The sequence below is a fragment of the Gossypium hirsutum genome, chromosome A11 (assembly GCF_007990345.1).
Source record: "Gossypium hirsutum isolate 1008001.06 chromosome A11, Gossypium_hirsutum_v2.1, whole genome shotgun sequence".
In the NCBI taxonomy this organism is placed as follows: domain Eukaryota; kingdom Viridiplantae; phylum Streptophyta; class Magnoliopsida; order Malvales; family Malvaceae; genus Gossypium; species Gossypium hirsutum.
In genome coordinates, this window is record NC_053434.1 from 78921247 (window position 1) to 78993335 (window position 72089).

Sequence of the window (72089 nt, forward strand, 5' to 3'; positions counted from 1 at the left end):
ACATTAACTCGATCTATGGATCCCCTTATTAGGTTTCACCTTAATCCGGCAAAATCTTGTCACCCTATCTCTAGGTGCGCAATCAACTTCGCTTAATTATGAAAAATGTACTTTTAGACAGGGTCTATTCCTCCTCTAAATAAGAGCTTAACTTGAATCAATATCCTGAAATATCAAGACAAGAATTAAGAACACATAATTAAAAACAAGTCAAATATTTGTCATACAATTCAGATAATAATAACAAGATCTGTCTTAGGTTTCATTCCCCTTAGGTATTTAGGGATTTTAGTTCATAACTAAAAAGGTAAACATCTCAGAAGAATAATGAATACAAAACATAAAGAAAAACCCAAAACTCCTGAAGGGAAATTGAGGGGAGATCTTCAGTCTTGATGATGAATCTGGCTTCTATGATGGATCAATCGGCTTTCCTTGAGTAGCTCTCTGCTTCCTCCTCTGTGTGTCCCCTATCCTTCTCCTCTAGGGTGTATTTATAGGCTTTAGAATGCCTAAGAACCCTCAAAATTGGCCTTTTCTGAATTGGACTCAACTTGGGCAGACAGGGACACGCCCGTCTACGATTACTTTAGGTCGTGGTCAAGCCTGTTAAATAGGCACGGGCATGTGGCCCAACCGTGTGAGTCGTGCTTCGATTCTGCCAAATTGACACGACCGTGTGGTCTACCCATGTGAGGAAGTCCAGGCCGTGTTGATTTCATACGTTGGCCTATTTTCTCCATTTTTGGCCCATTTCTCGTTCCTCTCACTCTCCTATGCTCACCTAAGTATAAAACATGAAATTAAGGCATTAGGAGCATCGAATTCACCAATTTTAAGGAAAAATCATCCATAAAATGTGCTAAGCATGGGATAGAATTATGTATGAATTACGGTTTATCGAAGCAGCTACTCAGTCACGAGATTCCAAGAAGAGACAGATGGGGAAATCACATCAGTCCTCATCTAAGATATCAAAGGAATTCACCACCCGATCGAATGCTTCGGTAGGGTTTTTTATTAGAAATAAGAACCGGCAGAACGCAACTGCTAGAGCTCAGACCGCTTCTGTCTCGAATGTCGGTAGTGCTTGGCCAAATAGGCCAAACTGTTCACAATGTGGCAGATGCCATTTCGGCGAGTGCCGAGGTAAAGAAAGAGGGTGTTTTAAATGTGGGTCACTGGACCACTTCACCCGAGATTGCCCCAAAATGGAAGAGGAAGAGAAAAAGTAAGAAGCGAAGGCAAGTAGCGCTCCATTGAGGGGTAGACCCCAAAAGAACCCTGGAAGCAGGACTACTAGTAGAGGTGTACCAAGAGATGCTGCAGTGAGGTCTGAGGGCAGAGCGCCTACAAGGACTTACACTATTCGTGCCTATGAAGAGGTAGAGTCTCCCGACGTGATTATGGGTACCTTTTCTATTCATTAAATATTTATTGTTGTATTAATTGATTCGGGGTCTACCCAATTTGTATGGAATTGATACCTCGTATGAATATGACAGTGAGTCAAGTGAATTTGTGATAAAAGAGTCTAACCCGTTAGGTAAACATGTACGTGTAGACCAAGTGTGTAGAAATTGTCCTTTGACAATTAGAGGTCATTGTTTTCCGGCTAACCTGATGTTATTGCCGTTTAATAAATTTGATGTAATTCTTGAGATGGATTGGCTAACTTCTCATAGTGTAGTAGTGGATTGTGGGAGAAAGGTTATTGAGTTGAAATGCGAAGACGAGAATGTTCTTTGGGTTGAACCAAGTGAACCGAATAAATTATCTGTGATGATATCGTCTATGTCTGCTGAGAAATATTTGAGAAAAGGATATGAGGCATATCTCGCTTTTGTGTTGAATACTCAAGTGTCTGAGTTGAAGATAGAATCGGTACCACTAGTTTGTGAGTTTATAGATGTGTTTCCAGAAGAATTACCTGGACTACCTCCAGTAAGGAAAATTGAGTTTAGAATCGAGTTGGCACTGGGCACGGTACCCATTTCTATCGCTCCGTACAGAATAGTCCCAACAGAGTTGAAAAAGTTGAAAGTACAACTGCAAGAGTTAATGGATAAAGGTTTTGCGAGACCTAGTTATTCACCGTGGGGCATACCAATGTTATTTGTGAAAAAGAAAGACGGGTCATTGAGGTTATGCATTGACTATAGATAGCTCAATAAGGTAACCGTGAAGAACAAGTATCCTTTGCCAAGGATAGATGATTTATTCGATCAGTTGAAGAGAACCACAGTGTTCTCCAAGATAGACTTGAGGTCTGGTTATTATCAATTGAGAGTTAAAGAGCAAGATGTACCGAAGATTGATTTTTGGATGAGATACGGGCAATATGAGTTCCTCGTCATGCTCTTTGGTTTGACTAATGCCCCGACGGTGTTTATGGATTTGATGAACTGCGTTTTTCGACCATATCTGGATAAGTTTGTAGTCATTTTTATTGATGACATATGGATTTACTTAGATGAGGATGAACATGCAAAGCATTTGAGGACGGTTCTACAAATATTGAGAAATAAGCAGCTTTACGCCAATTTCAATAAGAGTGAATTTTGGCTTAAAGAGGTTGGATTTCTAGGACACATTGTGCCAGACGATGGAATTAAAGTTGACCCGAGCAAGATTTCGGCTATAATTGAGTGAAAACCGCCGAAGAATGTGACTGAGGTTCGAAGCTTCTTAGGTTTGGTCGGGTACTATAGAAGGTTTGTTCAAGGGTCTTCTATGATCGCTACTCCAATGACGAGGCTATTACAAAAAGATGTCAAGTTCGAATGGACAGAAAAGTGCCAACAAAGTTTCGAGAAATTAAACGTTTTGTTGACTGAAGCTCCAATGTTAGTGCAACCGGAGTCAGGTAAGGAGTTTGTGATTTATAGCAATGCCTCCTTGAATGGTTTGGGGTGCGTGCTTATGCAAGAAGGTAAGGTCATAGCTTATGCTTCAAGGTAGTTAAAGCCACATGAGAAAAATTACCCGACACATGATTTAGAGTTGGCTGCCATCATATTCGCGTTGAAAACTGAGAGACACCATCTGTATGGCGAGAAGTGTTGGGTGTTGACTGATCATAAGAGTCTTAAGTGCCTGATGACTCAAAAGGATTTAAATTTACGGCAACATTGATGGTTAAAGCTAATAAAGGATTATGAATTTATTATCGACTACCATCCGGGAAAAGCGAATGTAGTCGCTGACGCTTTGAGTAGAAAATCACTATTTGCGTTGAGGGCCATGAATACTCAGTTGATTGTGTCTAATGACGACTCAGCTTTAGTAGAGTTAAGAGCTAGACCGACATTTCTTCAAGAGATCAGTGAAACTCAAAAAGGCGATAAAGAGTTGCAAGCTATCATAGCTCAATGCGAGACGAGGAAAGAATATGAATTTCATATTAGTACCGATGGTTGTATAATGTTCAAAGATAGAGTGTGTGCATCCAAGAACAATGAGTTGATCCGAAAGCTTTTAGATGACACACATAGCGACTGTTTGTCTGTCCACCTAGGTATTGTGAAATTGTACAACGACCTGAAGAAAAAGTACTAGTGCTCGGGAATGAAAAAAGACATTTCAGAGTTCGTTTCTAAGTGTCTAGTGTGTCAACAAGTGAAGGCTAAACATCACGTACCTTTGGGTCTACTTCAACCCATCACAGTCCCCAATTAGAAGTGGGATCGGATTACGATGGACTTAGTGACGGGTTTGCCATTAACCCCGAAGAAAAAGGATGCCGTTTGGATTATTTTGGATAGGATAACAAAGTCAGCACATTTTATACCAGTGCGTACCGACTACTCCCTTGAGAGATTGACTAACTTATATATTTCTAAGATTGTGAGGCTACATAAGGTGCCCTTGTCGATTATTTCGGATAGGGACCCGAGATTTACCTCGAGGTTTTGGAAAAAGTTACAAGAGGCCTTGGGAACAAAGTTGAGTTTTAGCACGGCATTTCACCCGCAAACCGACGTTCAGTCGGAAAGAGTGATTCAGATCTTAGAAGACATGTTGCAGTGTTGTGTTCTTCAATTTCAAGGTAGTTGTGAAAGGTACATACCATTGGTTGAATTTGCCTACAACAATAGTTATCATGAAAGTCTGACAATGGCGCCTTATGAGGCTTTGTATGGGAAAAAGTGTCGAACGCCCTTGTATTGGACTGAACTGGGAGAAAGTCTGATACACGGGGTCGATTTAATCAAAGAGACCGAATAGAAAGTTAAAGTGATTTGTGACTATTTGAAAGCCGTTCGGATAGGTAGAAATCTTACACGGATTTTAAACGGAAAGAGATTGAATTTCAAGTAGGTGATCGAGTATTTTTGAAAGCATCCCCGTGGAGGAAAGTTCTCAGGTTTGGTAGAAGAGGCAAGTTGAGTCCTCGGATAGGCAAGTTATGCTTATGCCTACCTTGGTGTTATGAGCATATTGGTTATTGATAAATTATTGTTGTATACTTACTTATATGCAACTTACTAAGCTTTTATGCTTACTCCCTTTCCTTTCCATTTCCTTACAGTGCTGCCTAGCTAGCTCAACGATCATCGAAGGTCAGAGATATTGAATATGGCATGTATAGGACTTAGACTTTATTATTTTGTGTAATTGAGGTTTGGCCATATGTATTGGTTTGGGTTGGAAACCCTTCAATTTGTATTAAGCCTTGAATGATGGCTAACATTCATTTTAAATTCATAAAAGATGCATTATCATGGTTGAATGAATGTCTATTATGGTTGATTTGGTTATAGGAATTATGCTTGTTTTGATATTGGTTGGTTTTTGTATAGAACTACATATGTAAGGGTGGCAATGAGGCTTGGTAAATAGCCTTATATTGTCCACACGGGTAGGCACACGGGCATATGTCTAAGCCGTGTGTGACACACGATATGCCCTATGGGCGTGTGGTCCGGCCTCGTGTCCCCTGCACGTAAAAATTTCAAGTCAGTATGCATGGTAGTAAAAACACAAGCAGAGACACGGCCGTGTGAAGGGCACGGCCTAGCACATGGGCATGTGACTTGACTGTGTGGCCCTTAAAAATTGTTGACGTCAGAAACAAAATGTCTAGGTTTTTGCATACGGGCTAGGACACGGGTGTGCCAGGGCCGTGTGAAGGACACGAGTGTGTGCCAGCCGTATGAAAACCGCTGTAGGTGTGCATTTAGAATTAATTCCACATGGGTGGAGAACATGGGTATGTCCCTGTTCTGTTTAGGCTGTGTGAGACACACGGGCCATCAACACGGCCATGTTGGAATGGTCACACGAGAGTGTTGCCCCTCCCACATGAGCGTGTGCCCGTGTGTCAAGTGCCATTTTTCTATAGTTGGTAAAAAGGATGCAGATTGGTCCCGAATGATTTTCAATGGGGTTTTAGGCCTCCTAAACCCATATTAAGAATATATTGATGATTTAAGAAAGTTTTAAAATTTTCAAGTCATGAAGCCTCAGAATTTGTAGAAAGTTTTAAATTTTCCAAGTCATGAAGCCTCAGAATTTGTAGTAAACAGGAGTTCAAGTTACGTAACGCCTCGTATTTCGTCCCGGCATAGGGTACGTGTATGGGATGTTACAGAAACCCTAGGGGAGAGGAAGAAGACTTATCAAGCTTATTTGGGTAAGTAATCAAGCCCCGTTTTTAGTAATTTTTATATTTTTTAAACTGAGATAGTCTAATCTATCTATGTGGGGGATTAATTTGAAAAGTTATCAAAGTATGAAATTTGGGTCATGGATAAATATGCTGGAAATATGAAATTTATGGTAGAAAATGAAAGGTTGTTGATAGATAAACTTTTACAAAGCAATTTTTGATGGAAACTTGATTTAGGGACTAAAATGAAAAAGTGATAAAACCCATGAAAATTCTAAAATTTGTGAAATGTATGTGCTGTAAATGTAGTATATAAATTTCGGTTAAGCTTGGAATAGGGAGTAAATTGCATAATTTTCATTTTCTGAGCCTAGGGACGAAATAGGAATTTATGGAAAAGTTAGGGGCAAAATGGTAATTTTTCCTAAGATAAGAATTGAGTCCACTTGATTATAAAATATGAGAAATTGATGTCAAATTTACTCGTATAGATCTAGATAGACCAAATTCAGAGCTAGAATGAGGAAAGAAGAAAACATCGGATTAGTAGATTTTACGTACACGAAATTGTCGAGGTAAGTTCGTGTAACTAAATTGTATATGTTTTTCTGCTTGAATTAAATGTTGTGTTTGTGAATTGTATAAATGCCATAAATATGTGAAATGATCACATACTCGAAAAATCCCGATAAATGAAAGTGCCCGATCAATTATAATGCCCGATAAATGATAAAAATGTTAATTTTATGCTTGAGTTGAATGTGAACATTTGAATTGCATAAATGCATAAATATAAGAGATTGACCACATGCTTGACAATGCTAGAAAGATACTAAATCCCATTTGAATAAATAGAAAATTCGATGGATATGTGATTTCCCGAAATGAATGAGGTCCTGCATTTGTTGCGGATGAGATTTAGCCCGGACGGGTAATCCTGATATAAGTCCTCTCAAGCATATGTTATGGATTGGATTTAGCTTGGATGAGTAATCCAAATCAAGCTCTTTAGAGCATATGTCATAAAAAAGATTTAGCCTGGACTAGTACTCCTATCGTATACATGTGTGGCTTGAGAGTGTACTCTCCAATACAGTACCCTATGGGTACCATTGGACATGAATTGACGGATTTTGATTCCTACACCTCGAGTGTACTACATGTGTAACCATCGATATTTTAGATAAATTCAACAGGTAAAAATCTTGATATGAAAAGATATGGAAAGAAATGAGTTATTACACGTATCTGGCTAAAATACAAGTGATGATACATGACATATGATATATGAAAACATGAGATGATGATATTTGTACATGGACTTTATTTGATAAATATATGTTCATTCTTGAATATAGACTTGTACACCTTGAGTGTACTAATTGTGACCTTGATGTTCTAAGTAATATGAGTAAAGTTCTAATGTGAAATAATTTGAACTCGAAATGAACTATTATGAAATTATACTTGAAATAATGATATGAACTATGCATGTTGAATGAATACATGTTGTGGAAAGCATATGTGCTTGGAAACTTGATTGTTGTTGAGCCCATATATGTTCTGATGTTAATATGGAATATATGACTAGCAAGGGCAATGAGAATGTGTGTAGGGCTTGAGATCAAACTGATTGATTATGCCTTACACAATTACCTCAAAATAGAATGAATGGTAAGTTAAGTACCATGTTATACAAATTTACTAAGCATTTTATGCTTACTTAGTTTTATTTCCCTGTTTGAGAGTAAATCAAAAGCTCATTGGACTGGAAGCTTGGAGAAAATCACTCACACTATCCATCGACTTATATTAGTATATATGGCAAATCGATTATGGTTGCAATGGCATGTATAGGATATATTGGCCATATTGGCATGTAAATGTAAATGATGCTTGTAATCTAGCCATTGGAATGACTAATAATGGTTTGTTTAAATATACTTGTAATGTCTAACTTGAGGATTTAACTAAGGTAAGATTATTGTATGCATGTAATGGTATGCCATGATGAATGATGGAATTTGTTTAACTTGAATGCTTGGAATGGTTGGTATTGGATATGTGCTTCAAGTGCAGGTCATGGGGGTGATTTTGGGTGAGAAATAAAGATAGGAATGGCTTTATTTTGTCCACGGGCAGACACGCGGACATGTGTCTAGACAGTGTGTGACACACGGCCGAGTACATAGGCATGTAGTTAGGCCGTGTGTCCCTTGCACCTTAATTTTTAAGAAACAGAATGCTCAGAATTGAGCACATGGGCAGAGACACGGGCGTGTGTGTAATGCCTAAAAAATATAGAGTTTGTAATTTTTTGTATTTTGGCATATGTTTCATGTTTGCCTTAATAGCTAGGTGATTTGGGGGTGCTTTGGAGTGTTTGGGAAGTCCTGGGTTCAAGCTCCGGCTTTTGTAAAAAATTTTATTTTTCTCTTAAAAGAATCTGGGTACTGACTCACAAGCTTTATAAATAGTTGTGGTTGTGTTGTGTCACAAAAAGCCTTGTGGCTTAGTGGCAAGTAGCGTGTGGAGCATCTGAGAGGGCATGGGTTCGAAACTTAGGTAATGCAAAAGGGATTTTATTTTATGTTTCTGTGGTGTGAGTGGTAGAGTTGGACTGAGACTCTGGGGTTGAATTGGTCATGAGAGTTTGAATTAATTCTGAATGGGAGGTTGGAGTGATTTGTGTAGTGGATAGTGGAGAGATAAGGGGGAGAAAATCGTGGAAGTGAGGGTGGGTAGGTGTTGGCCAAATTTGAGGCACTTTGGGGATATGCATTCGGCGCTTTGGGAAATTTTTCTTTTCTTTTGGGTGGTGCCAAATTGGAATTTAGTTCTTGCTTGACCAAATTTTTTCTCTTCATCTCTTACAACCATAGTCTAATTACATTAGTCTTTCTTTCCCTCTTCAAACATTTTTCTTCTACTCTCGATATTCCTTTTGTTCTTGGCCGAACTTAGCATCCTTTTGTTCTTGGCCAAACGGTTCACTCATCTCTCTCTATTTGATTTTCTCTTGGTCTCTTTTCTAACCGAATCATCTCTTCATCTAATTGTTTCATTCCCTTTTTCTATTTTCTTTCAATATACTCATATTGTTTTAGGCCGAATACCTTTCATCTTTTTGACTAACCATTTTTGGTTACTCTGCTATTTAGGGATTAGCCGAATACTCTTCTGTTCTTCTATTGCTACACTATTTCGATTTTCATAGGATTCTCTGACAATCGGTAAGGGTTGAGGTTTTGCTTTCTGACATTCACTTAAGCCGAATGCTTTTCCCTTTTGCTCTTCAGGTATCGATGTATGATTTCTTCCTTATGTGTAGGGTTTCTACAAGGAGTAGTGGTGTACAAGTGGTTTTGAAGCAACACAACCTTTTTCCTCAAGTATTCAATTAAGGTAATTTGCTACCTCATTGTCTGGGGTTAAGCCCAATGTTGTCATTGTGTTAATGGGAAAGTAGTTGATCCTATCTAACAAGATCTGTTTCTAATTCAGATTCTCGACAAGTGTGTGACCAATTTTGGGTTAGCGATCTTAGAGGGTTAAGCCACTCTCATTCAAGCAACGTAAGATGGTTTATTTCTTGGGTTGAAGGTTATGATGCGGTTAACTCGAATCGTCTGTTGTTTAACTAAAGGTCTTGCTAAGTGTAGGTTGGGTACGTGGGATTCTTTGTGTGTCTCGCTAAGTAGGTGTATAACTATACATCATTTGGTTCTGACAAAAGCCGAAAAAGTGTGTATTCACACCACTACGTTGTTGTGAATCGGTAAAAGCCGAAAAGTCGAAAAGCCGAAACTTCGACATTGTGGCCTTACGAGCTTGTGAATGCTCGTGTGGTAAACCGAGCCCACAAATCATGGGCGACAGACTGTAAAGGCCGCCACGAGCGTTCTTGTGGGCCTGGGCCATTATGGGCCTCATTGGGCCAAGATGGGCTGTGTGGGCCCAATAGGCTCGTGGGCCCCACAGCATAAAATTTATGGTATGTGACAAATAATGGAGTGGGCTATGGTGGTCACATAGTCGTGACTAAATTTGGGCTAAATGGGGCACATAAGGGTGTGGGCCCACTTGGGCCGAGTAATAGACCTTGGGCCCATTTACACTGTTTTGGCCACATAGGTTATCGGAGTCGTTCGAGATGACTGTAGACCTTTGGAGGGGTCATTATCTATACCGAGACCTTAAACCCTGAGGGGTAAAATTTATGTTTTACCCCTAATCGACGAAATGACCATCATACCCCTAGTAATGACCATCATACCCCTAGTAATAGGTTAATTGGTGTTTGTAGGACATTTACATGACTGGTTTTGAGTATGAAATTCTGCATATACGTAATACTTATGACACGACATACTGCATGGGGTTGGGTTTTTGATTTGGAAGAAGTATTGTATTAGTGGCTTTGCCACGTAATTACTGCTTTGGTGGCTTTGCCACGTTTACTGTTATTAGCAGCTTTGCTGCGTTACTATTTGCAGCTTCACTGCGATATTAGTGTATTGGCTAGGTGGGTCGATTTAATGCCCACATGGTGTGTTGGTTGGTATGGTTGGTCTGTTGGTTGGAACGGGGTGGGTTAGATGATTGCACTATTCTGATACTATATAGGGCTAAAGCCGAGACTGTACTGTTACTGAATAGAGCTTTGGCCCAAACTATTACTGCATGCACTATTTACTGTTTGGCCGTTAGGGGGTTACACACTGAGTTTTTCGTAAACTCACTCTTTCTCTCTTTCTATAAAGGTAATCCCCAGCCATAGATGATTTGATGTTATGTTGGACTCGGAGGTGGCCACACGTCTATTGTCTTGCACTTAATTTAATTTAATTTACGTTTCACTTTTGGATTTTAATTTTGTAATAAGGTCGTTTGTGGATTTCAAGTTTTAATTGGGCTTTTGATTTCCTTATTTTAAACTACTAGTCTAAGGTAACACGAGTTTTCAAAATCATCATGGTTTTCTAAAGAACACGAGCCTTCAATAACAAGTTTTCAATAAGCTTTCGTGGTATAAGTTAAATAAAAGTACCCAAATCAAATAAATTGGTAAACATTTTAACGTGAGCTATTGTTGAATATTAATAAAAAGTTTTGAGTTCAGTAACGGATTTTTACCGAATAGATCAATTTCAAAAAAAGACGTTTCGATGTGACATGCCAGATTCGGCCATAACGTCTAGGCCGGGTTTGGGGTGTTACAGTGTGTCTCAACTGTCTGTGATACACGGCCTAGAACACAGGCGTGTGTCTTGGCCATGTGAAACCTGCACCTAAATTCGAAATGAATTAATTAACCATACGTCCTAGCACACGAGGGTATGGCATGGCCATGTGCACAAGTCAGAGAGTTACTCGGGGTTGAACACGACCTGTAGCACGGGCGTGTGTGCCCTATAACTTGGAAAATTTTTTAAAACTCGCAAAAAAATTTTAAAGTTTCTGATTAAGTCCCGACTCGATTCCATTGATTATTTTGGGCCACGAGGGTCCATTTAAGGGACGTTATGAATAATCTCGGATAAAGAACAGTGATTGAGATGATTTATTTATAAATGTTCTGAATGTTCTGGTAATGTTTCGTAACCCTGTTCCAGCGACGGATACAGGTTAAGAGTGTTACATAACAGATGTAATGCAGCCATGCTGCCAGATAATAGGCGTAAATTGCCTTTTAAAACACTTCCTCCAATATACATCATCCTAACCCCAATATCAGATATAGGAAAACAATCTAACAGGCTTACATGCTTATAATCATATACAGATAACAGATAATAGTGCAAGTTAACATGCATCAGAATTCTAACAAAATTAGAATATCAAATAGACAGTTGATACAGTTTAACGTTTAATTAGCCCTTACCGACCCTATAGTAGGCCCACAGTCATTTGGGACAACCCGTGCAACCCTAGGGAAAATTTTAGATAAATAGGCCTACACGCCTGTGTGGTTTGCCCATGTGGGTCTACAAGCCCAGATTGGCCTTACCCGTGTGGATCACATAGCCTCGCCCAGATACCACATGCCCATGTGGGCCCACACACCCAATTTGGCCTAGCCCGTGTGGCTCACACAGCTATACTCCGACCATTGCACGATCGTGTCTTGTGCACGGCCTGGCCTTTGTCAATCACACGGCCGTGTCGTCGCACATGGCCTACCACAAGGTCGTGTGGCGTCGATAGTGGGGTTTTTTAGCTTTCACCGAATCCCATTTTTCTGCATTTTGGTACACACCTTTTACTGATTTGATGCACAAACACTCTCGAGACCACTGAACCACCAACGAACAGAGACCCTTAACAATCAAATCGCTGAAAGAGTAACACTTGCTCATTGTCCTTCCCTCGACGAATACAGTCAAACATTTGCACAAGAACGAGGCAGATTTGAATAATCGAAAGAAGAGGGAGAAGTAAAAATTCGACAAGGGAGAATGAGAAAACAAAACGTCAAAAGATGGAAGAATTCTGGGGAAATTGACGTCAAAAAGTTTTTGGAATGAGAGAGAAAATATGAAAAAAAAGATAAAATCAATAAAATAAAATAATATCATATTAGCTTCCAATCCCTCAAATCTTTTTACTAACCCCACTAACAACCACTACTCAAACTTTTCGTTCAACTGAAACTTTACAAGCTAATAGAGCAAAAATATTGGCAATCACGTTTGCGCAAAGATTTTAACACAAGCAGGCCAATTTTGATATCCAATAGTAATAATTAAAAATAAACCTACTCACTAAGGGTAGGGCTTAATTCAAGAAAATAACAAATTTCGCTCAAGGTAAAGCTTGAACTTGGAACCTCTCACACACACCTAGAACACTTAACCACTAAAGTAGATACATATTTGTCTCAAAATTCTACAAAAGCAGGAATAGAAAGTTGGGGCATTACAGCTCGTGTGAGTAGCACTATTCACAGCTCGTGTAAGTAACAATGTAAAGGAAATGTTACAATTATATGTTTAAGCACACTTCGTGAGCTTTCCCGAGTATCCGATGATATTCTTGTTGGTTCAATGGGCAAGAAAAGGGATTGAAATGGTAAGTTTCCAAATGGTATTATGCATATGTTCATGGAAAGGATGAATGATTCAAATGATGTATTTTCATATGGAAATGACTTATCATATGGTTAATCCAAATGAGTTGTGTATAAATGCACTAACTTGTGTATTGATGATGATGTTTAGGCTTGTGTCAAGCTTGTGGTTTGGGTTACATTATGTTTTTACTATTGTTATGTAATGAAATGGTAAGTTGTGTTTCATTTTTTACGAATTTACTAAGCATGATGTGCTTACGTAGTTTCTTTTCTATGTTTTATAGATTATCAGAATATAGATCGGTTTGGAAGCCCGTTAGAGATTTATCACACTATGCATCATAAATAATGGTAGTTTTTGAATGTTTTGGCCAAGGTTATAATGGCATGTATAGGTTGAAATGTAATGTTACTGTGATGAATGTTTAGTTGGTGGATTGGCTTATAAAGTTGTCTTGGTTTAATACCCTTGATGCCTTGATGGTTTGTGTCATTGTGCTACATGTTGCATGTTTTAGAATGGCTTATGTGGTATGTTTTGAGATAGTTTGAATATGATAAGGTTATGTCATGTTTTAAAAGGCATTTGAACTTGTAGTTGATGAATGAAAAGTTGTATAGTATGCATGTATAAGTAAGTCTTGATGTTTGCATTTGAGGTGCCTTGAAGGGCATATTGGTTAGTTGATTTTAGGACTTTTGAATTGGTCATTAAATGCATGTTTTGATAAAGTTTTGATGCCTTGATTATGTGCACAAAAGGCCTAGAGGTATATGCATGATTTGGTGTTGGAAATGGCTTGACATAGGGCAAACTTATATCCACACAGTCTAAGACACGGGCGTGTGACTCAACCGTGTGTAACACACGGCCTGCGACACGGCCATGTGTCCCCTATAGGTTCCTTTTATATGCAAGTCAGTGAGTTACACGAGCTAGCATACGTGCGAGTGGGGCTATTTCGAGAGTTTCACGGCCTGGCACACGGGCGTGTGACACGACCATGTGACCTTACTTAGAGAGTTACACGAGTGAGGACATGGGCTGGGACACGGCCGTGTGTCCCTAGTTCGAAGGTTACACGACTTGAGACACTTTTTCTTAAACTTTCCAAATGATTTCAAATTGGTCCCATATTGTTTCTAAGATACATTTAGGGCCATGAAAGCTCGATTTAGGGACGATATGTATGTGAATGGTTAGTTTATAATATGTTTATGATAGTATATGAAATGTCTATTTAAATGTTCCATTTGTAAAGTAATGCTTTGTAACCCTAATCCGATGACACATACAAGTTAAAGGTGTCTATAACGTGCATATATTTTATTTTCACATTGTGTTTGATTTTATGTTGTTTGTGAGTTGATTTGCAAGTGAACTCATGGTCTATTTATAGTGGTTGTAGGTACATGGTAGGCCACCAAAGGACATGATGTGATCATGGGCTCGAGCAATGAGTCGAATTCTGAAGGACATTTGAAAACTGTGATTGGGCCAAACAATGATGATTCATTTGCACAAGGAATGCCTAAGGCTTTACAAGATCTATTATAAGTGCCAATCATAAAGTCCCGAGCTAAATAGTTTAAAGAAGCTCTTAATGGCCTAAATTGTGGGCTATGGACTAATGGTAAAGTTGGTCATTTTTAAGATGGGTTGAGTCTTATTCCAAGGATAGTTCATGTGGTCCAAAATATGAGTAAAATATATTTACTTTAATATTAAAATAAAGGGATTTTATGAGTAAAAATCATAAGTTAAGGCTTATTTAACTACAAAAAATAGGTTAAGGGCTTGTTTAGATACAATGTAATGAGTTGAAGGGGAATAAAAAAGAAATAATAAATAATGAAGGTTTACAAGGCAATTAGCCACATTTAAGGTTTGGTGCCACTACACTGTCAGGCAGTACCCTTTCACTTTTTTTCCAACAGCGACTCAAACTGAAAAATTTGCATATCAGGTCCCTAAATACTTTAGATCATTACATTTTAGTTCGGTGTCGCCAATTTGACAAGTGGCACCAGTAAAACCGTACCATTTTGGTAAATAATCTCATAAGTATGCCATTTCAGTTATTAATTTTATTTTTTGTATTATTTAGGTAAGAAAACCTAAAATTGTAAATAACTGTTAGGTTTAATAAAGTCTCAAATAAGTTAAATTTTTGAAATTTGGTATTGTCTAAGTACGTAATAAATTAGCTTAAAAATTTTGTTAAGTTATTCAAGTTGATTGTAACGTTCGGTACCTAGACCTGATAATCGGGTCAAGTATAGGGTGTTACAATTTAGTGGTACTAGAGCCTCTGTTTTGTTGATCCTCTAGACATAGAAAGTTAAGGAATAGCCCAAATATGCATGCTATGATTAGATGGGGTTAGGTATAGGGTGTTATATCATCATTGTCTTAGCTCCTTAGGCATAGTCGTATTCAAGAAGTTTTATGATGACCCTTGTAACACCCTGATTTTGGGCCTAGTTGGAACAGTGGTTTTAGGACCACAAATCCGACGTTGAAAATTTTATTTTTTATTATATTTTTATGGTCTATGATTTCACGGAATAATTCCGTGAAAATTTCGTTTGAAAATTTTGACGTTTAGGCACTTAATTTAGTCAAAAGGACTAAATCGTAAAAAGTGCAAAAGTTAAGTTACATACTAGAGGTGTCCAATTGTTATGAAATTTTAAATTGAGGATCGTTAAATGGAAATTAGACCATTGGTTAATTGCTGGACAAAAATAGAAATTAGCTATCATCTTATTGATTCAATTGTTTCTACTAGCAGCAGCCATGGTTAAGGTTTGTTCAAACTCCCAAGCTCGATTGTAAGTGCTCCCTAGCCCTGTTTTTAAAGTTCTTTACATTTTTAAAATCCCGCTAACTTGGTTAAGCTTATTCTAGCAATAATTTAACCTAAGGTTTATATTTGGAAAAATATCCATAGGTGAAATGTGTTTATTTTGATGTTTTATAGTAGAATATGAAGCTTGAAATTATGTTAAACAACGTTTACTAAGCAATTTTATGTGAAATCGAGTAAAACGACATAATCGGTAAAAATACCTAATGTTCATAAGTACATGTTAGAGTGCAAATTTGATGTTACTATAGAAGGGAAAAATGATCAGCATGTCATAAAACATAAGGAAATAGGATGAAGTTTAATTTACAAGCCTAGGGGAAAAATGTAATTTTGACGAAGTTTAGGGGCAAAATTGTAATTTTTCAAAAATATGATTTTGGGTTAATTTGAATAATGTGAGTCCTAATTAGGCTATATTTGAAATGATAAAGTAAGGAAAAATCAAAATTCGGGCTAAAATCAGAAAATATCAGGTTGTGGAAAAAATGGTAAAAATGGCCATTTTTGCATACAATGTAAGTTCATATGATTTTTAATAATGCAATGTGTAATTTAATGTTATTGCCTTGATATTAAATGATATGTAAGTTCATGTGTAAATGTGGTAACATAATTGTTGTTTTAAGTAATTTAATGATATTTATATGATATGATGATTATTATAATGAAATATTATGCTTTGATGTGAGCTATTTGAAAAATATGAAATGCTACCAAGTATCGGTTCCAACATTCTGTGGAAGACGACAAAGATGTGTGATCGAGGAAAATCCTGTTTGAACCTTAGGAATAGATTAGGATACAAGTGACATGTCACTAGGATATTTGAGTTCCGAACTCATTGAGTTGAGTCCAAGTTCGTGAGATGTAACTGGGCATCCGAACTCGTTGAGTTGAGTCCGAGTTCACTTATGGATGCGCACACCCGAGCTCGTTGAGTTGAGTCCGAGTTCACTTATGGGTGGGTTACATGGTAGCTTGGCTACACATATATTCCGCAGGCTATTGAGTTTGTCTAACTGTGGGCATGGCACTTATGTGCATGCATTCCATGTATCCGATTATATTCTGAGTGTTCAATGGGTAATTTGGCGAAGTATTCGTTGATGATCCCAATGAGATAAGCCATTGGTGAGTATGTCTTTGAGTTATGTTACAAGTTGTACAGGTATGTACACTAAACTTATGTGTGATGCCTTGACATGTGATGATCTATGATGTATATAGTATTTGGTGAATATTATGAAAATGACATGATTTGGAATAAGTCCTTGATACTTGATGACATTGAGATTATGGATTTATGCTTATGAAGCATAATTATGTGTTCTCACCATTATGAATGAAATGATATTGTATGGATTTGGTGAATAATATTAATGAATGAGTAAATTTAGCCTTGGCAGTTTTGGGTTACTATAGTGGTGTAACTTTGGAAATTCGCCATAAATTTTGGAAATTTAATTAGGGGCTTAATAAAATATGAGGTTAAAGCCCAATGAGTCTAGTTTTACATAGAAACGGTATATGCAATCGAAACTTATATTATGAGATATTTAAATTGTTGTGAGACAGAGTCTGAATGACTTCGTGATCCCCTGTTTCGATTTGAGAAAATCATTAAAAATTGTATAAAAATAATTATGGGTTGTAATCTATATTATTAAATTCCTTAATGAGTCTATTCTCTAGAAAGATAGATGAGAGCATTATCCGAATTCTGTACTATGAGGAAAATAATTTTTAGTGAAGAGAGGTCAGAACTGTTGGACAGCAAAACCAGGGAAACTTTAATGAATAAACTATACTAATTGGCTAAACCAAAAATTCTGGAAATTTTATGTGAGAAAGGTATATGAGTCTAGTTTCAAGTAAAATTAATGAAACTTAATTTGGAGTCTCGTAGCTCCAGATATAAATGAATTAGTAACTATAACTCGATAAAATAGCTTAACTTGAACAAGAGTAAATTGTTCAATTATGATGTTTTACCTTAAAAAAAATATGTGGGTAATTGCTTATTAACTTCATATGGACTTACTAAGCGTAAAGCTTACCCCTCCTCTCTACTTCTTCAGTTTTGGCAGGTTGGCTCGAGGTTGGAGATCGTCAGAGGCAAAATCACACATTAAGCTATCATTTTTGGGAGAATTAATTCAAATATTAGAAATATCAAGTGAGTGGCATGTATAGGAAGTTGGTTTGTGATATGTATTATTATTATGACTTTGACCATACGTATCGGTCTGCATTGAGTTATCGTATATGATCATGAGACGTGGTCCTTATCCATTAGTATGTAAGTTTAATTAATCATGCCATGTCCTATGTTTTGATGTGATGATATAGTTGGCTTTGTTTGTTATGCATGATTGGTAATACATCAGGTAAGTTAAATGCAGGCCAGTGGATCACGAATTAAATGGAAATGAGTAATGTTGCCTTGAATATGGATGTTTAATGGACAAATTGGTAACTACATTATGATGGTATAAAATGAGAATAAGATTTAGCATGTCTAGTTCTAGTTAATGTAAGAATGTATATTATATACAAGATGGTAAGCAAATATGTTTAAAGTGAATGACATGTTATTGCATGCTTATGGATGTATAAGTGTTCATTTATGCCACGTTATATGTCTTTAAATATGAGTCTATGCATGTGTTTGAAAAGTTTTGAATTAAATGAAATTTTATGGCCTGGTTTTCGTCTATGTGTATGGTTAAGTCTGGTAATGCCTCGTACCCTGTTCCGGCCTTGGATACGGGTAAGGGGTGTTACAACCCTTCTGCTTTAAACAATATGCTATCTATGTTTGTTCCATTATTTGATGATGCACCTCTTGGTTATCCCACCTCTTATACAACTTCCTAGTAAAAATGTCTCAAGACAGACCACTTTATAACCTACCTTTTGACTGAAGGAGGGACAATCGTTATACCTACCACTTGGGCTAGGCACGTGGTATATTGGAAAACTTCACATGGATAACATAAAGTGACTCCGCCCCAGCATTTGTCTAGATTGACTTCAACCGATCCACCTTCTGGTCTACTACAAACCATATGCTAATATGAGATGCGCTTTCCTTCCTTTTTTAGATACTTGTTCACCATGGCTTAGCAACTTGTTTTTCAATGTGAGCAGTCCCTAAGTGACACACTCTTCAACAACCAATGAGACTCACTTATGCATAGTAACATCGTACTGCCTAAATGAATAATAGAATGGACCCATTATGCATGCCTTTCACATACTTCATGGTAGCAACTTCCTCTATAACAACCTGCTACGTCACACTAGCAAACAAGAGGACCTTTCCTGTAAATACCCTCTCAAATCATTAGAAAAGAATCTTTTAGCTTCTCAAGCAATCTTTAAGCACTTACCCTTTGCAATGTTGTTGCCCCAACCTTCTTCTTGTCATCTTATCTTTTCTTGTTTTACGTTTATTAAAGTGAAACAATCTTCTTAACACCACCACAATCTCCTACTTGTTATTATCGTTATTGTACCTTATATAAACAAATATATATAGGAAATAGAAAATTTCATATAATTTAAATCCATTTTAGTATTAGTACACAAAGTTGAATGGTAGATAATAAAGATCGACCCTAAAATATGCCATTGGTTTTTGAAAACTTTTGGATGGGAATTATGGTTGAACCGATTTATACGTGGGTTCAATGAAGAAAAATTTAGGTGTATTTTCATTTAAATTTGATTTTTTTAAAAATATGTATAGCTTTTTATAGGTTGCCTGTTAGTTTTTATAATAATTTTTTTTTTGAATTTAGCTATATTTTTAAATATATATTTAATCTGTTATATAGATATATTATAAAAAATAGATTATGTGGAAATTCATGTTTAGCAATTAATTTGGAAAAACTTTAAGGATGAAGTTGATTTTTTTTTAAAGTTATCGATTAAATATTCATTTATTTATTATAATTTCTTAATTGAATTGGTAGGTCTTAAGTTAAGTGACGAGTTAATTAAGCATAAATTTAATTAAAAAATAAAAATACTTTCATTTTATAAAATAAATTATAATATCCATACAATAAAACCCATATCTCTTTAATTTTTTTAATTTATACTTTATCATCTAATTAAAACTTAATTAATTATTTATATCAATTATTTATGAATATATTTGTTATAAAAGTTCATCGGATAATAATCTAGTATTGATAAACAAGATTAGAAAGTAGATATTTTATGTTTTTTAAGGGTGATATGGTTAAAAACACCGGATAAAAGTGGCGGCGAATTAAAAAAAAAAAGAAGATAAAAGATAAAGAAGATTTGAACAGTGGTGGTTTAATTGAGTTCTCGTGTGTTGCTCTCTCCTATCCACACCTTTCATCCCACTCTCTCTTCCTCTGTTTTGGTTTCCGTTTCTTTATTTTCCAGTAAACATGGAGATGGTGACGATAGCATAATTATCTCTAGTATTAGATTATCCTATCTTTTTTCTTAAAGATCGAAGCAATGAGAAGTAGTAGAATTCAGAGCTCAACTTGGTATTCAGCATCATCTTCCTCCACGTTTCCTCGTCCTCCATGTCTCACCTCTACCTCTCGCCATTGCAGGTTCCCCCTTCTATCCCTTTATTGGGTTTTTTTTGTTTTTCTAGCTTTACCCTAATCAATTTTTCATTTCATAGGCTGTCTATCTCTCAGAGGGTGTCTAGAATTTCTCTACTTTCAAGCTGTTCCTCCGGATTGTCTAAGACACAATTGTCAGTTTCTACACAACGGAACGAACAGAATTTGTTGTCCGTGGGCGTCGGTGCGGATGCTTTGGTGACTTCAAACGCTCCAGGTGTCTCCAATGAGCCTCTTGTTGCCGAGGAAAAGATTGGAGTGCTGTTATTGAACCTTGGAGGTCCCGAGAATCTTGAAGATGTGCAGCCCTTCTTGTTTAACCTTTTTGCCGACCCGGTTGGTAACCTTTTTTTTTTTTTTTTTGCTTTATGTATGACCCTTTTTGAATATGTCAACACAACTTCCTTGGTTTTTGATGTGGAATAATCTTTTGTTTAAGGTGCACTTACGTTGTTAGCTGTGCTACTAAGATCATCATGATCCAACCAATATAAGTTATTTTGTCATTAGAGCTATGGTTTGGTGAATCAAGCACAACCTCACTTCTTGAAAGAACTTGAAGAGCACTAACTTCTTATTGATAATAAGTAGAAAAGAATCTAATACAGCTATCGAATGAGCTCATTTTGCATGAAAATAAAGCCCTAAGACCCATATAGTATCTAATTATAACACTTAGCCAAACTTGCACTCATTCTGAATCTGTTCTTTAGCCGATGCTATTAACTCCCTCATTTCACTAATCTTGGTTGTGTATTGGACATCGAAGGCATTGATTTCAGGATGTAACTCTTCAAAATAAGCAGTATAATACTGGTTTTTGCCAATCGAAACTGTGCATCCATTGTGGTTAATGACTTCCAGCTCTTACCTATCTCATTGTCTAGTAGTATGTGTTTGCATTAATAAAGGAATATAAAACCCCAAAACAATTAATCTGATAATATTTTCTCCCTGCTTCAAGTTAGTCAGATAACTTTTTTAATCTATTCTGTTTTATCGTGTAATTGACAGGATATTATACGGTTACCAAGGTTGTTTCAATTTTTGCAAAAGCCTTTGGCACAGTTTATATCTGTTCTTAGAGCACCTAAGAGCAAGGAAGGCTATGCTTCAATTGGCGGTGGTTCTCCTCTACGAGGAATAACTGATGCTCAGGCATGATTGGTTTTGTTATCATTAGAGTTTCTGGTGGGCACATTTATGCGATATTAGGCCTACCATTTTCAGTTACCTACTATGCTGATTAAGTAATGTGGAAGAGAAAATTAAATTTTTGAATTTTCATGCATCTGAGTGTAGCCATTCACAAGCATGTGCTACAAGCATTCATTTTTTGTGATTCTTTAATGCTGCTATCTGATGTTCCTTTTAATGGCATTGTGTAAGAGAAATATTAAAATCATGCCCAAGCTATTTTGAAGTAATTTTCATGCACCATTGGATCTTAGTCAGTGTGTGGCCATGCACACATATGTGCCATAACCATTCACTTTTTTATATTTCGTTTATGCTGTTATCTGATTTTACTTTTACCCCTTCCCCCTCTTGTTATTGGACATTTACACTTGCTCTTGCAAGTCTAGGCAATTTGTTAGGAACATGAAGATGAAATTAATCAAATGTTGAAACTGGTAATGCCAGTTACAGCCTTGCGGGTAATGCTTTTAGATTCGGTTTTTGCAGCTGTTCATTGTGACAATTAATTTTTTAATATAAATCTTTTTATATTTGCAATTGTAAAAATTGATGAGTCCAAACTGTAGAAATTGACAATTAATGGATGGCATTTAAACTTCTGCCACCGGTTTAATTAAAACTCCAAATGGCTCATAGGTTATTAAAGCTGAAATATATAGCAATCATGATGTGTTCATGTTTCTTTTGTAAGTTTTTGTAATTATATTGGGATATCACCACCCATTTTAGGCTGAAGAGCTGAGAAAGTCACTTTGGGCAAAGAATGTTCCTGCAAAAGTTTACGTTGGCATGCGGTACTGGCATCCATTCACTGAAGAAGCTATTGAGCAGGTACTTTGTTAGGTTTAGTCTTTTTTTTGGATGACTGGTACCTATTGTGGTGGCTTTTTTCTTATTTTACTAATCCACTTTTAGTTTATTTTTCTTAACAAGCTTTATGGTTATTATACACGAACATCTCTATGACATATGAAAGTTTTAATTGGTAGAATTTCAGTTTAGAACGTTCTGAAAATAAACCACATTCAAACTTGATTGGATATGGAATTGCTTTAATACTTTTCATTATACAGAAATAAGTGAAAATACAAAGTATCATTTAAGTGTTGTAATGTTTTCAATTGTAAGTTATCATCTAAATTTGCACATTTTAGTCTTTATTACTTGCTTTCTGAATTTATGGCTTTCAACTGGATGACTACTTTGTATGATTGGAATCAACTGACTTCATTTGGGTTGCTGCTTGTTTTCTTCTGGTCTTAGAAACGAGTCTAAGTTTTCATAGATAACATCGCTTCTGTTAGACCTTAGTTTTCATTGAGTAATTTCTTGTAATAATCTGCTTATTTCTTTTGGTAATTCTGTTGTCTATCAGGGTTGCCTATGGATGTATCAATCTACTATAAAAACTAATATTTATTTTCTCTCTGCCTTCTCTGATGTAAATGTGGATTCTGATGATATACTGTTGTTTTACATTCCTCGTAACAAAATTGTAGATAAAGAAAGATGGAATAACAAAGCTTGTCGTACTTCCACTTTATCCACAATTTTCAATATCAACTAGCGGTTCAAGCCTTCGACTCTTGGAAAGTATATTTCGGTGAGGAATAAGAACACTTACCATGCATTCAGTGATTCAATCTTTAAGGTTATTCTTAAAATAACTTTCTTTCTCTGACAATGTAATCAAATGGTTCATCAGTGATGATGAATATCTAGTGAACATGCAGCATACAGTCATACCTTCCTGGTATCAACGTGAGGGATATATAAAAGCTATGGCTAATTTAATTGAAAAGGAGCTGCAGAAGTTTGACCATCCTGAAAGTGTATGAGTTTAAGACCTTTCTTGTATTCTTTTTGACTGAATTTTCTCAAATTGTTATTTTATGGCTGTTCATGGCTGAAATGTAGTTGTGTTCTATTGTTTGATTTACACATCATGAAAAAGGTGTTACATCTGAATTTTGTATTAAACTGATGCAATGCTTGCCCCTAACTTTCTAATTCTCTTGTCGTGTTTTGTTTCACTATATTATAAATCTTCAAGATACTTGATGCTCTTCATGAATGAAGTAGGTTAACTTCCTTCTGAAGTTCAGAAAACTAGCCTTTCAAAGTTGAGAAATACTATTCTGAGTAATCAGATGAACCGAACCAGCTTATATCTTATGTTTATAAAATGGTTTGACCTTTGGCATCCTTTAATCGTTGTATTATTAGACTTATGGGAATTGACCAGTTGTTTATTGGTTTGTAAATATCTTATTGTGGGAAAGAAAGAATGGTTGGGTTTATATGTACAAAAATGACAACATAAATGTTGCATTTATTTCTCATGCAATATGAGGAGTTAAGTCCCTGGGTAATTAAATCCGCTTTTGTTCACAGAGGTCGTATCATTCTTTTGCCCCATCACCGACATGCTAAATGGGTTCTTTGTTGTATTTCTTGGGTATCTGTATGCATTGATTCCTATCCGATTTCTTCTTGGAGATTGCCAGAACTGAATCAAATTATGGGTTGATGGAATAACAGTGCTGGTTCAGCTCTTTGACAGTTGAGAACAGTTCAAAACCTATGTTTTGGGAGAGATGTTCAGCTATTATCTTCATGTGATGTTCAACCAGTCTAAGAATATATTTTATTTTGACAAAATTATCTATTGAAGAAAATTTAACAAATGATTGAAGTTTTTGCTCCTGCAGTTTGATTCAATAGTTTTGCTTTATGATACAGTCAAGTTGCAAAGATATTAGTTATTAATTGATTGCTAGAAGCACATAAATTAAGTTTTGGCAAGTTTGATTTTCTTGCTTGAAATAAAACTTCCATGCAATAAAGTTAGGCAGGTATTGCAGCCTAGGTGCTCAGTCTAAGTCTTTGGATGGTGTGGTTAAAGTTACTTGTTTCTGTTTATTTGAAGAGAACAATTCTAGTTAACAAAGGGGAATATATTTTTGCCTGTATTCACCCTAAATGAACCGATCAGGCCTTTGAAATTTCCTTTTAATGTTTATTAAAAAACAGTTATTATAGTATAAATACAAACAATTTTTTTAAACACTTTAATATCTTTTGTTAAATTCTAGCTGTAATCTGTCATAACATAATTCTTAGGGAATATTTTATTTAAACCTTGAATGTGGCTGAAATCCCCATAATTTTAAGTACGCCTATTTGAAATGTTTATTGAATAGCTTGCTTGCATATACAAGGAATTCTTGATAACTGTTGGAGAGGTCAAGCTTATTAACTTGTAAATAATTATAAATTTAAAAATATAGTTTTTGGTTGTAGAAGGTTTTTTATTATCAGCACGTAGTGGGATCAATTTTGTAAGATCTTCTAACCAAGACAGACTGTTCTAGTTGTGGGATCTCAAATGGTTTCCATTAAGAATATGGTTCTACATGTTAAATGAAAAATTTTGGAAATATGCAAGGACTTGAAGAGTGGTAATTTTTGTCTGTGTAGTCATCACTGTTAAGGATGTGCCTTTCTCTTTATAATTAAATGACTTGTCCGAGGATGACTCAAATTTTGACGGCTGGGTCTTTTCCTATTAAGTAGATGGCATTAATCATCTTGATGATGGCCTGAAGAAATGTAAACACTGAAGACCCTCTCTTTAGGATATTATGGGTATCCAACTTGCTCTCTCTGGAATTACTCATTAACTTTCTGTCTGAACTGCAGTTTATTAGTTATCGAGACATTTTTCACTAGTATCTGGATTAAGATTGCATGCATGATATTGATGCATTAAAAAAGCTAGGAGTTGCATTTGCTTTCCTGGTTTTTGGCTCCTAAAATTTTTAATTTCTAACTTGCCTGATTTTAGAATATTTCATAACCAAACTTTAGATTGCAGTTAGTTTGAAGTGGCACTGTATTTATTGAGGTGTCAAGTAACCTTTTGCTTTTCTATCTTTATCCTATTTATTTACACTTTAAATCCTTTTTAACTGCATAATAAATCAATATGATATCTTGGTATCATTCTCTACAAAGTTTCGATGTCTCGTTGATCACTTGGGAGTCATGTGGTGAAGGGGACCTTGCCTATTAACTTTTTGCAAGATTCAGATTTTAGATTTAAAAATAAAAAATAAAAAATGTACTTCCTTGTTTTGCTGTTATTGCTGGAGCTTTTTATGTCTTATAACTTAAAAGTTACCATCCTACAATGTTTATACTAATTGAGACTGCGAATTACAGGTGGTAATATTTTTTAGTGCACATGGGGTGCCACTTGCATACGTAGAAGAGGCAGGTGATCCTTACAAGGCAGAGATGGAAGAATGTGTGGATTTGATAATAGAGGAATTAGAGAAGAGAAAGATCACTAATGCATACTCTCTTGCTTATCAGGTACTTATATTTGGAATATTACTCTAGACTAATCTTTGATAATAGAGGAATTAGAGAAGAGAAAGATCACTAATGCATACACTCTTGCTTATCGGGTACTTATATTTGGAATATTACTTCAGACTCATCTATTTCACTTCTTAGTTTTGTGGTTAAAACTTTTGATATGTTGTAAGTTTGGATTCTGGAATTACGTGGATGGATAGTAAAATCTTGTATTAACTGTAGGAAAGTTCCAATCTAAATGCTTATGGAGGTTCTGGTACCTCTTCAGAATATTTCTATGCTGGTTGTATAATGCTTTAACAAAAAAATAATTTTCCCAGTGTGGCGCTATTACTTTAGTTTGATGATGACCAACGAATTGTAGGTAAAGCTTCTACTGTACTGATATTAAGATTTTATCCATGCAGCAGGCTATCAGTCAGTATTCTTTTACTAAGGCATTACAAAAATTAAGACGAAATCTTTAGCATTACCCATCGTTTGGCTTGAGCTAGGCTGAAGGTTTTGCTGACTAGGCTATATTATTGTTTTTCAACAAATTTCATTAAAGTTAGATGATGAAGGTAAAAACCATTAAATGAATTACTATTGTGCGATTGACGTATTAAATCTAAATACAACATTTATTGATGTAGAAAATGTTGTAATTTTTGTTGCCTTAGAGTGTTTATACTGTCATATTACAACATATCTATATATCTATTTTTGACTATTTGATCTTCTTTAACCAAGTGCAAAGATGTGGACAGTAGGTAAATCAGGTGCTCAAACACATAGGCAACCGTTAACATAGGTTTAGCTACTTCAAATTAATGACATCTGCCTAGTTTATTTTTCCCAGTCCTACAGATTAGGAATTTGAACTCTTCTTCTGTTTGCAATTGATGCTGTTAGCAAGTATCCAGTTTTTTGCTACTATAGCTTTGAATATGGGAAATGGGTCTGACATATTGGTGTTACCTTACGCCAGTTTAGCTGAGGTTTGATGCAGTATTTTCTTTCGGTCAAGCCTCTTTTCCTAACAACAATTAATTTTGAGTTGAATATTTACATGGATTTTGGTCCCAGCTTCTATATTCAGTTTATCCTATTTGTCATCTTATTTTTCATAGCTCAAATGATAAACCCGTTTGGCCTCAATTGTTTATTAAGTCTACTTGGAAGATTGTTTAAAGATCATGCTTATGAAGAAAAGTTTACTTATTTTAGATGCTTTTATATTTAAGTTGTCTCTCTATGTTCGTTATCAAGAGGTTTTGGGTTAGATATTGAATATCTTCTTCCATCTAATAGACTTGCTTTTTGTAAGGAAGATATTGAACATCTTTTTCTGCCTAAAAATTTGACCTTTTTGTTTAGTTTTGTTTGTTTATTGTTCATGAACATATTTTTAATTGTTAAAGAACATGTTTGATTATGTTCATTAATATTTGTTTAATGCTAACAAACAATTTCTTCTGATTTTTACAAACCAAGCTCCAATTTTAAACGAGTAGAACTTGAACCCAATTTTTAAATTCTTTAAATAACGCCATGTAACTCCTTAGAGGGTTAAGGCTCAGAAATGCATAGATGAACACGAAAGAAGGTTTGTTCATTCATGCCTAAGTCATTTACGGCCCTACTCTTTAGAGGGGTAAGGTTTACATTCAAACCTTTGTTCCCCCTTCAGACTTCCTTTCTATGTGCCAAAACTATCTAAATTAATTTCTCGAGTCAGGGTTTGAGTATGGGTACCATTTTTTTACTTCGGATTTATGTTGGGTCTGACTGGATATATAGTGAAGTAGGCCAGGTTTGGGTACTATCTTGACCATTGACTCTTTCCACATGTCTAGCTCTTTTTGTTAATGGTTATTAATGTTCTTGCAGAGCAGAGTTGGGCCAGTGGAATGGTTGAAGCCCTACACTGATGAGACAATAATTGACCTAGGGCGAAAAGGAGTAAAAAGTCTTCTGGCAGTACCAATTCAGTAATTATATAAATGTCACAATGATAATGTGTGCTGGGTGATTAAATCAAATAGCTTCTGGTTAAGTCTTTGTTGGTAGCTGTTTGTTGCATTTTTCATCAATCGTAACATCTTTCTCTGGCTTCCATTTCCCCCCCACCCCCAAAACTTGATATTTGATTCACCTACTTCTTAGGTGAGCATACTGGAACTCCTGAAGAAATTAATGTTGAGTATAATAAGTTAACTTTTAGACTCTGGTACAGGAAACTAGGATCATGTGATAGTATAATGGCATCAAATAGCTTCTATTTAACTTCCTCTAGCGATTAGTGTTCCATTCTTTTTTCAATCATTAACTTCTTTTGGCTACCATAACTTTCATATTTGATTCACAGCTTTGTCAGTGAGCATATTGAAACTCTTGAAGAGATTGATGTTGAGTACAAAGAATTGGCTTTAGAATCTGGTATTGAAAACTGGGGTCGTGTTCCTGCGCTAGGGTGTGAACCAATGTTCATTTCAGACTTGGCAGATGCTGTAATTGAGAGTCTTCCTTATGTTGGTGCCATGGCAGTTTCAAATCTTGAAGCTAGACAGGTACCTTATAGTTTCCACAAATTATTTTAATTGAACAGAAGTGCCTTACCTAAAACATAGAAATATGGTTTGGATATATAATATTTGAATACTCAATTAGATCATTATGAGGTGTATGGATGAAGGCTCATTCATTTTAGAATGGGCATGTTTGCAGGTAGTTGCATGTTTGTGCATGGTATAGATAGTTGTCTTGTGATGGTTAATAGAAAAGTAGGAAGAAAAGCTTCCAAAAACTATAAGTGGACATAAGAATACATTGACCAAATCCTGCTGCTAGTTATTTGTATTTTACAGAACATATGGGGTCTGTAGGTGCTCTCTTTGTCCTCAAGTGAGGCTTTTCTCTAAAAATTTCTAGGCTGAGAATTAATCTATTAGTTAGATTTTAGGGTCAATAGAGTACACTAGTTAGGATAAAAAAAAATTGTCTGCAAATGCAACACCACCGAATATATATGTATATATGTTCGTAGTACTAAAAAGAAGGAAAAAAAAACCCTAATTTGTTGTTTCAGTTGCATAATGCTACCTTATTGTAACAAGCATTCTATGGGTTGAGCAAATAATCTTTTATTTTGTGCAGTCATTAGTTCCCCTTGGCAGTGTGGAAGAGCTATTGGCTACATATGATTCACAACGGAGGGAGCTGCCACCACCTGTGACTGTTTGGGAATGGGGTTGGACAAAAAGTGCTGAAACTTGGAACGGTAGAGCAGCCATGTTGGCAGTTCTCATGCTATTGCTCCTAGAGGTCACAACTGGTGAGGGATTTCTGCATCAGTGGGGCATATTGCCCTTGTTCCGCTAAATTAACTCTACCACTCAAGTCTCAATGCAATACAGAGATAATTAATGAAGATAAGTGTAAATTTTCAAAAGCTGCAACTTATATTCATTCTATTAGAGTATTTTAAATAGGTAAAGTACATGGGATGCTAAGATATATTTATGTATGTATATATTGATGCCTTAGTCACACTGGTTATCTTAACAGTTTAGAAACAAGTTCTGCAGGTTTGTTGTGGGTGAAACGGGAATCATTGTAGCGGTCTTGTAGTCTCTTTCAAATTCAATATATGCTTGAGGATTTTCTTCCCTTCTCTTTTCATTTTGTTTGGCATAGGTGCTTCTATCAATAGTAGTATCAGGAAATATTGTTGCTTGCAGAACCATTAAGAAGGTTGTGGAGCTAAGCTTAAGAAGGTTGACAAGATTCCTAGGTTTGTCTATTGCTGGGATGTCTTGGAGAGCATGGTTTGGAGGCTTAAATATGGATATTGTTAAGAATTCTACTTCTTAACCATTCTCTGGAGCACTAATTGTTTTTGTTTTTCCCTCTCCTCATTGATCAAACTGTGCACTTGCACTTAAGTTTGCAAGTAGCTGGGTCCTTGTTAAAATAAGTTACATCAGTGTAATTTTCACTAAACTGCCATTATATCCATTATTTTCACAACTTCTCTTACAGTACCCTACATGTTACACCTAACATTCGACCCAACTGTCGGATCTAAATGTGTGGCGTCACCTTCCGTTGCCGAAACAACTTAGCCTAACTTGACATAAATTTGCAAAATTTAAATTTATATTTTTCCTTTAGAACAATAAACCCATTCATTATGATCTCACACAAACATTGGTAAATAATCTATTTCAACTAATTACTAGGGCATCATAATGAATTAATATCAGAGTTAAGATTTGAATTTAAATTTAAATGTCTAATTTCAAATTTATGTCTCGAGATAAGAGTCTTCATGTGTCGAGATAGGTCATAAGTTATTTTGGAATTTTTAACTTCGAAGTTAACATGTTTGGAGAAACTACATGTGTCCCGATGCAAAACCTTTTATGTTTCGAGACTAGGTCTCAAGACCTACTTTCCTTATTTTTCTATTTTTACTTCGATGTTTGAATGTATTAAGACAAGGAGTTCTTGTCTCAAGACTTGGAGTAGGGTGAAATCTATTTTGTTTCGTTGCACTTCTATCTTGAGACAAACTCAAGATAAAAGCCACTTGTCTCAAGACTATATAGTTGTCTCAAGATCTCATGCTCTTGAATGCAAAATTCAAGTGAAATTTGTTCTAACGGTCTCGAGATGTGTTTTTGTCTTGAGACTCAATGATCAAATGGTCAAAATTTTGTACTTGCCTTAACCGAATGGACCTAAACACACCTAAAACTTACCATAGAACATTTTCATCCAATTAACCTATTTAAACATGTTCAAACATTATCAAATCAAAGCCTTCAATATATCATTACTAAACCAAGTAATTTGCATAAATTCAAACTCGCATAATCAAATATAACTAACTAGTAATCAAAAGTTAAAGCTCAACCAATATAACATTACATGTCACTTATCAAAAGTGTCAAAACTTACTTACGCAACAAGCCTACCTATTTAGGTACATGCCGTATGACTTTAAAACATATATATACATACAAAATAAGATTGTAAAAGTTTCCAAGTTGAATCTGAGAGTTGGATGCTTGACCATGAAACTCTTATAGCTTTTATTTGAAACCTGCATCATGGAAACAAACAAATTACTATGCTTAGTAATGGTTACTCAGTAGTGCAAACATAATTCGAATTCAATTATAAACATAACCAAATAAAATAAACATAAGTATCATGATAACTCAAGTTAACCAACTAACCATTTCACATTAACATCAAAGATACGCATATAGCAGTAGATATTTATCATTTCATCTTATTCTTATCAATGCTTTATTCAATTTCTCGATATTATTTCAAAAGCAACTTCAAGGTATTTTCACCTAGTTTAACATATCAAATTCATGTCTAATGTTAGCATCAATACCTCATTTTGATTTAATAAATGTTCAACATACCATTTTTACATTATAACCCCTATTATCAAATCAGATATAAGAACGGATACTCGGATCAATCCACCATCACATCAGATATGCACTGAAGTGATAATCGAGCATAAATGCACTGATCTCATCAACCACACCAGAATACGCTCATACCCCAGGGTATTTGAGCTAGTTATATGTTCTAGATCTCCAAAGTATTAGAGAACTATCACAATATGTACGCGCATAGTGATGAATCTCTCACCTATCGATATGGACCTTATGACATGTCAACTATACTCGTGACTATCCAAAAACGTTAATAGGGGAAATTCCATTATTAACCATCACATAATATATAAAGCAAACATATACAAATAAAAATCACATATTTGACCATAATCGCATAATTAGAATATATATACCTTTCAAATAAAACCATTCAAGCATATATGTTTATTTATTTAACGAACTTGAATTATGAGAGCACAAACTGAATTATATTTATTTAATGAACTTGAATTATGAGAGCACAAACCGAATTAGCTATTCATCAACAACTTTACGTTTTTCTTTGTTTTTCGATGTCCCAACATTGCATTTAGTTACGTATAATAAATTCGGATACGGGATATCCATTAGATATATAATTCAGATATAAAAATATGATAAATAAACATGAATGTGATTTATTCAATTTGGTCATTGCTAACATTATTATCCAAAACACTATATCTCACAAATCACCCAATCGAATTTAAATTTGGCTTAATAGATATGATACATGGACTTTCTACAACCATTATTCATTATCAATCTTCAAAGTTTTTATTTTCTACAATTTGGTCTGAAATTTAACCTAATTTATCAAACAATCTAAGCTTAATTCAAGTTTAATTTAAACACTTTTTACTAAAATTTCGAACAATTTCAACCATAACTCTAATTAGTACTAACATGCATGAATCTAGACTTTTGATATAAGTCGATCCTTAAGTTTTCAACTATATATTCCTTGTTCAAAATTAAACAAATCATCAATCTAACACTTGCGTCTTGAATATTAGTTATCTAAATGTAATAATTTACCAAAAATTAAAAAGACAACTCACCTATGCCCATGGAAGCTTTCGGAAATAGTTGAGATGAAAGAACCTTTTTTCCTTCTTTTGTTCCTGCGAATGGTGGTAGAGAAAGATGAGGTGATAATATATGGTTTCATCTCTTCCACTAACAACTATTATAAATTATTCTATTATTAATAATCATAATGTTAGATAGTGGAAAATGATTAAAAATGGTTTATTTAAGCATTAACATAACTTATAAAAATGGTTTATTTGCTAATTGAATCTTAGTTTAATCACCTTTTATGGCATTTTCCAATTTAAAAAAAAAATCAATTTCCCTTCATTCAAGTCACTAGTCATTTTAGTCCCTATACTATTTTTATTATCTGATTCAATTCAATAACACTAAATAATTCGATCTTCCCGATCCATTCCTAACATGTAATTACCTTATTTTAATTGTTTACTATTTTGATTCAATATATTATGTCCAAGACCGAACTTTCTAAAACTATTGAAAACTGGGACGTCACACTACAGGTTATAGAAAATGATTTCATTTATTCTCATTTAAAGGTTTCATTTGGGGACTTTTGGACCATTTATCAAACTTAGCATTCTAAAATCTTTTTTGAAACTTGTTTTCTATAATCTAAACAACCACTATAACTCTTATCCTTCTCAACCTCTTATTATGTCCATTACAATCGATTGCCATCGCGCTTATTCTCCAAAGTTTGCTCTGATCTTCCTTTTCGCCATCTCTCCACAACTTCTCATTTTGCTAGATTGTAATGTCTCTTTATCTTAATAAAAGAGCCCTTTGCATTTTGGAAACTCCATTGGCAAAGAGAAATTACATTTAGTAAAACATTATTAATATATATTTTTATCTTTCCTTTAATTTTTATTGAAAACTATGGAAGGTTTTGAAGTTCAAATAATCCAATTCCCTCATACAGTTTTTAAATGAGTGTCGAATTATGTGCAAGTGTACATAGTCGTGACAAGTAATAAGTAATAAATATATGAGTTATTGTTTCCCAGAGACCGTATATACAAATTATTTGCAAAATTAATTATTAATAACTTGGTATGTTACAAAATAAATTATTAATGTGAGATAAGAATGTAACTAGTTATACTAAGTATGCAAACAAATGAATTTAAACACAATACAAAAGATAATAGCAGTAGAAAACTCTAACACATGATTTAACAATATTGACATAAATATGCTAGAACAATTACTTCCCTTTGACTAATGATCATTGGCATTTATGTTATAAAATGTTACGATAAATCGTGACAATATGAAAATTCACTAAACCAACTTTTTAAATCATAGGCTTCTCTTGGAGTCCTTATGTTTCTTAGCTACTTTGCATATATCTATGTCAAACTAACCTTAAGATCACCCTCTTGAGCCTTACATACAGTTTATGCATGCAACAATCATCTATCGGTATCAACATGACATGCACAATTCAAGTCTTTTGTCTATTAACTATTACCTTTTCTCAGACTAAATAATAAACTCTCACTTACCAATGCTGGCCATGCATTTATAAGTGTTAATATTAATTCTACTTAAACGAATGAATAAATATTTGTACAGAACATTCTTAACATAGAATCAAGAATCACATGTCAAAGTTTCATAATTTTTCTAGCAAAAACAGAATTAAATCATAATCATTAAATTAAAAACACAAAGATAAGTTGCAATCATGTTTATCAACACAATAACAAAATAATGAATAAGAGAAAAGGAAGATGGAATACCGAGGGGGATTATCCATGGCTAGTGCACAATAAGAAGAGATAACAACCGAATTCAGTGATTCTCCGCAACTGTTTCATGCTTGCTTCTCACGATAGTTCTCCTCCTCTCCTAGGTGTCACTCTCACCTAAATGCTATCAAGCTATTGCTTACTTGCTGCTCTCAATTTTCGATAAGTGTTTAGCTTCTTGCTAGTGCTATTTTCCTCTCAAATGCTTTGCCCCTATTTATACTAGTGAGTCCCTAATATCTCTTGCTATTTTTGGCATCAATTTCTCCTTAATTTTCTCCATGTTGGTGTCGACCTCTTGATCTCCATAAAGCTGATTTGGTTTTTCCTAAATTCAAGGCATGTGGTTGAGGTAGATGAAGAACAAGTCCTTGGTCGGTTTTGAGCATGTGGTGGACGATTTAAGCTTCCTTCTCTTTTAGTGATCGATTTGAGCTCTTTAAGGTTGTCCAAGCTTGTTGATCCACTCTGTAGTTGGGTTGAGATGAATTTTGAAGTCCAAGAAAGCTAGATTGGACATCCAAATCTGTACATTCTCAAACCCAATCCTTCAGTCCTATGTTATAACTCTTTTTGTGCATTGTTGCGGGATTTGCATTAACATGCAAACTTCTGCTTTCTTTTCCCATTGAATCTAATTACCCCTTCAAAAAGATTAAAAACCATGTTTTTAGCATAATAATTAGTTAAAATAACACATTTTCATAGTATTGCTTATTATACATAATTATGAATAGAAACTACAGAAAGTGTTATCAACTACTAAGAATTTGCATAATTTATATGTTAAAAAGTGTTGAAGATGACTCTATATTCTAGAGTTATCAACATTCGAAACTTGATGAAGATAATGGAGTCAAACGAAGAAAAGATGAAAATATTGGAAGAGTAAAAAAAAAATGATGTAAACTATCTCCCAACTCACACCCTTTCCAAACAACATTCCTTCTCACATCTAGCCAGTAGGAAATTCTTCCACTAGAGCCACTCCTATCCAAAATGGAAACAGAGAAAATACATTCGATGTTTCTAATCTTGTGCTTCCTGTGACAACTGGCATAACCAAAACCATAAACACCAACACACCTACCACCCGCACTTTAACTGCTTCCCTAAGAAAAAAATATCATCGCAACATCCTAACTTGGAGTATCCTCCTTGGTGGCACAACCCACTAAAAACCCAGGGTTTTGTCACCAAAGAACTTCGAAGGTTGTTAGAATAAATTAAAAAAAAAAGCAAAAGCCTTAGTTTCTCCAAATTTGATCTCAAACTGTCCTTAGTTTCTCAGAATTTGATCTTAAACTATCATACCCTGCTAGGGTACCTACCAAACCAGAACCCAAGGACTATACCAGTGATAATTTGAAGCAATTCAATGGCAAGTTTGGTGATTCACATGAGCATTTGATAAAATTTGCAGAGACGTTAGGCATTGTTAGGTTGGATGACGATTTAAATTTAAGAGGATTTTCTAAGTCCTTAACAGAGAAGGCATATACTGTTAGAGTATGACCAAAGACCAATCATTAGATGATTATAACATACTTGTTTTGCCCCGTTTGTTAATATAAGACATTATCATTATATTTCAGTTTCTTTTTTGGGTACATAAATAAACTATTTTATAATAATATCTTGAGAATAATATAATTATTCTTAAAAGGCCCTTAGTCGAGTATTACCTCGTTTGTTAATATAAAGCATTATCATTATTATTTCAGTTTCTTTTCTGAATATATAAATAAATTATTTTATAATAATGTCCTGAGAATAATATGATTATTCTTAAAAGGTCCTTAGTAGAGTATTATTATGGGCTTGAATAATAATAATATATTAAGATTAGCATGTAGTTGATTGATAATAAAGTATTGTCATTAACATAGAGATGTCAAAATTAATACATGAATTTATTTAAGTAAATGAGTATCAAATCAAATATATTTTTTCACAAAAAAATTAAATTTATTTAAATAATGATTAAATTAAAATTATCGAGGTAAACGTTACAATTGAAATTCAATTTTGTATGTCAACATTGATAAGAATAGATTTGAGCTGACATATCATGTTATTTATATCTTTTTAAATAATTTGAGGTATAAATATCAAAATATCATGCTGAATTTTATTTTTTTAAGAAAAAAACTAAAATTTAAAATGAAAATATTAAAATAACATTAAATTAGTAAAGAAAATACTATTTTCAAGATATTTCAATTTCATACCATCACAAAAGTGAATGATTTACTAGTGGGTCCTACCTCCCACATTGGATTGGCTACGCAGAAGAATATGACAGACACAAAGATGCAGAGTGTCCTAGGTGTCCATTTTCCAACGCATCAACGGTTCATTTTCTGCCCAATGGTAGACCCCACCCAAACCAAACCCTCAACTGCGCCCATCCATCATTTCTATCAATGTAACGCTAACGCCCGTTGGGTCGTAAAACAGGTGATAGACAGACGTGGTGGGTCCCCTAATTTAGACTTAATCCCAACTGGCTCCCTTATATGAATGATTGTCACAGCTTGTTTTCCTCCTAACTTCAACCCCACTCCTCTCTTTAAAAACTGTCTCCCCCCGCCCCCCTTTGAACTCTCCAATAAACCCACTTTCCCCATTTGTATTCCTATTGGTATCATTGTTAGCTATGGCTGACCAAACTCGGAACCCTGCCTATGTTGACCAGGTGGTACTTGCCCATGACGTCCCACAACAACCACCTGCTGCAGCAGTTGTGAAAGAACCACCTCAAGCTGAAACTGATGAAGAATCCGTAAATCAGAAGCCGGTCGAGAAGGCTTTAGTGGAAGAGTATTTGTCAAAACCCAAGTGTGATAATCAGGGAAATGTTCTTCAGTCGGGTTCTTTCAAGGAAGAGAGCACGAGGGTGGTTGATCTTCTTGATAATGAAAAGAAAGCGTTACAACAACTTAAGCAACTTGTTCAAGAAGCGCTTAACAAGCATGAGTTTGGTGGGCAACAACCAGAAGCGCCTAAAGAGGATGACGAGAAAAAATCAGCCAAAGAGGAGGCAAAGGACGAAGCGGTTATTGATGACGAACCACCAAAACCAGAAACAGTCGCCGAAACTAATGATGCACCCGCAAAGGAAGATAGTATCAATCTGGTTGAAACGGAGGTTATTGAAGACAAGGTTGCTACTGCAGCTGCTGGCTCTAACACCGTGGAAGACGATGGTGCCAAGACTGTAGAAGCCATTGAAGAGAGCATTGTCTCAGTCTCTTCTTCAGCTCAACCTGCAGCAGAGACAGAGGCTTATGTGGTATCGGAAGACGAACGAAAAGGTGGTAAAGCAGAGGACAAGGTGGTGCCACCCGAGGAGATATCCATATGGGGCGTACCGCTTCTTGCAGATGAAAGGAGCGATGTCATTCTCCTCAAATTTCTAAGAGCCAGAGATTTCAAGGTGAAAGAGGCGTTTGTGATGCTGAAAAGCACTATTCTTTGGAGAAAAGAGTTCGGGATTGATGAACTGGTTGAACAAGATCTTGGTGATAATTTGAATAAGGTGGTATTTATGCATGGTTTTGACAAGGAAGGACATCCGGTGTGCTATAATGTGTTCGGGGAGTTCCGAAACAAGGAGCTTTACCAGAAAACATTTTCGGATGAAGAGAAGTGGCAAAATTTCCTCAGATGGAGAATCCAATTCCTGGAAAAGAGTATTCGGAAACTAGATTTTAGGCCCGGTGGAATTTGTACTATTGTTCAAGTCAATGACTTAAAGAATTCCCCAGGACCAGCCAGGTGGGAGCTTAGACAAGCTACCAAACAGGCTCTTCATTTGCTCCAGGACAACTATCCAGAATTTGTTGCCAGACAGGTATTGATTACTATGTTAAGTGTTTTTCTTTTACCAAACAGGAGGTTTATTGGATCTTGCCTATGTTCTGAATGGTTGACGTTTTAGCTGGTTTTTTTAGGTGTTCATCAATGTTCCTTGGTGGTACCTTGCGGTCAATAAGATGATAAATCCATTTTTGACCCAAAGAACTAAAAGCAAGTTTGTCTTTGCTGGCCTTTCCAAATCAGCGGACACCCTTTTCAGGTTGTTGTCTAAATCAAGTAGAGTTTCTTCAGTACTCCTTCCATGGTTCTACGTTTCCGTTATATATAAGAAACAAATTTGTTTTGTACATTTAGGTACATCACTGCTGAACAAGTACCGGTCAAATATGGAGGACTGAGCAAAGACAGTGAATTCGCCACCACCGAAACTGTTACCGAGATAACTGTTAAATCAGCGGCAAAACACACAGTAGAGTTTCCAGTTACTGAGGTAAATCGCTTTTCCTTGGTCTCTTCGTTCGGTCAATGGGATCCAATGTACAACGCTTGGGGTTTCGGGTAGTACTAGTTGTATAATTAATTAATTAATTAATAGGTGTATCCCTTGCACCCTTTTTCTTTGGTATTGGCTGGCTAAGACTTGGATGAGATTGTTGGTGCAGGCATGCCTTGTCAGATGGGAGGTAAGAGTTATTGGATGGGGTGTGAGCTATGGTGCAGAATTCGTACCTAGTGGTGAAAACAGCTATGCAGTTATAATCCAAAAGGCTAGGAAGGTTGCCGCCTCTACCGAGGAACCGGTGGTGTGCGACAATTTCAAGGTTGGCGAGGCTGGCAAAGTTGTTCTCACTATCCACAATCCCTCTTCCAAAAAGAAGAAGCTCCTCTATCGCTTCAAGTCCCACCCTACTACATCTCACTAGTTTTATTCAAGGAAATTAATATCACACAAGGCATTCACATACATAACCATCTTTCTAGTTGTCTTGCCATTACTTCTGATTTTCCAACTTGTTTATTATATATTATATATGTAATTTTGGGGGTTTGTCCATACAATATGTTCCTTTCTTTTTTTGTCCTAGTAAATTTCAAACGGTGGTTTCGTGGATTCTCACGGATGCACGTGCATGGATATTATTTTTGTGCTCGTTAAGTTTTATTGTACATCTTTGGGTTTTGCCCTCTTTTTGATTTTCAAGGAAAAAGTTTTTGTATCTTCAATTCATCGGTTCTAGAATTATTCTTTAGCTACATTAATGTTTTCTTAATAGTTTGTACTCTGAAAAATTAGTAAAAGGTAAAGGTTTAAAATATAACAAATGTCTTTCTACTCTTTAAAATTTTGAATTTTAATTTAAGACATTGACTTCTTGGTAGAATTTTAGAAATATGCTAAAAAAATTATTTAAGAAATTATGCAGTTTTTATTTTTAGAAAATTTATTGATGTATGTTATTTTTTAAAAGAGAAAGGAAAATATATTCTACAAGAGGCGTATTGTAACACTTCATACCCGGTCCAGTTACTAGACCCAAGTTATAAGGTGTTTCAAGCAAATACAGAACATTTGATTACATTTTATAGTCCAAAAATCAATTCCATACCAATTTATTCATATACAATAAAATACAACACATAATGAATAGAAAACACTACTGTCAACATCTCTTTTTCAGTTATGGTATAATTAAATTGCACTGGGCTCAGCATTTTGCTGGCATAATGAATAGCTCCAAATAAATTATTTTGCTTTTGCCCCAAAACTGTACCTATTGCATAATCACTAGCATCACACATAAAAAAACAAAAGGTTCTGTCCAATTTGTAGTGATTATCATAAGAGCAGATATGAGCTTAGCTTTTATTACCTTAAAAGCTTCAATGCAACTTTGGTCGAAGACGAAATGTGTTTCTTTTTGAAGGAGTTGATTTAAAGGTTTAGAAATATGAGCAAAATCTTTGATAAATCTTTGGTAGAATCTTGCATGGCCTAAAAAATTTGAACACTTTTCACGTTAGTTGGCTATGGAAGATGTTTTAATTACCTCAATTTTTGCTTTATCTACTTTTATGCCTTTTCTTGATATTTGGTACCCTAAGACCAGTCCCTCTTTTACTATAAAATGACATTTTTCCTAATTGAGCAGTAGGTTAGTTTCTTTACATCGTTTCAGCACTTTCTCAAGGTTACCCAAACATTCTTGAAATGAGATTCCATAAACCAAAAAATTGTCCATGAAAACGTCCAGACCTTTTTCCAACATATCAACAAAGATAGCAGTCATACATCTCATGAAAGTTGCTAGAGCATTGTATAATCCAAAGGTCATTTTTTTAAAAGCATACGTGACGAAAGGGCAAGTGAAAGTAGTTTTCTCTTGGTCATCGGGGTGAATTAGAATTTGATGATACCCCGAATACCTATCAAGGAAACAATAATAGTCTTTTCCTACTAACCGATCCAACATTTGATCAATGAAAGACAGTGAGAAGTGGTTTTTTTTGTTGTTGCATTGTTCAGTTTCCTGTAATTAATACATACCCTCCAACCAATAATTGTTTGTGTTGGAATCAATTCATTTTTACCATCCTCAATTATAGTTAGGCCTCCTTTCTTTGGAACACGCTGGGTCAGGCTAACTCATTCACTATCAAAGCTAGCATAAACAATACTTGCGTCTAACCATTTGATCAGTTCCTTTTTTACCACTTCATAGCTGGATTAATTCTCCATTGAGCATCCATTACAGGTTTTTCCCTTCCTCTAATTTGATCTTATGTTGACAGAATGTAGGATTAATTCCTTTGATATCAACAATTGTCCATCCTATTGCTTTTTTATGCATCTTTAGGACACTCAATGGGGATTCTTCCTGTTTTTCGTCTAAACAAGCAGCAATAATTATTGGTAACGTATTTTGCTCCCCCATATATCTATACTTTAAGTGCTCAGATAATGGCTTTAATTCCAACTCTAGGGGTTTGATGATGGATGGTACCATTTTTACTGAATTTGGTGTAATTTGCTCTAGCTGTTCCTTACTTTGTCTTCACCAATCCAGTTGGGTTACCATATGATTATTCTCTTGTTCTGCATTATCCCCTTCTTCCTCTGTGTTGTAGCCTGTTAATTCTTGTTTTGTTGGACTCTAATTGATTACATTCTTGCTTTTTACTTCCTACAACTTCCAATTTTAGGTTTTTTATTTCTTGACATTCTTTCCAAGCAAATTCATTAATGCTGGATTATTTCCATTACTTCTTCTTGAATTTTCATCCAAATACTTCCCCTAGTCATAATATTAAATTTTCATTTATTTTGACTATCCAAGCCGTAATAAAAATGATGAATCTGAACTGCAAAATGTATGTCTCTACCTAGCATAGATCTAAGGATTGTTTTGAATCTATCCCAAGCTTGTCCCAGGGTTTCAGTAATACCTTGTTGAAAATAAAATATCTGATATAGCTACTCAATACCTTAGTCATCGGCAATGCTCAATGAAGAAATAGTTTCACAAAATTGACCAGTAGTAGTAGTGTTCGGAGGGAGTGTTTTTTAACCACATTTTTGCCTTGCCTTCTAATGCAAACAGGATTAACAAAAATTTGATAGTCTCTAGTGAAATTCCTGCATAGCTAACTATATGGTCAAATTTCCTCAAGAATGCTATGGGATCTTTATTAGTGTAATAAGCAAATCTGACATTAGAAGAAATCTAGGTTAATAAAGTCGGGTTTAGTTCAAAATGTGTACTATGAATAATAGGTCGAGATATGCTAAGTCGCAACCATGTTGTATCGAAATGTTCCTAAATCCTGCATATTGTTAATGTGATATACTGTTAGAACAAATCATATTTACAACTTAACAATTTCCTCATTACTCTTTAAAATGCAAGAAATCAAAATCGGTCTAGCAGCGTTGCTTCCCCGGCAACGACGCCAACAACTTGACTGCCTCTGGATTTACTAATGACTTAAGTATGAATACTGCAATAAGATAGCGAGTTATGAAGCGATATCTGCAAGTATACGGGTCAAGTTGTAATATAGATTTTACGACGAAGTAGGTGAGTACTCTGAGGATCGTACCTAATGAAGGTGATTACTAAATCAATCTTAACCTTAACGATTAAAGATTTAACTAATACTTTAGGTAAGTTATTGTACGAAAGTAAAATAAGAAATATGTTTAGGGTTTTTAAAATAATAAAATAGAATAACATAAAAAGAAATTAAAGTTGCGAGAGATAGAGATAAATAAAGTGAATCCAAATCTGAGGATGGGTGATCATCTTACTTCGGCAATCCCAATTAAATGTCGTCTCAGGTTCTTCGTCAACCAACTAGTCACTATCCTAGAAGGATCTTTTGACTTTCCACTAACATAATGAGTCAGCAAGAACTACTTATCTTTTGACCTCATAGTCCAGACTGGCTTGGGGTAAAGGTGTTCACGAATAGGCAATACCAATTTTGGGTTTATTCTCACCTTGATGACTTTCCAAGGTTGTCAGGCCTAAGGTTTGTTTCACGTTCTTCCTTTTCCAAACAATTGATCTGTTGAGTGACCCTAAAAAAATAGTTAAAAGATCATGCCTCCACTCGCTAAACCCCCATAGAAGGATTAGTTCCTCATGGCTTTAATAAACAACATGGGAAGAATGGGATAATTAATCATGGGGAATGAAGTGGAACAGAGAGTTTTAAGAAAGCTTGATTGATATTAAATAATATAAATCCACAGAAGTTGATATTGCTTTACAAGAAAATCTCTCGAAGGAACAAATAAACTAAACTATGAAAACTTAAGAGAAATAAGAAAACAAACCTAAAACCTAAGAAAAGAATATGAGCTAATGGAATGATGTCCATAATGTGTGCTAAATGAGCCTATTTATAGCCTTCAAGTGGTTGTTGTCCTTAAACCTAGGTTAGTTGACATTCCTGAGCTTTATGTTCGATTGTATAGACCAAAACGCCCTTGTTTGGTGTTTTCTTCTCATCACAGAGTCGATGTCGCGAGACGCCAAGACCTTTGTTGCGACATAGCAACCAGTATGCTCCTCTACAACCATCTTCAAGGGTATGTTGTGACATCCTCAACTTGTATCATGACATTGAAGGCAGTTTCTCACTTTCTCTATTTTGCTCTCTATGTTGCGACATTGGATCTCTGTGTTGCAACATAGCATCCAGTTTTGACCCGAAATGCCTTCTAATGGTCTCCTGCACACTCACAAAGTACGTTAGCTCTCCTTTAAGCCTTGTTCAGCCCTTAAAGTCAGTAAAAGAATCAATGTGCACATTTTATTGAATGCAAGGAAAATTAAAGAAACTTAACTAAAACATAAAGAAAATGCTTGTATTCAAGCTCCTTAAATGTGAAAACTGGTTTAATATGCTACATTGAATTACGAAAGATCAACAGCTCGAAAACTAACAGTATACAGGGGCTCAGAGAAGACTCACAAAAAACTCACACAAATTGGATACTCAATAAAGATCTCAAAAAAGCTGGTTACACCATAAATCTTTTGTTACATATTTCGGCATTTAGTTGTTATTTAGACACTCGGTTCTTCTTTCACAAAGAACTCTCTCTTTATCAGTGTAAAAGATTAAAAACAAAGTAGAAGAAAGAAAAGAAGAACCCCCACTACATCGGCCACATTGTTTTTTATAGCCCACACAGCTCTCATAATAACCCTACACATGGCCAGCAATTAGAGCTAATTTAGCACCCTTTGGTGCCCAAAACATCAATCTATAAACACTCCTTTCTACTAAACTCCAGTAATTAGAGTGGTACACTTTGCTTGTACTCATAAGCAACCAACTAAACAAGTCATTTCGTTACCTAAACGAATCAAACTATCATGCACAGTACTCTAGTTCAAATTAAACTAGGTTTTAACAAAGAACTAACTAAAATTGAATAGCATACTTACGTCTCACAAGCAAACATGGTAAACTGTTCCATAGCTGCGGCCTTATTGGAACTACGAAAATGTGCAAGTGTACACAATCACAACAAGTAATAAGGTGACAACTAAAAGTCGAGTTATCGTACCCACAGGGACTTTGAAAAGAATTGTTTATGAATGCAATTTTAAAAACACTTTGGTGAAGAAAAATATTTTGAATTGATGAGGTAATTAAAAACTAGGATTTTAACTAAGTAAAATAAATAAAAATAAGATAAAATTTCCAACGCACGATTTCAAAAGACGTTTTAATCAAGATGACATAATTGTGCTAGATTAATTGTATTTCTTAACTTAGAATTATTAAACTCATGTTTATGTTGTTACGAATAAATTCACGGCAACTCAGTAATTTGCTAACTTATGAACATATTTACCTACCAAAATCCATTTATCTCTTGACTATATCTTTATGTCAATTCAACTGATTAAACAAATTTTAATAGGAAAATGTGTTAATACACATACATACTTATGAAATTAAAATAATCTCTTGTACATATCTCTATACCAATTCAAACAATTAATTCAATCTCATAAGCACATAAAAGATTGTGTGAGGTAACAATGTATTTCTACCTTGAAACAGTTTAATCACTATAATCTTGCAAGTTATGCAAGGCTAATGTATTGTTAGATACCATTGCTAATTTAACCTTCAGCTACTTTAGATGATTAAACATGCACTAATTAAGTATTGTGTCAATTAATTACAATTTCAATCCGTTTAAATAATTAATTCATTAGATACCTTACAATTGTAATGCAAGAATAACTTAGTCACGATTTTACTTAATCAAACATGGTTTTACTTAATCAAACATCTTACTAAGGCCCACAACAACATAAACACAAGTTTAATAAATTAAGTAGACGAAATGCAATCAACCTAACACGAATTAAATTTAAGCAATATCAATTAAATTAAACATATCAACATCACAAATATTCATAGACATGTTCATCATAACAACAAAAAAATTAAAAGGATAGGGAACAAGAATCAAATCCGGTGTTTTCTCCGTGGCTTGATTAGTTTGCTCCACTCTTCCTTCTCTGCTTGTTCTTGTCGAATTGAGGCTTCTACGAACACTTTAATGCTGCTCTAAATGGTGGTTGATTGACTCTTTTTGAAGAGGTGAAATCGGCAAGGGAATATGGGAAGGAAATGAAGAAAAAATGGAAGGGAATAAAGAGAGAAAAATGAGTGAGAAGTGAAGAGATGAGAAAGGTTGAGATGTGTTTGAAGTGAGCAGCCAAGGGGGTATTTATAGGTTGAGAAGGCTACTAAAATTAGCAAAAATTAGCAGCCATAGAGTCGCCCCATGGCCGGCCATACATGTGGCAAGTTTGAAGAATTCAAACTTGCTATTTTAAGGTAGAGGCAAATCTAGAAAGACCCAAATAGTGGAGGAGTTTGAATGCAATTTGAAGGAGTCTTCAAGGGCCATTTTGCAAGTCAAATAATCAACCAAGCAAGCTGATTGGGTCAGCATGTGGGAAGGTTTTGGGCTGCCCAGTGCTTAGTTGGTTCGGTTTTCTCGGTTTAGCTTAACTTGACCACTTTTCATAATTAATAAATAATAATTTATTTAACGCAAATTAAATTGGATTAAAATTAAAATTAATTATATTATAAATTAGTACACATAATTTGGACCGTCTTACGCTGAAAATTATTTCGTCCTGATGCTTCAAAATTGCTTCTCAGTTTTGTGCTTCTAGCAGTGTCTGCTGAGCCGTTTTTCGCCCTTTGTGCAAATCTGTCGAAAATAATAAAAAATAATCAAAATTTGATATAAAATTAATTAAAATTCAACATGTTCACAATTTGTGTGTAATTTAATTTTTTTATAATAATTATTTATTTTTCGACAAGTATTTTACCAAAATTGCATGAATTTGAGTTAAAAAATGGCATGAAAAAGTGTGTATATTTTCGTGTTTCCACTTACCCGCTGCGCTCTCAATGAAAACTATTGGGTCCAACAATCTATCTTTAGCATACATTACATACCAAGTGGAATAGACTATTTGGCGGATACTAACAGAAGGGTCCTCCAACACAAAGCTCACCAAGAGAATCCACTGATTGATGGGTTTTCCACATCGATCACGTCAAGTCGTATAGATCAGTAACCTACACTTTGCCAAAATATGAACCTTCCACCACATCTTTATAGACTTATCGGGATTGCCAAACAATGCGCCAACCATAGCACTACAATAAACACTTACTTAACTTGGAGGATAGGGTGTAAGTCAACCTTCTTTGGCTTATACTTAGCGAACAATCCACCCACAAAAACCACCAACTGGGACTACGCTAGGCAGGGTGTTACAGCTTTCCCACCCTAAAAAGGAATTTCACCATGAAATTCTTACCATCAGGTACAACATCTTCTTGGGCTCTCATATCGGAAGCACCGGATGTTGCTCTTGAACTGGTCTTAGCAGAACTTCTACTTAGAGCTCTCATGATAGATTTTGATCTCACAATAGTTCTTACCCTCGCATCACGTTGATTTGTGCTAAATGTTTGGGTTGATCGTTCAGATTGACCTTTAGTCATTGCTGGGCAATCTCAAACCAAATGGTCAGGCGACCCGCATTTGTAACAGACTTTTGTCGTATTTCAGCAAATTCCTACATGTTTTCTGCCACAGATGTTACAGACAGGAGCCTTAATCTTTTTCAATACACCAGAATTCTCCATAAATGTAGCCTGACACTTATTATTATCACACATCTTCCTATCATATGAGAATCTCTTGCAAGCTAATAGGAGAAATTTTTCACATCTTTAGGCTTCTTAAAATTTGTGACAGGGAGCAATTCAACATTCTCATGCTCACTTCTTTCTCTATCTTGCCCACCAATTTTATCTTGAACAATCGTTTCCATTTTTTGATCCTTGGCTATTTTTGATGCTAGACTCTAAACTTCTGATGCTGTTACCAGGGTGTGAATTTCATCCCTTAAGCCCCACTCAAATTTATTACACAAAGCTTATTCAATCTGGAACATATCCCTCACATATCTCTTGCTCAGATTCCATCATGAACATTCGTCCTTGTTTTAAATATAAAATTCTTTCTCCATCTGTTCCACATACATTGGATTAACATATTTCTATCTGAACTTCGTTAAGAAGAGCTCACAATCCATCTGTTCCTTGGGGGTCATGCTTACCAATATTTCTCACCATTAATATGCCTCCCCTTCCAACAAGGAAACTGTGCACAACATGCTATCCACCATTGCATATTTCAACTATGCAATTACTCTACATACACGAGATAACCATTGCTCGGCTGCCGCAGGATCATCACTTTTATGTCCTAGAAATTCCTTAGCACCCCATTTTCTAATCTCTCTCATAGGATTTGTAACACCCCGAACCCGAAACCGACACCGGAGTCGAACACGAGGTGTTAACTGACTTTAACCCCTTATAAAATTTATTTTCCAGACACTGCCCAATCTGTGTACTAGTCGTTTTAAAAATCATATCTTGAGTTTCGTAACTCGAAAATCAGTTTCGTAATTTTTCCCAGAAACTAGACTCATGTGCCCATCTATGTATTTTTTTCTAGAATTTTTGGTCGGGCCAATTAGTACAGTTTATTAGTCAAAGTCTCCCATGTTGCAGGGGTCGACTACACTGACCTTTTCCCATTACGACTTGGATATCTCCCTGCACGGGACTTCAATACTGATGCCGTTTGTTTCTATGAAAACTAGACTCAGAGAGGAATCGATACATATATGGTAGGACCCCTAATTATCTCTGGTTAATTTATAATGAATTTCCAAAGTCGGAGCAGGGAATCCAGAAACTGTTCTGGCCCTGTCCCACAAAAATCTGATTATCTCTTAATATACTGCCCATATGATCTTTTCGTTACTTCCTCATGAAAACAGACTCATCGAGCTTCGATTACATAATTTATTCATTAATTAATTCCACTCCTACTATTTTTAGTGATTTTTCAATCTCATGACACTGCTGCTGCCAGCATCTGTTACGAAAGTAACTAGGTCCATTTCATGCCTACCCTTGATCCAACTCAATCGAACATTCGTGCCATTTTCGCATGGCTTAAAGTTTACATGCCAAAGTTCAAACACAACGTAATAGCTTATACATGCCAAAATGTTCTTCTAAGCCAACTAAGAAGAAAGTACCAAAACTTGCTATCGGGTGTGATGACTTCGATGACGGCCCGATCACGCAAAAGAGATGTGTCCAAGAAACCTAGAATAGGTGACAAGGAAACACCGAGTGAGTTTATAACTCAGTAAGTCATAAGCTATGCACTACCATCCATCAATAACATTATCACAAGAGAAAACAAAATGGAACGAGGCTAATTACTCCATCCATTCCGAACCATACCATAGTTCCTCCAACCTATCGATTCAATTTCATATCAATTCATGCATTCACATTCCATATACTCATCAATAGGACATTGAAGCATTTTCATAAATCAATTTATTTTCGTTACAATCAAACGACTAAACGGCCTTTCACCCATCCTACGATAAATTTTATGTACCTGACTTCAAGTATAGTTGTCACATAGGTTCAAACTTACCGAGCTCAACACCAAGTATAAGCATATCACCTATTAGCCATGTACTCAAGACACTTACCCGATCCGCTGTCCGCGATCGACTCAATAGTGTCGCACACATAGTGTCCATAATGATTCACGAATGTATATTGAGTCCGCACACTCAGTGCTATATAATCAACTCGCACACTTAGTGCTACGTAATCAAATCGCACACTTAGTGCTACATAGTCAAACTCGCACACTTAGTGCCGCATGGTCAATTCGCACACTTAGTGCATCATATTCATTTCGCACACTTAGTGCAACATAGTCAAATCGCACACCTAGTGCTGTACAATTTAATCCCGCGCACTTAGCGCCAATCTCATGGTCATAAATGGTTATACCCGCACGTTTAGTGCCGAGATCAACAACTCAGTACATCTTACCTCTTTTCTTTTCACTTAAACAATTTCATCATCACATACGTACATGCATATATATATATGTATATTTATTCATTCCATTCAGCATCAATACATAAACATTATGACCATTTGAAATAATAACAACTACATGCTTAATGACTTACCTTGTGTTGGGTAAGACGGTTCCAACTCGACTACTCAGTGATCTTTTCTTTGCCTTTATCGGATCTAGTTCCCTTTTGCTCTTGAGCTTAAGTTCAACAAAATTTAAAATAGTCATTAATCGACTATTCAAGTATTACTTTCAGAATAATATATATATTGATTTGACCTTCACACACATAGATTATAGTAAGCTTTATAATAGTCAATAAATAACTCATTGGCAAATTTTCATTAATGTTTACAACAAAATCACATATTCACTACGAGCTGTTTTCCTGAGCAGTAGTCGCTAAATTGTTTATAACTGGAGCTAAAAAACTCCAAATCACTAGCCGTTAATTTTCCCTGAATATAGACTCGTATATCTTCCATCCATAAAATTTTCAGAATTTTTGGATTGGCCAATCAATACCAGATTTTTCTTAAAGTTTCCCCTGTTTCACTGTTTGACTATTCTGACCACTCTTCACTACGAATCAAATTTCTCATTTTACAGAATTCAAAATGTGTTGTATTTGATCTCATTTGAAACTAGACTCATTAAGGAGTCTAAGCATATAAATTTTATCTTATAATCATTTTTGTACAATTTATAATGATTTCCTAAAAACAGAACAGGGAATCTAGTAGTCATTTTGACTCAGCCCCACAATACTTCAAATATCTCAAGATCGGTAACTCTTTTGTTTTTATAGTTTCTTTTGTAAGAAAATAGACTCTTCAAGCTTTAATGGCATAATTCACTCAGCTTCTAATTCAACTCCTACAAATTATGGCGATTTTCCAAAATCACCTTACTGCTGCTGTCCCCAAACAGATTATTACCAAATCAAATACTAACATTAGCATTTCACCTTAATAGCTAGCTTACCAAGCCTTAATTTAACATATTAATCTTTAACATATCTTTCACTTTTCATCAACAACTATCAAAAAGCTCAAGCACTCATCAATGGCAAAACACAAAATCATCATCAATCCACAAAATTGAACCATGGGTTTTTAGAACTCAAGTCAACTACTAAAACATGCATGCATCTCAAGAACAACATCAAACATACCTTAGTCTAGCAAACCACCATAGCCGATTTTCTCAAGCTTTTTCCCCTTCCTTTCTTTCCTCTATTCGGCCAAGGATGTTCAAGAATGAACACTTTTTTTTTTCTTTCTTCAATTCACGGCAACAAGGGGTGAGACCATGTTATTTTTTTTTCCATCACCCTTCCTTTCATTATTTAATCACCATGCTCATTATTTTATTTTTCTTAACATACATCACTAGCATAACATGTTGGAGACATGTTTCCACCCATAGCATGGCCGGCCACTACATATTAGGGAGGGGGAATTTGACATGCAAGTCCCCTTTTTCTTCCACATGCACTAGTAGGTCCTCATGCATTGACCTATCACATTTTAAAATTTTCTCATATAAGTCCTATTGACTAAATTCACATGCAATCGACTAAATCGAAGCTTGAAATTTTCACACATTCATGATTACATATTCTAGACAATAAACATCACATTCAAACCTTTCAGTGACTCGGTTTAGCGGTCCCGAACCCCTTCCCGACTAGGGTCGAATTAGGGCTGTCACAGGATTTCATTGAAACTGGTTCAAAACTGGTACAACAAGAATAGGTGCCCTTTGTGGTATAGCTTCAGGCTGGGACTGAGGTTAGGGTGGAAGCACATGAGCAACTCCCGTAAATTGGTCAAACCATCATTCCATCATATTGAAAAAAATAATCTTTTTTGACATTTCCATTTGCTCTTAGATCAGTCGAAGATTTGGAACCACTAGCATCATGTGAATTCGAAGACATTTTAAACTACATACACAAATACAATTTAGCAAAACGACAATGGACTAGCCAAAAACATGTAACATGCATATCGGGGCATGACTCAGCCTTCGATTTTTCAAGAATCGACTTATCTTGTCAAAATGAGGCGTTACATAGAAAATAGGCTTAAACTTGATTTATTATTTTTATTGAGGTTTGAACGTATACTCTCGAAATTGGGGCATTAACTCAAAATTTTGAATGAAAAAACAATCAAATTAGTGATACACCATGTAATATGAAACATAATTGAAAACGAATTTTCGGTGAAAGCCTTATAAATGTTGACAGATTTACTCAAAACACAAAACTATCATTTTCATATATAAAAGTTTCTATTTCATCACTAGCACTCAAACATCATTCAAAATAGTTTGGCGTATACGTCTATAGATGGTCTCATAAACTTTTACTCATTTATACATAGCATATATCTTTGGAATAAATGACAATTCTCACAAAATAGAGATAGAGCGAAAGACGTAAATTATTACAAAAGTTGGTTACTAAATAGAGCTATACGCCACCCGCCCAAAATGAAAGCATATGCATGGTACAAAACAAACATGTGCAAGACTTACAACAGAGGTCACTATCTTCTGGAAAAGTCCCTTCTACGAGCTTTTAACGTCGTGGTAATACCTGAAAAAAGGAAAGAAATGGGTAAGTTTGAAAGAACTTAGTGAGCTCTAGAACTAAACATGCTCAACCTTCTAATCAGATTCCAATAGACAGGATAACATGACATAAATAATTAAAAATAATAAGTTAGCAGGTTTTTCAAAGAAACATTTGGGTGTAGACACTCTTACATACAATAATCGCTGATAGTATCCTTGGCGGACTTTAATTTGTTGAGTACAATTCACAACTACTCTCTTAGAGAACAATTTCATGAACAACAAAAGCTACCATCTCATAGTCTATCATTCTAGACATATCGATTGACTGGTATCTATACGCCTACTTAATATAACTCCCTTTTGACGGATAGAATGCGTCAAGCACTACAACTAATGGATACGATTGTCCAAAATACATTAAATAAGATTAAGACTTAATACTCCTCATGAAATACAACTACAAAATCAACATTTCCGTTTGACGGTTTCACCTCACTTCAAATGTACATAACATGCATTATATACAACAAATGCAGTGTTCACATTTTCTTACTCTTTTTCTCACCTTTCCTTATGCTAACCTTGGCTCCCATATTTACACATCATAATAGATGTATTAGTCTACATTATTTCATACATATGCATGTTTTCCTACAAGATCAGGGCTCTTTTCCATGGTTAACAACTTACATGCCTTACCAATGGCATCACCTGTAACAACAGGTTGGTTAGCAACTAACATGCCATACCAGTGACCCGTTATCTCTGTCAACTTGGTTAGCAACTAACATGTCCTACCAATGGCCCAATTCATACGCCAATCTGGTTAGCAACTAACATGCTCTACCAATAGCCTATCATATCTGGATATCGAGTTTACATATTAAGGAAGTCCTATTTATTTCTTATCGCTTGCATATATATGCAGATGCTTACATGAAACAACTTACCATGTTTAAAGGAGACAGTTTTACTTGAATTCATAACCTTTAACTATTACAACCCATAAACAAATAATATACAAGGACTGAGAGAAAACTTACAGAAAACTCACACAAATTGGATACTCAATGAAGATCTCAAAGAAGTTGGTTACACTAAAAATCTTTCTCTACACTCTCCAGCCTGTACTTGTATTCGAACACTCACTGGTTCTTCTCTGCAAAGAACTCTCTCTTTATCTAGGTATAAGAATAAACATAAAGTAGAATAAAGAATGAAGAACCCCCACTACATCAACCACACTGTTATTTATAACCCAAATGACTCTCATAATAACCCTACACCTGGCCAACAATTAGAACTGGTTCAGTACCCCTTGGTGGTCGACACATCAATCTATGAACACTCTTTTCTACCAAACTCCACTGATCAGAGTGGTACACTATTTTTTTACTCATAACCAACAACTAAACAAGTCATTCCGTTACCTAAACAAATCAAACTGTCATTTACAGTACTCTAGTTCAAATCTAACTAGGTTTTAACAATGAACTAACTAAAACTGAACAGTATAATCATGTCTCTCAAGGAATCATGGTAAACTATTCTATAGTTGCGGCTTTACCTGCCACGCTTTCAAGGAAAATTATCAGGTCCAACAAATTTCCTCTAGTGGACTTTACAAACCAAGTGAAACAATCGACTTGGTGGATACAAATAGAAGGGTTCCCCAACACAACACATAACAAGTGAATCTGCTAATTGGTGGGTTCTCCACATCGACCATACCAAGACGTATAAATCAATATCCTACACTTCACTAAAAGATGAAACTTCCACCATATCTTTATAGACTTCTAGGATAGCCAAACAATGCGCCAATCATAGCACAACAATTAAAACTAACTAACGTAAATAGGGCATAAATCAACATTATTTGGCTTATATTTAAGTAACAATCCACCCACACAAACCACCAACTAGGACTACGCCTAGTGAGGTGTTAGTGAGGTGTTACATTTAGCCTATATATAGGCCACTTTCTATCCTAGAAAGATTAACCCATAACATATTTAAGTATTAGCTTTTACAAGCTTTCAGGAAATTACGTTTAAGTTTTGAGGATTCTTATTTTTGGGTTTTAGGGTTTAGTTTTTATCTCTATCTTTGTACTATTCATTTTAGCCGATTTAATGAAATTATCTTTGTCCGTGATTTTTTTGTTCTCTTCGTAAGGGTTTTTCTATTTAAAATTTGTTTGTTTGATTTTTTAATTTCTTTGTTATTTTTCTTGTTCGTTGCTTACACGGGTTTACCCCAACAAATTGGTAGCAGAGTTTGGTTTAATTTTCTAATTCAACCCATTTAGAGATGACATTTACGAGGTTCAACAGTGAGAAGTTTGATGGCATCACAAATTTTAACTTGTGACAAGTTTGAATGATGACAATTCTAGTTTAGAACAATCTAAAAAAGGACGTTATAGGGAAAAAAAAGCTCGATAATCTAAATCAGTCAGAATGGGAAGAGCTTGATGAGATGAACCTGTTTGCAATTCAATTATGCCTCATGAATAGTGTAACACCCCTAACCCGTATCCATTGCTGGAATAGAGTTACAGAGCATTACCAAAGTTTACAAAATAATTTCATGTATTTCATGTCATTTACTATTCATATCCGAAACTAATCATATTGTCCCTTGAATGGACCCTCGATGTAACAGCCCAATTTAGACCCTAATCGGAATGGTGGTTTCGGGACCACGAATCTGAGTTATAAAAATATTTAAAAATTATTTTTTGTGTTTATTTTGTGTGAATTTATATCTGTGAAATTTTCGTGATTTAATTTTGTCGTTTAGATGTTCGATTAAATAAAAGGACTTAATCGCGTAAATTGAAGAGTGGATAGTTTATTTTGTAAAGGGCTTATTTGTTAATGGCTTTCTAAGTGGGATTATTTATAATGAAATTAGCCCGTTATATATGATGTTGGACGGTAGTGGGCATGATATAGGTGATTTTATAATTTATTAACTAAGGTTAAAAAGGTAAAATAATAATAAGTAATATAAATGTTATAATATATGATAAATAAAACAAAGTGCTCATATTATTATTTCCACCATAGCTGAATATAAACAAAAGAAATAGGAGAAGTTAGGTTTGGCCATCTTCCAAGCTAAAATCAAGGTTCGTTCTTTGTCGATTTTTGATAATTTCTACGTTTTTTAGATCGATGCTTCGAGTATTACAAAACCCATGCTTGAATTTTTTATTTTGATGAATATTTTGAGTTGTGCCATTGTTGATAGCTTGTAATTTTTGTTGTTTGATGATGAAAAATGGAAGATATGTATTAGATTAACATATTTTGTATTGGAGTATTTGATGATTTTGAGTAATTAGGACTTAATTGCAAAAATAATAATTTGAGGGACTAAAATGTAAAATTGATAAAATATATGGACTTTTACGAGCATGGGTACTATTTGGCCTAACATGGGTGTTGTGAAATTTTGTGTATTTTGTGTTTTGTGCAATAGGGACTAAATTGTAAAAATTGTAAATGTTAAGGGTAAAATGGTAATTTTCCAATTTATGTGTTTTTGGACTAAATTGAGTGAAAATATGTTTGAATGAGCTTAATTTGAATATGTTTAGATCAAGAACCAAAGAAATCAGATTTAGATTGGGGAAAAACGAAAGTTGTCGACTAGCAGCCCCGTCCCGTTTTATGATGTCCGAGGTAAGTTTATAAGCAAATAGACGTGTTTATTGGTAGTTTAATGTTAAAATTTCTTGCTGTTATGAAATATTAGAAACTATATATATTGTGGCCGAATGTGAATAAATGTGGCTATTACACTTTCGAGTCCAATTCGACCGAGATACGACATTTGAAAGCCCCGTATGAACCTTAGGAATAGCTAGGATACATATGTCATGACATATGATACATATATATGTGTGTGAGTAATTCCATGGCATTGATTTGTGAGTCCAATATGTGTTTATGAGTAAGACCCTGTATAGGACAGCGGTATCATTTGAGGTTACATGTAAGACCACGTCTGGGGCATTGGCTTTGTACTATTTATGTGATTATCCAAGTGTCCTATCCAATTTCGAATGGTTCATCAGGCAATGATAAGGTATGTTTGAAAAGGTAAAACGAGCTATGTGTCAGGTATGAATTGATTTGTTACCAAGTCAAGGTAAGTAAGTAAGTAATTAGTATTTGTTATAATGTCTTATTGAATAAGTGCGGATGGTGAAATTATATTATAATAATCAAAATTGATAAGGATGTACATAAATGTATTGTGTTTGTCTTCAAATGATACGTGGTATATTTATTAATGGTACCAATTATATTCAGTTATTTGGATAATGTACATACGATGATATATATTATGATGCTTGAGTAGAAGTTATGAATATATGTAAATTCAATTGTTTAATGATGTCTTGGCTTGTAAATGAAGTATGAATTATTTATGTTAGTTTTATAGGTATTCGACCAAGGTGGGAATTTTGTATAAAATGAAATATCATGAATAAATGTGGTAGTTTGAGACTAAGCATACTCATATTAGTATAGTTTGGTTAAATTTACTATGAGATAGTTATATTAATAGTTGCTTATTTGCTTATAGCTTACTAAACTATAATAGCTTATCATGTGAATATTTGTTTCTGTTTTATAGATTTTTTTTGAAGTCAAGTTACAAGTTCAGGATCATCTTCGAAGCTCATCATACTATCCTCTATTTTTTGGTACTTTTATAAGTTAAATTAAAGATTATGGCATGTATAGACTAAAGTGTGTTTTGGAAATGCTAAACTTTTGGTTGTATATTAAAAGCCTTGTGAAAATGGCTTGCCATATATATATGTGTTTACATTCGGTTTGTATGTGCTTAGTTATGATGTTCATGCTTTTGGTTTAATATATGTGCGATTATGCTTGATTGTGGTGTGTATTATGGTAAGTGTTTGGTGTAATGGAAATGATTATATTAGTAGGCTTGGATTCGATTTTGGGTTGAAATATTGCTTAAGTCTTTTGATAGATATGTTCTATGATATGGTAGTTTAACATCTTTGTGATAATTTTGAAGGTATATTTAAGTATTTATATAACTTGTAAGGTGTTCTATGGATCGATTACATGTTTGTAATCGATGTAATTATACTAGGGTTTGTCATGAGTTTGTCAAGTAAAAATTAGGACATATATGTGCAGAAATATGATGACTATCATAACTTATGCTAGAACTTGTGTATATGTGATAGTCGGCCACATTCTTGTAGTTGAATTTAAATTACAATTTACGTGTGTATAAGATGCATACATTCTAGACATTATGTTAATTAAGTCTTTGCATGTTAAATATGTGCAATTATATGAATTTATAATATGTCTGATAAGAACATGTGCTTGGTGATACAAGTCCATTTGATATTTGTAAATCATCAATTATGTATAAATGGATTATGTAGTAAAGACGAACTTGAAATGAAATGAGTTATTTATGATTGGATGCTTGTTGTTCAATTGAGTTGTTATTTATAATCGTATGAATTTTTCATGGACATATATATATTAAAACTGCAATCATGAATAAAAAGAAGTGGTAATAAGACCTAGTCCAATTGCTATATAACTAGTATTTATGCAGGATTTAATTAATAACAATATTATAGGGTTATTAAATAAAGAATGTAAATGATGATATGATATATGTTTTGTATGTTTTCTTTTAAAATTAAATTATAAGCATTGATGCGATTGAAATCTTGAACAGTATTGAACGTATGATTTGCACTAGTAATACACATGTGCTTATGACTTGAATTACTATGAAATTTTCGGAACTGTACATTTGTTTAGTAATGTCTTGTAATCCCATTCCGGCGACGGATGCGGGTTAAGGGTGTTACACTCGAGGCCCAATTTAAACATTAGAATCAAGTCGGGACTAAATCAGGATCTCAGAGAAATTTTCACAAATTTAAAAAATTTTCTTTAATCCATGCCCGTGTGAGTAGGCCGTGTGGCTCACATGGCCAAGTGACATGCCCATGTCTCAGGCCGTGTGGGCATTCGATGTAAGGCACACGATCGTGTCCTAGCCCGTGCCCTTATCCATGTAACTCTCTGACTTGTGCCACACGGCCAGCCACACGTCCGTGTGCTAAGCCATGTGGTCAATTTAATTTTCCAAAATTAGGTGCAAGTTTCACACGACCAAAACACACACCCGTGTTCTAGACCGTATAGCTCACACGACTGAGACACATGCTCGTGTCTTTGCCCATGTACCCAATTCTAAGCATTCTGTTTCTCAATTTTATGATGCAGGGGACACACGACCAAACCGCATGCCCATGTGCCTGGCTATGTGTCACACGTGGTCAAGATACATGCTCGTATGTCTACCCGTGTGAACAAAATAAAGCCATTTCCTAGCTTTATTTCTCACCCAAATTTTTTCATTAACCTACAACAACACTTACACATATATAAAAACCAAATTCCAAGCATTAAACCAAGCAATCATCATTAACATGTTTGAAATAACATCATCTATTTTCATATAGTCTGTAACACCCCTCACCGTACCCGACGCCGGGATAGGGTTCGAGGCATTACCAGGACTTTACATTTCGAAACGTACCAAATTGGGTCACCAAGTTTTACTCAAATTTTAAGCTTTTCATCCCTGAACAACTCGTCCCTTATATAGGCCTTCGAGGCCTATAGCATACCTAGAGACAGTGCGGAACAAATTTGGGTACGTTCGATAAACCTTGGGCTCCTTAGGAAATTTTTCCTTACCATAAAGTGTCACACGCTCGTGTAGGTGGGCCGTGTGAACTCACACGCTCGTGTGACTTGGGGTACGCCCATACCCTTCAGCCATGGGCAACACTGACTTATCAACACAGCCATGGCATACTCCCGTGCTGCCTGCCCGTGGACGACACTGTCTTTTTAACAAGGCCATGGTGCACGCCCGTGTGGCCTACCTGTGTACAACTTTGAGCTAAAATTTGTGGCCTAGACACACACCCGTGAGGCTAACCATGTGGACTCTAATAGGCTATTTTCCAAGCCTTTAGTCACCCCTTTCTACTACTTGTGCTTAGTGGTTACCAAATTCAAAGTAAAACACAATTATGCACTTGTAATATTCTTGATTTAAACTAGATGTATGGAAGCCTCATATCATTGGTTTCACACATGATAGGTTATTTCCCATTTAGTGTTTATGGGTTCCCATGTCACTTTAATTCATCCGAAATTGGCTCGTTCATGTGACTCATTGCCATTTGGTATGACCCATCACTTGTGAATAAAACCATGCATGAATTTGTAGGTCATAGCCTACTTCAATTAAGCCAAATTTTCGTGGCCATATACAAAGAGATAAACATATTCTTACATGCCTTCATTTGGCAAATCAAATCATTTGGCAAATCAAATGACACATATAACAAAATATTAAAAAATACTATACATGCCATTGAACAAAACAAACAAAGTCTTTATACCAAAGTTTGTCTAGTGGATAGTGTGTTGAATCTCCAATCGTCTTCCAATCCTTTCGAGTCTTCGAGCTCTGTGAGACAGGGAAAAAGAGAGGGGTAAGCGTTTACATGCTTAGTAAGCTCGAATAACCGGAAAGTAAACTTACCGAGTAATTAGCATACATCCATATATAAATCATGAGATCATCAATTATGAAACGATTCCTTATCACATGCACTCAATCAATGAGTTAGTTAAGTAACAAAGTATCGTGTAATTTATATAGATGAGCTCATCATTCATCATCTCATTGACATACATCATATTAATCCCGTTGAGTTTCTAGGAAATCTCGATGGAATACCCATTATCCGTCAATTCTTACGAATGATCATTTCACATATATGCACTCCCGCAAACCTCACATCTCATGCCAGGATTACCAATCCAGGCTAAATCCCCCATATCATAAACTCATAAGGTGATGTCGGGACTACCAGTCCAGGCTAAATTCCTTATAACGACAAACACCTTTAATGAGCTCGGATCTGAATTACTAGTTTAGGCTAAATTCAGACCCTAATTGGATTACCCGTCCGGGCTAAATCCATAATGCACACATATTCTTCGGGAGGCTTGATTATTCTAGGAACACCCATCTGGGTTAGATCCTTTTCATACTTGAGATCACGGATTACCCGTCCGGGCTAAATCCTTACTGCAACACATACAGGATCTCTTTACACTTATCAATGAGGGTTTATCCATCGAATTCCCTTTGTCAACCTCATCCGAGACATTTTTCACATATTACCATCAAATATGCATTTCTATGATATTTCATGCTAATAATAAATGCAATCATCATGCATTCATAAATCATTCAATTATACATATTAGGAATTTACTTTAAGTTATCTGAACTTACCTAGTATTCTTTTCGGAGTTGTGTTTCAGTTATTTCGAAACCTTGCGTTTACGTCGATCAACCTCCAGAATTTGTTCCTCAGGGTCTATAACAATGAAATTTAACTCATTAATACAATACATTATACATTTCAAGTTTAATATCTACCCCGGCCCAAATGACCATTTTGCCCCTAACCTTTCACATTTTTACGATTTAGTCCCTAGGCTTGTATAATGGAGCACATGCACTTTCTATCTTACCCAAGCCTAGTCGAACACTTTTCCTTCTTATGGTAGCCCACAATTTCCATTATTTTATCATTTCTATGACACATTTACATCTTTTGCAAAATAGTCCCTATAAGGGTTTTTCATGAAAATCACCTAGGAAAAGATGTTTAACAGACATTCAACTTTCATATTCCTCTATAATCCATCAAAATACAAGCAAATCATGCATGGGTAAATTTTTAAACATGAACCCTAGCATGAAATATGGGTAAAAATGGAGAGAGCAAGCTACCGGGATTTCAAAAATATAAAGAGCATAAAAAACGGGGCTTGGGAGCACTTACTATTGAGCTTGAAATGTTTGAAAACCCTAGCTATGGTGACAAGAGAATTTCAGCAGCTATGGAGGAGAAGATGGCTGATTTTGGCTTGATTTTTCCCATTTTATTTCATTAAAAAGCCAAATGACCAAAATGCCCTCATGCCCTTTCTTTAAAATTTCATCCATGCAAGCCTATTTTTGACCAAAAACTTAAAATTTGGGAAAAGTACTCTCTAAGACCTTTTAATTCATAACCCAAAGAAATTTCATACAAATTGCTTCTAGAATTCAAGTTTTGTAATTTATTCAATTTAGTCCCTAATTTCCAATTGAACACCTTACTCAAAGACTTTCTTCATGAAACTTTAACACATGCATATACTGATATTATAGGCCTCATAATCATAAAGTAAATATTTTGATGTTGGATTTGTGGTCCCGAAACCATCATTCCGACTAGGCCCTATTTCATGATGTTACATAGTCAAACTTACCCCTTTTAGTAAAGGCATATATTTTACTTCAATTCAACCAAACCATACCATATACATATATATTAAAATGATATAACCTTATAATAATATACCAAATCAAACCATTACTAGCCATTCCAATGGCTAGATTACAAACAACCATTTACATACCAAAATTGACAAAGTTAGCCTATACATGCCATTATACTAAAATGAGTTTAATATTTATACCAAGATGAGATAGTAGATAGTGTGATGATGCTCCAGCAGATCTCCAACCTTTGCGAGCTTACGAGCACTATAAAACAGAAGAAAGAAAAGCTAGTAAGCAATTAATGCTTAGTAAGTTCGTATAATAGGAATTAAACTTACCAATCGCATTCATTACAATAAGCATACAATAACATGCTTTCCAACAAATTGGAAATTTTCCTAATCACTTACACTCAAATAAGCAAGTTAGTCACTTAATTCATATATACGTCAAATAAAAATGAATGAGCTCATCATGCTACACTGTTTCAAGTATTCAAAAGAATTCAGGGCATAACTCTTTTAATCTTATAATTTCTCATGTCAGAAATTTTGTCCGTTGAATTATTGAAATACTGATGGATTCTTAAGTAGTACATACAAGGTGTACAAAACTGTAAATTGTCAACTCATAATCAGGGGTACCCATTGGGGCATTTAATCAGGGAGCACATTCTCGAGCCACATATCAGAATGCTCAGACGAGCCATGTAATAGGACACTTATCCGGGCTAAATAGGAAACTCATAAGAGTTTTAGTCAAGGAGCTCATAGAGCTTATTAGGTAACTCCGAAGAGTTATTATTAGAGAGCACCAGATAAGGTAACAGGGAGTTCAAGTGAGCCATGTCAGGAAGCTCATATCAGGATGCTCATGTAGAGCTACGTTTGTGTCCGCAGAATATATTGGATTACAACCAATCGAATCATGTAACAGGACGCTCACAAAGAGTTACGGTAGTGGTCAACACATGCTGAATCACTACCGATCAGGATGGTAGCGAGAACTATATAACAGGATTCTCAAGAGGGATTTTATTAGGATGCACATCCGAGCTATAATGTCCATAACATATGCAGGACCACATTTAGTATGGGCAATCATCTATCCATTAGAATTCAATATTCAAACGAAATTTAACATTTTCTGGACTTGTTTTGGGCTTTCATACAAACTTTTAGCATTTCATATAATTCAATATATACATACTACATTCAATTCAAGTATGAAAATAAACATGTAACAAAATATACTAATCCGAAACCTTTTTTTTCCTAGATCTAGCTTCGAATTTGAGTTATCCGGATCTATATAAATGAATTTAATCATCAATTTATCACATTTCATATTCAATTGGATTCCATTTACATCCTAGGAAAAATTACCATTTGCCCCTATACTTTTCATAAATAACAAATTCGTCCCTAAGCTCGAAAAATGAAATTCATGCAATTTAGTCCTTATTCCAAGCATAACTAAAATTTTTATATAACATTTTCAGCACATGTATTTCACAAAATTTAGAATTTTTCCATAATTTTTACATCTTTACAAATTAGTTCCTAATACAATTTCATCAAAATTCACTTTGTAAAAGTTGTTTATCTATCAATAACCTTTCATTTTCTACCATAAATTTAAAATTTTCAGCATATTAATCCATGGCAAACTTACTATACTTTGATATCTTTGCAAATTAATCTCCAAAATAGATAGATTAAACTATCCCAATTTTAAAAATATAAAAATTACTAAAAACGTGACAAGAAAACATACCTAATTAAGCTTGATTAGTTTTTTTCTCTCTCCTAGGGTTTCCATGTATTTTTGGGGAAGAAGATGATGTAAAATGATATTATTTCTTATTTATTAATTTATCATCTTTTAATTTTTCTCATTTCCAATTTAGTTCTTTTCTTTTTCTAAATTTCCATGGATGGATCATCCAAAAATATCTACTAACTTTTCTTTAATGGTCTAATTACCATATAAGGACCTTAAGTTTTGAATTCCATAGCTATTTGATGCTTATAGCTACTAGAATTCAACTTTTGCATTCTATGCAATTTGGTCCTTTCTATAATTAAGCACATAATCGATAAAATTTTCTTATCATAATTTGGTCCTATCATAATACGGACCATGCAATAATATTAAAATAAATTTTCTTTTTTACTCGAGTTTGTGGTCCCGAAACTACTATTTCGATTTCACTGAAAATGGGCTGTTACAAATAGTGTATTGTAGGAGGTGTTGATTGAGAAAACAACATCTATCTTGTGTAAATAGTTAGTAACCCTTTACGCAACAAAGTCTCTAGCTAACCGATTAGTGTTGAAACAACGACTATACACATTCCGTATGTAAGAAGGTGAGCACCTTAGAGGCCACATCAGTCAATTTATTATTGTTTTGAATAATTTAAAGAAAGTTGAGGTTCAGATTGATGATGAAGTTCAAACTATGCTATTATTGTGTTTTTTACCCCATTCATATAAGTCTTTTAGGAAGACCCTAATTTATGGCAGAGATAAACTCTCGTTTGAGGAGGCGAAAGGTCATTTGTTGAGCAAAGACAAACTAGACAATAGTTTGGTTCAGATAGCAAGTCATGTAACATCCCACATTTCCAAAGGACCTAACCCACGTTAGTCATCTTACATTAATGCTTTTATTTACAAATGGGCTATTTGCCCATTAGACTTCAAAATTTTACTCAACCCAATTCTCTAAAAGTCCTTTCCTAATTCAATTAAAATTTCTCTTTGTTATTCTAGCAAATAAAAACCCTACCTCTACTCTCATCTTCACACAATCTCAAGAAAACCCTTTGTTACAATCCTATTATCAAATCTTACTGCTGGAAATTTCTTTGAATTCTTGAATCCTTGTAATCAAAACCCTAATTCATCATCTTCATCAAAATCATTGGATCTTGTGTCTCTTACTCATCAAATTTCTGTAAAAAAATCAGTAAGTATTTTGTTCCTTGCCAATTAGGACTTTTCAATTTTAGGTGACAACCAGCTTTAATAGACTAATCAACCTATTATTAAAGCTTTAATATTTTTGTTGAAACCCCCTCAAATCTTGAAAACCCATCAATAATTGTCATATTTGGTCAATTGGAAGACCTTTGTAGGTGTTTGGATTGAGTTTAAATGTGGGGTAGTCACTTAAGATCTTAGGAAGGTAAGGTTGGTAACTTTTTATGAAAAATCGGGTAAAAATTTCAAACAGTCCAGGTACACACGGTCTACCACACCTGTGTGTGGCTTGCCTGTGTGGATTACACAATCTCTCACACGACCATGTCCCATGTTTTCGCCTTATATCTGCACTTTGCAAATGACTTGGTCATACAGCTGTGTGGCTCCTGCACCCTTCTTCCTTCATGTGCACCTGGGTTACAGCCCCACACACGGTCTAACACACAACCGTGTAAGTCTATCGTACACAGTCGTGTGGCTCCTGCACCTGCACCCTTCGCATCACACATAGCTTGAAGCCATACACATGGGTTGGCCACATGACCGTGTGGCCTCTGAAACCTAAAAATCTTAGTGTTGCCTTATCTTTACTTATTTTATGCAATTCAGTCCTTGATTAGGATTTTAATGGCTAAACACATACTTATGTTTGCTTATATAAATTCGTAAGTGATATCATGCTTAGCAATAGAACATGATTGCTTAGGAATGATTGTTTAAATCTGTGAATGATTACATATACATATTAAATGATACACATGTCAAGTAAATGTTTCGCTCATTGATATGTTTCTGCTACAAAATGGGATGTTGAACGATCACTGAATGATCGAATTATAAGAGCTGATTATTTTGCATATGCATAGGGAAGTTATGAAAGTTGGAAGAAAAGATAGTTTATACAACATATATGTATGTCCACTATGTACTCATAGATTAGTAGATTCCAACTGCGACCTTGTGTACGGAGTATCCATGTTTTTCTCTGACAACTTTTATCTGTGAGGGGTTGTGGGTCCTCAACCAAACGACAACTTGTTTGAACCCATTTGTATAAGAAAAGCAAATAGATAGAGAGGGTTCTGGGGAACTCCCTATTTGGAGAGCTAGTGGTCAAGGGTAGGATTTATGAATGCTAAATAATACGTTAACTAAATGTTGCATTGTAACATCCTAAAATAGGGCCTAGTTAGAATAGTGGTTTCGGGATCACAAATCCAACATTGAAATATTTATTTTGTGATTACTATAAGGTCTAGGATATGAGAATATGCATGTGTTAAAGTTTCATGAAGAAATTCTATGAGTAGGGTGTCCAATTAGAAAATAAGGACCAAATTGAATAAATGGCAAAACTTGGATTCTAGAAGCAATTTGCATGAAATTGTTTTATATTATTAATTAGAAGCTCTTAAAGAGAAATTTTCCCAATTTCTAAGTTTTTGGACAAAAATGGGCTTGTATGGGTGAAATTTTAAAGAAATGGCTTAAGGGTATTTTGGTCATTTGGCATATTAATGAAATAAAATGGGAAAAATAACCCAAAAATCAGCCATTCTTCTCCCTCATCCAGTCAAAATTCTCAAGCTCTCCATAGCTAGGGCTTTCAACATTTTTAAGCTCAACAGTAAGTGCTCCCAAGCCCCGTTTTTAATGTTTTTCGTATTTTTAAAATCCCGATAGCTTAATCTCTCTATTTCTACCCATATTTCATGATAGGTTTTATGTTTAAAAATTTACCCATGCATGATTTACTTGTATTTTGGTGTTTTATGGAGGGATATGAAAGTTGGATGTGTGTTAAACACCTTTTTCTAGGTGATTTTCATGAAAAACCCCTAAAAGGACCTTTTTTGCAAAAGGTCTAAAATATGTGGTAGAAATGTGAAATAATAGAAAATGTGGGCTGCCATAAGAGGGAAAAGCATTCAACTAGGCTTGGGTAAGGTATAAATTTCATGCATTTCATTTTACGAGCCTAGAGACTAAATCGTAAAAATGTGAAAGGCTAGGGGCAAAATGGTCATTTGGACTGGGGCTGAAATTTAGACTCGGAAAGAATAATGTGAGGTGATAATGATTCATATTTATTGTTATAGACCCCAAGGAACAAATTTCAAAGGTTGATTGTGGAAAACGAAAGGTTTCGGAATAACCGAAACACGATACCGAGACGAGTACCAGGTAAGTTCGAATAACTTAAATTAAACTCTTAATATGCCTAAATGCATGTTCTATGAATGTATGAAAATTGTATATGATGATGGCATGAAAACTCATGAAATGTATTAATAATAATGACATGATAATAAATGTCTCGGTTGAGTTTAAAAAGGGAGTTTGATGGGTAAACCATGAATTACATGTGACTTAAGATCCTGCATGTGTTGTAGAAAAGGATTTAGCCCAGATGGGTAATCCGTTGATCTTGATATAAAAAGGTTCTATCTCGGACGGGTTTTCCTTGAGTGATCGAGCCTCCCGAAGAATATGTGTGCATTAAGGATTTAGCCCAGATGGGTAATCCGATTAGGGTCTGAATTTTGCCTTGACTGGTAATTCAGATCTGAACTCGTTGATGGTGTTTGTCACTATAAGGGATTTAACCTGAACTGGTAATCCCGACATCACTTTATGAGTTTATGTTACGGGGGATTTAGCCTGGACGGTTAATCCCGCCGAAAGATGTAAGGTTTACAAGAGTGTACACATGAGACGGTCGCTCTTATGACTTGACAGTATATGGATAATCCATCGAGACTTCCTAGAATCTCAATGGGACTAATATGGTGTATATAAATGAGATGATGAATGATGAGCTCATCTAAGAAAAAAAACTTGATATATTATTATGACTAACTTGTTGATTGAGTGCATGTGATAGGGAAACCATTCTATTCTTGTTGGTTTTATTACCTAATATGGTTGTATGCTAATTAATCGGTAAGTTTACTTCCCAGTTATTCGGGCTTACTAAGCATGTAAATGCTTACCTCTCTCTTTTCCCCTGTCTTACAGAGCTCGAGGACTCGTAAAGATTGGAAGATGGTTGGTAATAAACTGTAATTTATACATATTTTTATCCCATGCTTAGCACATTTTATGGATGATTTTTCCTTAAAATTGGTGAACTCGATGCTCCTAATGCCTTAATTTCATGTTTTATACTTAGGTGAGCATAGGACAGTGAAAGGAACAAGAAACGGGCCAAAAACGGAGAAAATGGGCCAATATACGAAATCAACACGGCTTGGACTTCCTCACAAGGGCAGACCACACGGCCGTGTCCCTTTGGCAAGGTGAAAACACGATTTAAATGGTTAGATAACACGTCCGTGCACATTTAACAGCCTTGACCACGGCCTTAAGCAATCGCACACGGGTGTGTCACAAGGGCGTGTCCTTGCTGAACCCAAGTTTAGTTCAATTCGGAAAAGGCCAATTTTAAGGGCTCTTAGGCATGCCAAAGCCTATTTAAACACCTGAGGAGGCACTTAGACAGGGGGACGCACAGGAGGAAGCAAGGAATTGCTCAAGGAAAGTCGACCGATCCATCTCAGAAGCCGGATTCACCATCAAGACTGAAGATCTCCCTTCAAACTCCCTAAGGAGTTTTTGGGTTTTCTTATGTTTTGTTATTTTTATTCTTTTGAGATGTTTTCTTTCATTAGTATGAACTAAAACCCCTAAATACCTAAGGGGAATGAAACCTAAGACAGATCCTGTTATTATTATCTGAATTGTATGATAAATATTTGACTTGTTCTTAATTATGTGTTCTTAATTCTGGTTTTGATATTCCAGGATATTGATTCAAGTTAAGCTCTTATTAAGAGGAGGAATAGACCCTGTTTAAGAGTAAATTTGTCATAATTAAGCGGAGTTGGTTGTGCGCCTAAAGATAGGGTGACAAGATTTTGCTGGATTAGGGTGAAACCTAATAAGGGGATCCATAGATCGAGTTAATGCAACCCTAAGGCGTTAATTAGAAAGAGATTTCAATTATTCAATCTAGGGTTAGACGTTGTTAGTCTCGAGAGAGATAATAATATAACTTAGGGATCTCTACGGAACAAGTTGAATGAATAAATCGTCTGATTCAGAGTTAAATAACAAGTGAAGTCTAGGTGGATTTTTCCTTAAGTATTGTCTTAATCAATCGAGTTTTCCAAAAAGTATTTTCCCCAAATTTCTCTTCTCTGATTTCTTAGTTTAATTAATCAGTTAGATAAACAAAACCCTTTTATTTTTTAGCTAGATAATAAAAAGAAAGTTGATACTAGTACTTTTAGTTCCTTTGGGTTTGATAATCCGGTCTTGCTAAAGCTATACTACTGTTCGATAGGTACACTTGCCTTCATCGTGATAATAGTTAGTTTCAAGAACGATTCATTATAAATATTTAAAACTTGTCATGAACATCACGTATCAAGTTTTTGGCGCCGTTGCGAGGGAACTAAGATATTAGGAACACTCGATTTTTATTACTTTAGCCATTTACTTTTACTGCAATTTAAATTTTATTCTAATTTTTTATTACTAATTCTTTTTTTCTTTTTTCTGGCAGGTTCTTATAGTTTATGACTAGAAGAAACCCGTCAGGACCATTACTTTTTGACAGTGAGATCGATCGCACAGTTTGAAGAAACCAAAGGGAAATAAGGCGAAGCTTAAGATACACAGAGAACGAGCAAAAGGACGATATTCAAACCACAACCGAGGAGATGGCTAAAAACCAAGAAAATTCGCTACCTCCTGCGATTGCTGTAAATCAGAATCCTGCTCCGCGCACTATGTATGATTATGCTAAACCTTCTTTAACAGGAACTGAGTCAAGTATAGTTAGACCTACTATTGTTGCAAATAATTTTGAACTGAAACCTAACACAATTCAAATGATACAACAGTTTGTTCAGTTTGATGGTTTGCAGGAAGAGGATCCCAATGTTCATTTGGAAAAATTCCTAGAATTTTGCGATACCTTTAAAATTAATGGCATTTCTAATGACACCATCCGCCTTCGGTTGTTTCCTTTTTCGTTAAGGAATAAGGCTAAACAATGATTGAACTCGTTACCAAGAGGGTCAATCACTACTTGGGAACAAATGACCGGAAAGTTTTTACTAAAATATTTTTCGCCGGCTAAAACAGCTAAACTACATAATGATATCTCTTCTCTTGTGCAGATGGATTTAGAAATGCTCTACGATGTATGGGAGAGATATAAAGACCTTTTACGAAGACGCCCTCACCATGGGTTACCACTCTGGCTATAGGTTCAAACTTTTCATAATGGCCTGAATCCTTTGACTCGACAGATGATTGATGCAGTCGCTAGAGGAACCATCAATAATAAGACACCTGAAGATGCCTATGAATTTATAGAGGAGATGTCACTGAATAACTATCGGTGGCAAGTCATGAAGACAAAGCCAACGAAAACAGCAGGCGTTTATAACGTCGATTCGATCACCATGCTCTCTAATCAGGTAGAACTCTTGAATAAGAAAATTGATGGTTTTCTTAGTTCTTCACAGGTTCACCCAGTAATGCAGTACGAAGCAAATGGAGGTGGATCGAGCAATTTAGAATACCCACCTTATGGCCACAACATGGAGAACGAGCAGTTAAATTACATGGGTAATAATCCTCAATCTCAAAACAATCCTTATAGCAGTACTTACAATGCAGGTTGGAGGAATCACCCAAATTTTTCGTGGGGAGTGTGACACCCCTAATTTGACCCTAGTCAGGAAGTGGTTTCGGGACCACTAAACCGAGTCATAAAAATAATTAACCGTCATAATTGATGCTCATTATATATACATGTGCATGTGTGAAAATTTCATGTTTGAATTTTGTTAATTGTAAGTGAATTTTATCAAATAGGACTTATGTGAGAAAATTTAGAAATGTGCTAGGCAAATGCAAAGTGGCCTATTAATGCATATTGTGAAAATGATGGGTTTGCATGTCAATTTACCCAAATTAAGGCATAGTGGCCGGCCATGCTATGAGTGGAAACATGTCACAAACATGTTATGTTAGTGATGTATGTTAGGAACAATAAAATAAGGAGTATGGGTAATAAAGAAATGGAAAAAAAAAGAAAGAATGTGTGTGATTGTTTCTCCCCCTCCCCATTGCCGTGAATGTAAGAAAGAAAACAAAAAAAAAGTGTCCATCTTTTTTTCATTTCTCTTGGCCGATTGTTCTAAGGAGGAAAGGAAACAAGTTGTGTTCTTTGGTTCTTCTTGGCCGGATTGAGAGGAGGAAGGAAAGAGTGAAGCAATCGGTCATCTTAGGTCGATATTAAGGTAAGGAAGTTGATACTAGTTCTTGAAATCCTAGTTGATTTTGAGTGAGATATCAAGTTATTGTTGGTAACTCATGTTGAAATTGTGATTTTGGAATAAGCAAGGTTTTCGGCTATGGAGATTAATAAGGGTGATGGTTGTGTTTCATGCTAAATCTAGATGAACAATGGTAGTTGCTTAAATCTTGATGATTATGAGTTTCTTTCTTGGTTCTACCTTAGATCCATGAAGTATATTTTTATTTGGTGTTGTTGGAAGTATCGGCCATGGTATATCCATAAGTGTGATTTATGCTTATTGCATGGTAGGTAAGATTTATGTTTTGGATATATGTTTAAATTTGGTTATAATCAAATTTGTGATTCGGCTCTTGCACATATATATATATGATTGCACATGACTTATTGGTATGACCTATATATTATCTCAAGGTATATACTTACACATGATGGTGCTTCGGTTATGGATTAAATGATGGATGCGTATTGAGTTATAATATGTAATGCATTATTTAGTAAAATGTATGCCATTTATGTGTGGTATTAAGTATATAATCGACCTCAACATAGACATGCATATTCGGCCATAGGAAGAAGATGGTGTTGCATGTATTCGGTTAGAGGCAAGCATATTGATGCTTTTGTCTTGGCTTAGAAAATTTGGCCAAGGGGGAATATTAGCTAAAATGTTGAGTTTGATTCATGATTCCATATATATATGTGACTCTAATGCCTAAAGTATATATGGGCTAAGTACCTTGAGGTTTTCTTTTGATGTTCGAATGAATTGTATTAAATTGCTTGATGTGATTAAAAATGCATATGACCATTGTGTAGTTGAGCTAGAAGGTGGCCATATGACCAATCAAACTCCTTGTCATATTCGGCCATAAGCTAGCATAATGAGACTTTAATAAGTTAAATTTGTTTGAATTAGCTCAAGAGCTTAGAGGACCAAAGTTGGATAAAGGAAAGGAAAAAGTGATCGAATAGCCGCCGAAATCGTTCAACAACATCCGAGGTAAGTTTTAAGTGATTAAACGTTGAGTAAATTCAATTATAATAGGACATGATGAGTTGATTTAATAATATATGATGTGGCCATGATATGTTCTAAGCTCAAATGGTAAGTTCTTAAGTGTTTGAGCTTGGGAATTTAAGGGTAAATTGAAATAGTCTGCTTAGGACAGCAGCAGTAACGTGACTTTAGAAAATCACCATAAATTTATGGATTTGAATTAGAGGCTGAATGAGACATGGAATTAAATCTTAATGAGTCTAGTTTCTTATAAAAGAAACCGTGTAAGCAAAGGAAATTCCGATAATGAGATACTTAAAGTTGTGCGAGACAGCGCAGAATGACACTGTAATCCTCTGTTCTGTTTTTAGAAAATCATTATAAATTGTACAAAAATGGTTATAAGATAAAATTTATATGCTTAGACTCCTTAATGAGTCTAGTTTCAAATGAAATCAAATACAACACATTTTGAGTTCTGTAAAATGAGAAATTTGATTCGTAGTGAAGAGTGGTCAGATTAGTCAAACAGTGAAACAGGGGAAACTTTAAGAAAAATCTGGTATTGATTGGCCAAACCTAAAATTCTGGAAATTTTATGGATGGAAGATATACAAGTCTATATTCAGGAAAAATTAACGGAAAGTGATTTGGAGTTTTGTAGCTCCAGTTATAAATAATTTAGTGACTATTGCTCCGGAAAAACAGCTTGTGCTGAATTTGAGATTGTGTTGTAAACCTTGATAAACTTGTTTTAGTTGCTCATAAGCTATTGATTAAACCCATACGTGAATTCTAAATTGTGATATTGGAAAATGATAGATGTAGATTCAGCCAAGATAGTGTGTATACGTGAA

At 35.1% G+C, this 72089-nt stretch overlaps 2 protein-coding genes, 1 long non-coding RNA gene and 1 other non-coding gene across 4 annotated transcripts; 2 read left to right on the forward strand and 2 right to left on the reverse strand.

Annotated features, from left to right (window-relative positions):
• The first annotated feature begins 19845 nt into the window (after positions 1-19845).
• On the forward strand, positions 19846-29409 carry LOC107890717 (ferrochelatase-2, chloroplastic). The gene is made up of 10 exons (XM_016815250.2): positions 19846-20160; positions 20235-20511; positions 21190-21333; positions 22105-22206; positions 22875-22978; positions 23081-23207; positions 25600-25752; positions 27631-27731; positions 28109-28310; positions 28897-29409. The coding sequence occupies exons 1-10, from the start codon at positions 20060-20062 to the stop codon at positions 29119-29121; spliced, it is 1536 nt and encodes a 511-aa protein (XP_016670739.2). The 5' UTR covers positions 19846-20059; the 3' UTR covers positions 29122-29409.
• Positions 29410-30552: 1143 nt separating this feature from the next.
• Positions 30553-34214, reverse strand: LOC107904830 (uncharacterized). The gene is made up of 3 exons (XR_001686354.2): positions 34007-34214; positions 32264-32326; positions 30553-30847 (listed from the first exon to the last, which is right to left on the reverse strand). It is a non-coding gene; the product is annotated as an uncharacterized lncRNA (long non-coding RNA).
• Positions 34215-36561: 2347 nt separating this feature from the next.
• LOC107890710 (patellin-3) lies at positions 36562-39061 on the forward strand. Its single transcript, XM_016815239.2, has 4 exons — positions 36562-37871; positions 37972-38096; positions 38192-38327; positions 38500-39061. The coding sequence occupies exons 1-4, from the start codon at positions 36675-36677 to the stop codon at positions 38758-38760; spliced, it is 1719 nt and encodes a 572-aa protein (XP_016670728.1). The 5' UTR covers positions 36562-36674; the 3' UTR covers positions 38761-39061.
• A 29991-nt stretch (positions 39062-69052) lies between these two features.
• LOC121210208 (small nucleolar RNA R71) lies at positions 69053-69158 on the reverse strand. The gene has a single exon (XR_005905332.1). It is a non-coding gene; the product is annotated as a small nucleolar RNA R71 (small nucleolar RNA).
• Positions 69159-72089: the final 2931 nt, after the last annotated feature.

Excerpts from the sequence above, each read along its gene's own strand:
- LOC107890717 (XM_016815250.2), top strand. The coding sequence starts at position 20,060 with ATGAGAAGTAGTAGAATTCAGAGCTCAACTTGGTATTCAGCATCATCT. Across the intron at positions 23,208-25,599 it reads AGTTTGACCATCCTGAAAGT|GTGGTAATATTTTTTAGTGC; the intron begins GTATGAGTTTAA and ends TGCGAATTACAG. Across the intron at positions 28,311-28,896 it reads CAAATCTTGAAGCTAGACAG|TCATTAGTTCCCCTTGGCAG; the intron begins GTACCTTATAGT and ends TATTTTGTGCAG.
- LOC107890710 (XM_016815239.2), top strand. The coding sequence starts at position 36,675 with ATGGCTGACCAAACTCGGAACCCTGCCTATGTTGACCAGGTGGTACTT. Across the intron at positions 37,872-37,971 it reads CAGAATTTGTTGCCAGACAG|GTGTTCATCAATGTTCCTTG; the intron begins GTATTGATTACT and ends TGGTTTTTTTAG. Across the intron at positions 38,097-38,191 it reads TCAGCGGACACCCTTTTCAG|GTACATCACTGCTGAACAAG; the intron begins GTTGTTGTCTAA and ends TTGTACATTTAG.